This window comes from Blennius ocellaris (genome assembly GCF_963422515.1).
Source record: "Blennius ocellaris genome assembly, chromosome: 13".
In the NCBI taxonomy this organism is placed as follows: Eukaryota; Metazoa; Chordata; class Actinopteri; order Blenniiformes; family Blenniidae; genus Blennius; species Blennius ocellaris.
In genome coordinates this window covers 6,271,181-6,343,269 of record NC_137662.1, presented here as the reverse complement: position 1 = coordinate 6,343,269, position 72,089 = coordinate 6,271,181, and the positions used below count along the sequence as shown (strand labels likewise).

General features: G+C 42.8%; 3 protein-coding genes across 3 annotated transcripts; 1 reads left to right on the top strand and 2 right to left on the bottom strand.

Moving 5' to 3' along the window:
- Positions 1-3,292: 3,292 nt before the first annotated feature.
- On the bottom strand, positions 3,293-10,353 carry cdc42ep3 (CDC42 effector protein (Rho GTPase binding) 3). Its single transcript, XM_080507786.1, has 2 exons — positions 9,853-10,353; positions 3,293-5,452 (listed from the first exon to the last, which is right to left on the bottom strand). The coding sequence occupies exon 2, from the start codon at positions 5,223-5,225 to the stop codon at positions 4,140-4,142; it is 1,086 nt and encodes a 361-aa protein (XP_080363912.1). The 5' UTR covers positions 5,226-5,452; positions 9,853-10,353; the 3' UTR covers positions 3,293-4,139.
- A 19,041-nt stretch (positions 10,354-29,394) lies between these two features.
- On the top strand, positions 29,395-57,640 carry rmdn2 (regulator of microtubule dynamics 2). The gene is made up of 11 exons (XM_080508060.1): positions 29,395-29,449; positions 30,964-31,424; positions 40,914-41,094; positions 41,183-41,285; positions 42,841-42,901; positions 51,402-51,477; positions 52,809-52,886; positions 54,176-54,274; positions 55,881-55,934; positions 56,013-56,093; positions 56,320-57,640. Exons 2-11 carry the CDS (start codon positions 30,973-30,975, stop codon positions 56,371-56,373), a joined length of 1,239 nt encoding a protein of 412 aa, XP_080364186.1. The 5' UTR covers positions 29,395-29,449; positions 30,964-30,972; the 3' UTR covers positions 56,374-57,640.
- Positions 57,641-63,817: 6,177 nt separating this feature from the next.
- Positions 63,818-67,410, bottom strand: cyp1b1 (cytochrome P450, family 1, subfamily B, polypeptide 1). Its single transcript, XM_080507968.1, has 3 exons — positions 67,078-67,410; positions 65,965-66,969; positions 63,818-65,353 (listed from the first exon to the last, which is right to left on the bottom strand). Exons 2-3 carry the CDS (start codon positions 66,957-66,959, stop codon positions 64,780-64,782), a joined length of 1,569 nt encoding a protein of 522 aa, XP_080364094.1. The 5' UTR covers positions 66,960-66,969; positions 67,078-67,410; the 3' UTR covers positions 63,818-64,779.
- Between the last annotated feature and the right edge of the window lie 4,679 nt (positions 67,411-72,089).

The following is a 72,089-nucleotide window of genomic DNA, read 5'->3' as shown; positions in this document are numbered from 1 at the left end:
CGTCAGGCTACTGGGGGTGGGGGGGGGGCTCCTACACTAACACCAACACCTCTGTGTGAAAGACAGTGTGTGCTTTATGCAGCTCTGCTGTGGAGGTAGGGTGGAAAATTTATGCTGGGTTTTGGGCTGTGCTTTCTTTGGCACCGCTGGCCTCTGAGCCAAAGCTTTTCCGTCTGTGAACTGACAGGTTCACCTTTACCCAAGGAACTCTCGAGTCGGATCCCTGGGATCGTGTGCTCCTCCTGAACGATTTACCTTGTAGCGTAACGGCAGAGGAAGCAGCCTTTGTGTTACTGAATCTGATAGTTTTCCTTATAAGATTTGTTTGTATTTGTCAAAATGCAGCTTTTTAAAGCTTTTTTGAAGCTTTTCTGCGTCTTCAGAAAGATTGCAGACCGCAGGGTGACCAGCATTAACAATCTTGTCCCATTCTTGTGTTCAAACAAGTGAAATAAATTTGTATAACAACTCTCCTGATTCATAGTGAGCTTATTGTCGAGGGATCATGGTGCTGCAAATCAGTTGTTCCCAACCTTTGTCTTGAAGGACACTATTTACCATTGTTAAACTACCCCCCCCCCCCCCCCCCCCCCCCACACACACACACACACACACACACACACACACACACACACACAATACCACACAACACCTCCTGTCCAATTACGAAGTATAGAAATGAACCTCATTACACACTATATGTGAAGTACAGGTTAATTTCCTTTCACAATAAACTCTGGGTTTCCACACAGTCTTGGGGTGGTTTGGTGGACTGCTGCCTCTTCAGCCTGTTCTTGCCGCCCCCCCGCAGCAGTAAACATTATTCAGCAGATTGGTACAAGTTGGACCACAGTGGTTCAGCCCCCACCCACATCCCCATCAGCAAACAACCCTGACAATGTTCAAATCTGCTTGTTCAAAACAAAATACTGACTCAGAAATTAGATCAGGTTTAAAAATAATCCCAGACGAGCCACTGTCAGGGGGTGGTGGTCTGATTGAAGCTTTGCACCCTATGAGCCCTGAAATTGTGTGTTCTTTTCACCTTCCTACAAAACCGCAACTTTGAAGTCAAAGAGGCAGATTTTCAGCAATTAGCCTTGTTCTCTGTGTTTGCCCAGGCAGCAGCTGGTTGGGAAATTACAAGGCAGCAGGTAGTGGAAACTCCCATGTTGCCTCCCTCCCTCTGCTTACGTAACCGATTTGTTAGTTCAAAGTAACACAAGTCTAGGTTGACAAAGTACATCTATGCTAACCTTTATAATAGAAAAGCAATTTTTGCATTGTTCATATCTTGCAAGACATTTAACCAAAGTAATAAAAAGTGGGCCACAGCTGGGGAGCAAAACAAGTGGAATATTGTTTCTTGTGTGTGGGTGTTCCACAATGAGCTGCCTGATCGCATTGCTTGCTTGGCACCACTGCGGCAGTAACATCGAATATGGTAGGAGGTTGGAATCAAGGTTTCTTTAGGTCAAACTTCCACTTTAGCCCAGTGGCTAATGAGAAACAGTCTACTGGACCATTTTCCACCTTTTCTCTCTGTTTTCTTTTTCTCCTCTGCTCTCAGGATCTTCTTAGAACTAAAGCCAGAAACAAGACAAGAGACTCAAGAACAACTTTTGCAGTTTGGATACCAACGATGTGATTTTCCATCTCTGGAATAATAAAAGGTCAACTTCAGCATGACCCTTACAAATTGATGGGGAAAAAAACTGATTTCTCTTAAAAACCGAAGACATATTTCTCAGTTCTGTATGTCACGCTATGAACTCACATTAGTGAAGTATGTTCAATATGTCAAATATTTAGATTGGATTATGTAAAACACTGGTATTTCTTGGTGTCAGAGAGCATTGGAATCTGCAAAGAAATTGTGATTGTTGTGGTTAAAAGGGAGTTTACTCAGGGTCCATGAATGACAAGTGAAGGCCATCATCCAATCAGTGATAAAGTATGAGCGAAGTAATTATCTCAATTTAAAAAGTATTTTACTGTTCATGATTCAGCTCTGATTCTGTTAATAGTTGTTTTAATGGGGAATCGGTCACATCCCTTTTAACATCTGGTTTCACTGCAGCTTCAGCTGTCTGTCGGTCAGGTCATGGTTGTGGTTTTGGACAGTCTGTGTTGTTCTGAGGGCTTTAGAGAGGTCGGTCACATCAGCCTGCCCCATGACAGTAATGCAGTTGACCTGAGATAATTATTTGCATATGAAATTAGTTACCCAACATAAGCAGAGTTGGAGCGATTTTGTCTAAACAAGCGTGACTCCGTGACACGTAGGTTAAGCTTGCCCGAGGCCTCTGTTGGGTCTTGTTATGACTTATCCTTCATGCCTGCATTGGAAGGCCCGTGGGGACAGGGGCTCTAGCTTTGTGGTGGGGAGGGGGGACTGCTTTAGGGTGGCTGAGTTCAGGAGGGCTGCATGTGTGGATAATCACTGTTCTTACAAGCTGTTGCTTCAGCACTGCTGGGTCAACACATCTTTTTTTGGAACCGGACAGAAAGTGCAGAACAAAGTTTGCCTGTAGGCTGTAAGCTTGTGTCTTACAGCCCCATCCCTCCACACATTCTCGCTGATGGATAGTGCAGCTCCAGTCCAGAGCCCCTCTTCCTCGCTCGAAACAGCTGATTTATGTCTGGTCCTGGACACTTGCGCTCTATGGCTGGAATGTGAGGAATTTCAAAGACCCCTCCTCTACTTGTCCCGTCCACATGCAAACAAATGGAGCAGGCGCCTGGTTGGGCAGATGAAGGCCCACCGATGCTCCCACAGCAGGGCAGGGAGGCAGAATGTAAGGAATGTCAAAGGCAAAAAAATAAATCCACTTTGTCTCTTGCTTTCTGTCAATCTGTTCCTTTCTGGGGGGTTTTTTGCATCTGTATTTTAAGTTTCTTGGATACCGTGTTGAAGCAATTACACACTAGTAGAAAATTGTTTCTTCATTCAATAGGGTATTACTTGGATCATTCTCAAGATCTCATGTAATCCATGGATGCATCATTTCTATTGATAAAACTCTATATGGTGTCTTCATTCCACTCTCATAATAGCGAAGGACATACACAAGACCTTTCTTTTATGCACTTATGATCATTTTCATTGACTTGTGAAAATGTTATTTTTGACACCCATGTGATCCCTGGCGCCCCAACAAAGATGTCTTAGATCCGAGGAGGTGAACTGCTGATCTCAACCATTCAACAAAACAAGGAAATGTTGGAGCAACAGGAAGGGTCATCTACGTACGCAGTTGCACTTGACTGCCACATTCTTGTGAATTCCTCCAACAGTAGACAGTTTTTATTGGCGTTCTGTCTCCCATGTGAGAAGTTACAAAAAAAGTTACACCACAGCATGATACAAGCATGCTCAAAAGGCAAATCGAATTTGCCGATTGTACAAATGAATGAAGAGAGAATGTACAGTATAATTGTCTTCATGCTACTTGTTGACACGCTTCGCCACATTGCTCATGAGTTCTGTCACATAACTGCTCTGGGACTCAACTCAAAGTCCTGGTTTGTGTACGTGCTCACTGCAAAAATAATTAAATAAATAAAAGGCAGAGTAGGAAAAAGAAATGCATTTATTTGTGTTACATTCAAAAACTTAAATATGCATAGTGTTCTCTTGTTTGAAATGTTGCAAGTGAATTGTGACAACAGTGCTTCAATAAACACAGTTTAAGTCATAAAATGAAAGAGAATCTGATGAAGAATGTGTAAAAAAAGAAACCTAAAAAAACCCCAACAAAACCAGAGCCTCAGTTATCTTGTTTTTACTGGTGGAAGTTAACATAAGAACACCCATCTATTGTGTAGCATTTTTGCAGTAATTGAAACTCAAAGGCACGATGGCTGTGTTTTAGCTTTCACTCAAACGCACATGCATCCTAAACACGCTGCTGGCATGGCAAACAAAAGAAAGAAGTCACAGAAGAATAAACACTCCATAGAAGCTAATATAGTTAAATGTTTTGACAATAAAAACATAAGCAGCTCTTTCTATCGCAGCTGATTTTCATCTCAATGATATATCCAGACACCATCTTGATTGCTTTGAGAGTCTTTCTCTCCCCTTATGGCCATATTATAATAATTCCCTTTCTCCTCTTGGGGTCCCCCGATGCAGCTCAAGGCCTGCTCTTCGCTGCGGGTTTATCCATTATGTTGAGCACGTCATCCAAGATGGATGGGCCAAGATCGAGTTCGAGGGAGAGGAAGGACCCTGTGATCTGGGCGAGGGAATCATGTGACGGGCTCTTTTCTTTAGAAAACTCAAACTCAAAATCACAGATGCGGCCCTCCTCCACGCCGCTGTCTCTGTCCACCCACTCCCCATTGCACTTGGAAAGCTCCTGCTTAAAGCCCAGTGAGATATCATTGTTAAAATGTCCATATCCGTTGCAGTTAGAGTTGCCGTTGAGGCTCCCGCTGCCATTGCAGATCTTTCCCTGGAAGTCCCCTTTAAAGCTGTCGAAGCTGTCGCTGCTGGTGGTGCTGTTCAGGCTTCCATTTACTTTATAGATGCTATTGCTGTGACCATTGATGTAATAGGAAGATGGCTTGTCAAATCTGCTCTCGCTCTTGTTTAATTTGTTGGCTTTGGCCAAGGCCTTCGACGCCTTGGAATTCGGCTTGTCTGTGTTCTCCAGCAAGTCCAGGAGGACGTCTGGTTTTGACTGTATATCTGCAGGAGAGGGAGACGCGGACTCGCTGCTGAAGACGTCCATGGTGTGCAACAGAGCATCCATCTGCAAGATCTCTACCTCCTCTGTGCTGTCAGGCTTTATAACAGTTGTGGGGCCCATGATGTCCTCCAGTGGCTCTGGTGGCATGGGAAACACAGAGGTAGAGATTAACGGAAGGGTGAGGGCCTGGCAGCCGCCGATAGTCGGGAGGGAGATTGCGTTCTTGAGTACTGGAGAGGGAGTTTCAGAGAAGGAAGCATCACCTGTACTGTTTGCTCTTAGAAACTCGCCTTGCACGGCATACTGAGGATGAACGTTTACTTTTCCTGGAAGAAGCTTATACTTCCCCTGAAGGAAGGACATGTCACCAAAGGCATCTCTCTCTCCTCCCCTGCCAATGTGGATGGTATGGCGAAAGTCCCCCAGTGGCGGACTGATCATATCAGGGGACAAGATATCCCTCAGGCGGCATTTCTTCCCCTTCTTACTGTTGTTGGGTTTCAGATATATGGGTGCTTTGGCTGGCATGGCTACGTCTTGCAGATGAGATCTCAGTTAATTGGGGGTGAAACGGTTCAAAATGCTTTGTCGGATGTGGATGTTACAGTGCCCCAGGGATGGAGCTCAAATTACATTCTCAGAGACATGCAACTCATAAAGAATTCCAAAAATAATCGCAGCATTGATCCAGAAAAGGCTTTCCAAGTGGGGCCGTTGATGTCCGGTGATCGAGAAAGGTCAAATGAGCACTTTTCCTGCAATCAGAGACAAATACAGAAGAGATTAGCAATTCTTCAAAACACCAACTCAGCAGTGATAAACTTCCTGAAGGTTTCTCTGTCTGTCATTAAAAAAAAAAAAAAAAAAACTACTGCAGCTTTTCATTATTAAAAAGAAATCTGGCAATGCACACAAATCCCAGAAATAAACTAATGGAAAAAGAAAACCTCTTTCTCATCCTCCTTTTGTATCTGGCAAACTCAGAAGCCAGAACACGAGAGAATGAAGCCTGCTTCTGAGGGCTTTTCACTGCCCTATTCAGATTTCTACACATGAGCCTCCTTTGGCCTCTATAACTCTGGATGTGCTAATGTGGAACAGCTGGACTGCAGATTGGGAGAGGTGAAGTAAAGGGGGGACTTTAGGAGGATCAGAGCGATGCAGCCTGTTTTAGCAACAAGCTACTGGTCAGACACGTTCAGAGATAGAAAGACATGGACCAGATTGGGAGAAAAAGGGAAGGAGATGGGGGGGGGGGGGGCCTTAAGGGGTTTAGAGGGGGATTGTATGAGCGAGATAGAGCAAGGGATTTCGTGGAAAGTGGATCTTAAGAAAGAAAGTGGTGCAGATTGTGATTTGATTTAGCTTTGATGAGTTGAGGTTCAGCTAAAGCTTTGATCAGCTTCGAGATGCCGGCAGGGCTGCACAATATATAGGCAGAGGTAAATATTATGAAGGGATCTGATAAAAAGGTGCCTGATTCTATTCTGCTTTCTATACATTTTTCCATTACAAAGCCAACTAAGAATGTCACCATGCTGGCAGCCAGCTTCACATATAGGACGTTCCGTTAAAAAGGGGCCGAGCCATTTGAAACGACTTAGCAACAGAGTCAAAGGAGGGTGTGTGTGTGTGTGTGTGTGTGTGTGTGTGTGTGTGTGTGTGTGTGTGTGTGTGTGTGTGTGTGTGTGTGTGTGTGTGTGTGTGTGTGTGTGTGTGTGTGTGTGTGTGTGTGTGTGTGTGTGTGTGTGTCCGCACGCACGTGCCGAATGGAGGGGCGAGCAGCAGTAAGAAGAGAGCTTGCCCATTTATAGACATATTTACTTATGGGAGATCTGTCAGCAGTGACCGTCTGACAGAGCGCGCCGCTGTACCAAAGTGTCTGGGCGGTCAAGTCCACCCGAAAAAAGAGAAAGGGTTTCATTGGGAAAACATCCACATTCCTGCTGCAACCGTACAGACTCATAGAGGCACACTGCATTGGCCTTATCAGAGACACTTAAGCAGACTATGTTTATTCAGCAGGCACATTAGCGTGGAGCCAGAGAGACTCTCCACTTGAGGCATAGTTGAAGCCATAAACTAGTTTGAGGGCTAAAACCATAATACAAATCCTTGCATTAGGCTACACTTTCAGCTCATTAGAAAATAATCAACAAAAAGTGAGAATATGTTATGGTACATCTCAAAGCAACAACTGCTAAATGTAGTAAAGCTTAGTCAGTGTAGAATTGTAATACCACTGTGGGCCACAAGTTGATATGTCGTGAGTCAAATTAGTGTTCAGTCTATATTCAGTCAAATAACAAAAGAAGCAACATGTTTGAAACCAGGACAGATCAAACCACTAAAATCAGACTGGATGTTTTTGTGACTCCGAATTACAAAACACATTAATCTTACATGTTGTGCTTTCAAACCGTAGCAAGTCAGAATTGTCTCACTTGTGGGGATACCACTGCAACGCAAATAACCCTGTCAGCCAACAAGCACAATGAAGCTATATTTAGGGATGACAAATACTGGGGGGATGCAGAACATGTGTGAGTGTGTTGAACGACAATGCTGCTCTTCAAGGGTGCTTGTCTGTATGAAAGCGGGTGTGTGAGTGAGTGTTTGTGTGAGGTGACTGAGATAGCAGATTTGAATGCACACCCTGTGTGAGGTGAAGAAGGAGAGTGTTTGTTTGCTAATCATCTAATCATGAAGCAGTGAAGGGAGTGTGGGTGAGAACCACAGCAAAGTCTGTCCGACGGTTTGTTTTGCATGTGTCTTCGTCACAGTTGATTTTCTTTTTCTTTTTTGGAGCATTTCTTTCCCCTATTGCCGGCACTCCTCAGTCCTTTCTGACCTTGACAGCTGATGCTCACTGCAGTGGGGAAACAGGCTTGAATATGAAATGAATCAAGCCAAGAGCTGCTTCCTCTGTGGGCTCAGAGTGTCGAGCAGTCTTTCTTTTTTGTTTTGCTGTTCTTGAGAATAGAAGCCCAGAGTTGTAACGGATGGCTCAAAGACTTTTTCTGGAGCATTGATTATTGGTCCAATCTGATGAAATTGGCCCAATGATCCCACCCCCACCCTCTCCTGTGGCATGGAAAACACTCAGCTCATGCATTACAATGGATGGTAATGTTGGATGGAATCAATAACATGGGCCAATATTTTTCCCTGCAACAGAGCAATCTAATTCTTGCAGCCCTCTGAGGAGACATCTGCTGTGCATCCTACCCAAGGTCAACATTTGTGGCCCATGAGAAGTCAGCTGGTACGGTGAAAGCTTGAAGTTTTGACCTTCACGTAAGCCATCCAGCTGGAGCTTGGTTTGGTTTTTGTGGCAAACATGAATGGAATTCCAGAGGCCACCGGCCAAGTACGAAGGGTAACAATATCCTCATGTCAGGCATTCGAGTCTCTACTGATTCCATGTAGTGTATGGTAGTTAATTTAATGAGAGATTGGGTGAATGAGTATTGATTGGAAAGTATGAGAATCTTTTGAGGCGCAGCAATGTTTGTTCAGCTTATGTTGGCTCATAGGGACATTCATCAATTAGTGCAGCTCAGGATGTCCCAGGATGGACCCCCATAGCCTGTTGACCCAACGAATCCTCTTGTTTCTCTGCAGTCTGTTAATAGTCAAGCAGGTGTACTCGAGCATACCTTATAGCCAAGGCAAGCTCCAATAAGAAGCAGCCTAACAAGCATTGAGAGGTCCCAGCCCAATGCAGACTGCGATCTTTGGTTTCACTTACACCCCAGGGGAAGAGGGGATCTGATGGCACCATCCTCTCAAAATTGCCTGCACTGAGCAGCCAACCAGTCATAATGGGAGCTGCAGGGTAAAAAAACCACTGTGTCATCGGGTCAGCGACGGCTATCAGTCTGGGCATGAAGCAGTCTGGAGCCACTCCAGCCTCTTTTAAAGTGGAGCTTTGATTCATTGGTCCATTGCTGCCCAGAGGGTTAGATACTAACAAGAGGACAGCAGAGGGACTGAGGTGATGAAAGTTTGAGGGTGGGAGTAGATAAATATGGGGTTGGTATCTAGTAATTAAACTAATGGCTCATGATCCGTCTGGGTATTTCTGGACACCTCAAAGTCACGTGTGATAAAAGTGGGTCAGAATCTCCTGAGAGGGAGTGAAATCCTCCAGTAGCCTAAATAGATTCCACAGTTCGATGACGCTTTACAGTTCAACTCCTGCAAAGCTCGATGAGCAGCTGTTCACAATATGAACTGTATATGACTTCCTGCCTCTTTTAAAATAGAAACTGTGCATCCCCCAAAATATTCCTCTCGTGATGGGATTACTGAGGAGTCATTTCACACCAGTGCTGTTGAAAAATAGCAGGTTATTCTGAACTTGTGCTGTAGCTGTGGTCAGTGTAACCAGTGTAATCAGGATGTGGGCGACAAAAGCCAACCCCTCCTATTGTCTCTATGAAACTTCTACAGAGTTTAATACCAACAAATAAGCCTCTGACATCTCATCATGGCCTTGACTTTTTTGAATCACAAAAAGACCCTTTTTCAGAGATGTCATAAAAAGCAAACGCACATACCACAGAGGGTAATGGTAGCCTTACAGAATAGATTGAGCTGTTTGCTACATAAAAAGAACCTCAATTATAGGCAAAAGGCATTACTTTCGAGGGGCCTGGTGGTGGTTCTGGGACCGGGGTGAATAGCAGGGTGGAGTATTTTGTTCTGTCTTTCTCTCTTACTTCCCTTGTGCCACCCCGCAAGCATGGCCGGCACTTGCCAAAGTTATCCTTGGCAGAGTTGAGCAGGAGCCGAATCAAAGGGTAAGAAACATGAAGAAAATGTCAACACACGCCGGCAAAAAAAAAAAAGTTCTTCACAAAAATGTGCTTCGATTGAGAAAGAAAGACTCAATCACAGCTCTGTATTTCAAAAAGAATAAGCCCCAACCATGTAGCCTGGACCTAAAATGACTCCCGAGGAAAAGCTGGGAGAATATCATGTTGCTCGGCTCGTGTACGAGAGCCAGACTGCTTAACTTACCATGCATGTAGTCACAGTTTCTAACCATGCACGGTCTCATTCAAAGACTGATGAAAAGACCTGTGCTGTTAGACGACAGCTGCATATCTCAAGCATCGTTATCATCGAACATGTTCACGGTCTGACTCACCTCGGATGGGAGGATCTGGATTCTGGATTCTCCCCAGGTAGTCACTGGTGTCCTCCTGAATGCTGCAGCCTCCGGATTGATGTGTCTGTATAATTGTGTGTGCTCAGTGGTTGCTGTGTTGCTCCTGTGGCTTGTTGACACTGCCCTGCCTCCTGTCTCAGCCTCGGGGCACAGCACTTCTGTCGATTGGGACGTCTGCCGGACAGCTGTTTTGGAATTGCTCTCCGGCTCCTATTCCCCTCTGAAGCAAGTCACTCCCCTCCTACACCTCCCCTCGCTCCCCCTGCTTCCCTCTCTCTCGCTCTCTCTCCCTCTCTCTCTCTCTCTCTCCCTCTCTCTCTCGGTCTCTGTCTCTCAGCACCTGTGCGTGCCTGTCCTCTCTCTTACTGGGAGCTTGGATTTTTTTAAGCAGCACTGGGGTGTTTGAGGATCCTCCTCACTTCCTGCACATTTAAGGAGCTGCAGCGTAGAGCTTAAAAATGTTCACTGCGCAGAGAGATGCAGATACCTCCTGGGATGTGTGGTTGTCTCTCTTTTCTCTAAAATAATCCCTCAATAAATATGCTGCATGTGTCTTAGCCCTCTCCTTCTCTGCTGCACCCTGTCCACATCTGATAAAAAAAAACCTATTCTGGAAATGCAGCTGGCCGGCGCTAAACTGGACTCACCCCCGTCTGTCTGTCTTTGCAGCCTCTGTTCTCTTCGCCTCTTCCTCCTCATCTGTGTATCCCACATGCACACACGCTGAAAAAGTGAACCTCTGCAGAATCCTTTCTATGTGAATCATGTTGCAAGTGGTTATTTTTGAAAGCTGCAGCCAGGCTGAGGCGACACAGTGCAAATGGGCCAATCACTGCAGAATACTGCAGTACTGCAGCACGTGCAGGGGGGGGGACATTAGTCAGGCTAATAGACAGCACATGGCTAGTTGCAACCAAAACAGACTTCCTCACTGATTCCACATAATTATTTCCGACATGGACAAGAGACAGTGTGTCCAAATGTTTTGACCTGATGCCATAAAGTCAAGAACACGACACCTGCATTTGCATCATTATTTTTTTTTTAAGGTTGTTGTCTTGTATCAAAAAAAAAAACAATCCCCTTGATAACTGGTGCAGCCTTGCTCAAGGAGAGGTGTGTGCCTTAGCTTAAAAAAAACAAAAAAACAACTAAAGTACATGTAGGGGGATGGGTGAAGTAGCTTAATCAATGTATGTGTCTGCGAGGAAAAGAGCTGAATACATGTCTTCATGAGCTGTAATGGTATTCGCACTGTAATCCTCAGTCCAAAGCAGCACATCCGTCTGCAAACATCCACCCACCATCTATTCTCCCAATAATTTTGGCCTATAGAGCTCATTTTCCATCACCTGCTTTCTCTCCACTGTTGTATTTTACATGACTTTTGCACCTCTGTAATAACCAGACATATGTAACCCTTAAAAAGACTGAAACACTGAACGACGGAGTGAATGCAGGGTTGTGTCTGTTTGTGAGCAGCTCACAGTTGGAAAAGACACCCTCTATTTATCGTACTGCAGGCGTTATTTAGCGCCACTTAAACAGCAGTTGTGAATGAAGCCCTTTTAACGCGGTGCTGTCGTTTTGCCCTCAGGGTGAAGTCATTGCGGCATCCATGTGGCCGGCACATGATCTGTGAGGAGAACACAGGAACCCTGTCTTCTCATTTTGGAGGACTGTTAAATCCTGGAAACTCCAGCCTGTTAGAACAGCTCGAAGAGGAAACGATAAATAATTGGCCCTTAAAAGATAAACTGGTCAGTGGAAGAGAGAGGGATGGGAAATTCCAGAAAGTCCTAAGACACCGGTATGTCACTGTTTGATTTCCAGGTCCGATCAGGTGTGTTGGACCTTTGCTGTCATGGTAACAGCAGAAATGATATTTCAAGTTGCACAATGGTCATAGATCGGCTTGGTTTAGAAAAACAAATATACAAATGTGCAGGCATTGGCGCACATCCTGAACTGGTTGACTAACTGGTTGATGCTTTGGTAGCCTTGGATTTTATGTTGTGCATCTGTTTCACACAGTGCTAATGTTCAGATTATAGAGCATCTCCCTCGACTTAACTGGTGAAACTTCAGCTGAACTTAAAGAAAACTCATCAAAATATATATATTTTTTTAAATATCTTTTCAAAGTTGTTAAAAGACATTTCTAAATAGTCCTATTTTGAAGTGAGAATAAACAGTTTATTGGCCTTTTTTTCCCTCAAACAAAAAGTTTTGAATACTCTTGAATTGGACAAACTTCTCACAATATTCTCATAAAAGATTGGCTTGCGACAATTATGGCCTCCTACATAATGCATCATTTGCAAATAATAACTATAACGTCCAAGAAGCAGTGGACATATTTTTGACAAAGAACACAAGCGGTATAATTATGTAAGCCAGTACATCGCTTTTTGTTTTTTTTTCCTTTTATATTATCACGTTAAATCTCATATGTACTGACTGGGAGGAAGTCATGCTTCACCAAAGGCAACTTAATTCTGTTTTCGGTGAATGCCACACATTCTTCTGGAAGCAATGCATGACAAATGTGGGAGTTACCAAAAATAGTCACTTTCTCGATAAAAATGTTAAAGAGTGAATCAGGCATCAGGGACTCACACAGTGCTGACAGCTAATGTGTCACAGAAACACTACAACAATTCAGTTATGTGCACACTGGCATAACACTTTAAAGTTTGACAGACAGTTGAAGGTGCAAGAGCTACTCTCCTTACCTTTTAGTTCCAGTGATTATAAAAGTAACTTTCATAAGACTGTAAATAAGCACCAAATTACTCAGTGTTTACCACCGTCTTTACTCGTCTCAGAGTTGAAAGTGCTTGTTTGATCCTCCATCTGCCCCAGCCTGCCTGTCAATGTCGACTTCATCACTCAGTGTACATCTCTGAACTTTCACCATCTTTCATGGTTGCTCACACCACCAATTCCTTCAACATCAATCTGAGTCACATTAACCTGTGTGGCAAACAATAGGTTTCTCTGATTATGCTGGACAGTCCTCAATCTGATTCATTCTTCCTGCAACAACAAAAATATTTTCCACAACAGATATTTTAACGAATCGTAGTAGAATGGCTCCCATGTACAGAGGAGCCGCTTCCATTTTGACATGAAAGTAGGAGTACCCATAAGTAAGAGTTGACACCTGGTATCAGATTAGCATTCTTAAGACTCTGCATGATACACAGAGGTATTACATACAGCAACAAGCAGTAAAGCCTTTGAAATAATAATACATGTCTGATAATGATATGCCATTACAAAGCAGCATAACTGTAAATAGACCAATACTATTAATAATTACATGGAACTACTCCATTTAAAATAAACTTCAAATAAATTGTTTCAAAGCATGTCCATCCAACGATTTATTTACGTAATAGAAATATGAATCGTGTTCCGGGAGGCGTTGTATAAATACACATTGCCAGGCTGTGGGAAAGGGAAAACCTCTCTGAAAACTTTGATCCATAAAGTCTGCTCTTGTAAATGTCCAGTTAAACGACTATTTTTATAAATTTAGCTGGCTTGTACTTAAATACACTAAATAATTCCAGTGAATGAATTTTATGTATAGCATAAGTTACAGATGTCACACGTTTTATCCATTTTTCCATAATAGATTATGTTACGAAAACTTTACACCCACATGAAAGAAGGTTGAAGTTTCTTTCTCTTGCGTTCGCAAGCCTTCTTGCTTGTTGTTTTGGTATATATGTCCTCATCTTCTATCCTCACATAGTCTCTCACCTAACCAGAGACAGCAGCATGAGCTAACAGTGTCATACAATGTTTTCTCTTAAGAAAGCAATGTTTGCCAGGAATATTCTCGTCATCTAATTTGTACGTTTTTCATCACAAGTTATGTTTGTGTTATGGGAGGATTTCTTTTTTCAATATATTCCAGTGCAAGAGTAATTTGCCTTGGCCTGTTTGGCTCCTTCAACAACAAGAGGGCTCTCTGTGAGCAGGGTTTCTCTGCCGTGTTTAGCTGTCCTGTTTGGACCTTTCCACTGATGTCACTTTTTTTTTTGACAAACCACCTACTAATATCTGGTCAGGTAAACAAGCCTGCGCTTGTCTGCTGAAGAGAGTTCACTGGGAAAAGCAGGATCTAAAAGCTTCGTATGCTTCTCATTAACATGTATCCCACTTCGTCTATTTATACAAGCTGCATTGCAGTGAGTGGAGGTGAAGACTTTCTCCCGTCTCCCCAGATTGAGTTTTAATTTCACTTTAGCGCCTCACTCGGGTGACGCTTCAGCCCGACTCCTTCCTCCGGCTTCTGCCACACATGTGTTCACACCCATTATGTCGAAAGCGGCATCATTATCGCTTTGCCGTGTGAGTCGGAGTGTGAGTGGGGCGAGCGAAATGAAACACAAAGCACAGTTTTAAAATGCCCTTTGAAAAAGCCAGCGCTCATACTGCTTTTGTCAGAGAAAATATTAGAAATGTATGATAGTGAGATGGAGCTTTGCCCAGTTCGTATGTACTCATTCGTCATATGACCACAAAATGAGGGAAAAGCATACATTGTGGCAATAATAATAAGCAGCCATGAGAGATGTATACTGTGTCAGTCATTTTAAGACAACTTTTAAAGGGAATTATTTTGAATAATTAAAAAAAGCAGTAGCAGTTCTTCTTATTACCTTCTAAAGGGGGCTGCTGTTGACACTTGTCAACATTGTCATGAACAGAACATTCCGTACATTGGGTCCAGCACTGTAAACAGCCGGGGGCTTGACTCCACATGTTCAGGGCCTCGTCGTCAATAACTCCTCCATTTACGTTCTTATTGAAGCCTTCTGTCAGCTTTGCTCTGTTTTACCACAGCTCCTCGTGCACATTCATCCTGCTCCTCACAGAAAACATTTCGCAATGTACCTTCAGCTCCTGCCGGGAGAAGCGCTGGGAGCACTGAAGGCACTGGCCAGTGTTTTTGAGCGCAGGAGATGTGCAGCCAGGCGGAGGAGAGGAGAGAAGGGGATTGTGGGTCTTCTAAACACCAGCTTGCCCTGTGGCTGTATCCCAAAGTGTTTAACTCTGTGTGTGGGAGATACACCATCCGAACAACAGCAGACCACACACACCAGAGGTAGCACCTCGGCTTCTTGTGTCTATTTTAGCAACAGGACCAAGTCTCCAAGGTGAGGACAGGAACTGGGTGAGACTGTAAACATTGTGGAACAAATATGGACAAAAGACTTTTTTCCATTAACTGAAATAGCATATTTATGAATGTTTAAAAAGAAAACGTGAAGTGAAAATCCTTCAAACTGACTGGTTCAGTCTTTGACAAAAGCATTTGCGTTTAATGCCAATATGACAGTTTTGGACCAATAAATGTAACATTCATCATACATATGGTGCTTATTTATCAAACCTGAAGGTTCAACCTTTCTCTTTTTTTTTTAGATCAAGTGGGTTTTTTTGACTGGCCAAAAGAATACGTAAAACGTGTGGATTACATTTTTTTTTTAAACAGAAAGAAAGAAGGAAAAAGCAACAACTATATGTCTGTAAATTAGGTTTATTGGATTAACATGCACGCATTTCATTATTTCTATTTTGAAAGACTGACGGTAATCCAGTAATTACACGCATCTATGGATCAAATGGCATTGAAATGACCAGAGAAACCAAACATTTATTGATATTTATTGACACAACTTGTTTTCCTGACTAGTCAAACAAGATAATTTCCATCTCTGCTGCGGACTGCTGCCATGCACAGACGAGAATGCATTTAGAGTAAAGGGCATGGCTGTTAAATGTTCTTAATGGGACAACTTACGTTACAGTTATACACCTGATATGACATCCACATACAAACCACAGCTGATTGCGTCAGATTCTCTGGAAGCTGGAAACAGGAAAGACGAAGCCAAATGTACAGGACGTTGTAATTTCATGTAACACTTCATCACGAAGCAACTCCTGGAACGCATTAAACATCTCGAGCTGATGATGGTGTACGAATATCCAAGAGGGATTTTTCCGTAACCTCTCCTGTACAACTACACTATCTGACCACATCCGTGCTCGTGTGTCGACGTCTGGCTCACATCCTTGGAAAAAGAGCAAGTGATACATCGCTGAGAGAGCAGTGAGTCTTCCCACTGGAATCCTCGCCAGTGTGCCACAGGCCACCCGTCATGCAATCAGCTTGTGGTTTGTCCACTTCCAGCAGCCCTGACATCCTGCTCCTTCTACAACCTAAGCACCATTCTCTTCCTGAGAGTTGGCAGGCTGCCCTCGCCCATACCATCGAGGTCTGAGCGAGTAGGATAGCAGCTGGAGTCAAGCGGAGGCCAACTGGAGGTCTAGACTCAAGTTGTGTTTACCTTATTAGCTGTGAGCACCATCATGGACCTTTCATGTCGAGCTGCTAGAGATTTTCAGATAGGTTGAAGGGCACCGTGTGCTCCACAGTGTCTTCGGCAGATCTTTGATTTGTTCCTTTGCCCCTGGCAGAGTGTGTTTCTCATTAGAGATGTGTTTCAGGCTCTGGGAACATATTGGAATTTGGAGTATGTACACAGCAACAGTTATACAAGTTTCATTTGAGGAGATAATGTGAGTAAACTGATGTTGTATGCAATTATTGAATCAAGGAATGTTATACTGGTGTATCATACCACTTGTGAGGGGAAGAGGAAAAACATTCATTATTACTTTGAGATACTGACTTAATAGCTGCTCAGCACGATTTTTGAACCTGGTTGTTGCTTTTTTTGGAGGGAGGGAGGGAGGGAGGGGGCAACCTCATCTCAAACCCATCACTGTTCTGTTCCCTCTAATTTGATCGAATGATTAGTTTCCTGTTTTTCTTCATACCTTCATGGATGTCCACTGGGACTGGAGTGGCCTCTGCTGTTTGGCTCATGAGGATCTTATCTGCTCAGTCAGTAAATAACATTCCTCAGTGCAAGACACATCACATACTCTTTTGTCCATTTAAAAAAAAACACCAAAAAAAAACCGTACTGGAGACATTAACAGAAACGATGAATCACAGGCACAAAGTTATTCCTTTGATTTAATTTACAACTGATAATGTCAGCAATCATAATGAGTATTTATGATCTCTGTTAGTGTTCAGCAGCACTGTACATTATCACAGCGAGTGTGTGTTGGATATTTTTCGCCGGCTTTAGCTTGGAGTTGGCATGGTTTGGTTTCCAGCAACAGTGCTGCGCTTTGCAACATCTGGTGAGATTATCTCCAAACGCTCAGTTCATTAGACGTGTTGGAGGGTTCCAGCTGCCGACTTAGAGTACACTTGGATTGAGCTGATTGCGTTCATACTTCTCATAAAATTGCTTAATTATGTTATTTGAAATGGGAACGCATTCTTGAGGATTTCTCGGGCATTGCGTTTGTCCCCCAGTGTTTAGTTGCAGCCCCATGCGTGCCATGCATCCCACAGTAAGGCATGTGATTGGGTCCAAACCGGAGCGAAGCACGGAAAAGCAGAAAGGCATGGGATGATTGGACTCGGTATTGTTAAAGATACGCAGACGCCATCTGCTGCGGCCATTATCTTAACAATTTTAATTTGACAATTTGGGTCTTTTAAACAGGGACTATAACTCAGCATGCGAACCCTGCCTGCCCTGAATGGATTCAATTAATCTCAGTAAGGCATGGTTGCATGCAACATGTACGCCATATTTTCTGCATCTCATTGAACAACCGCCACCTTTTGAAAGTATGTTTTTCGCTCAAACTTTGGTTTTATGAAGAATGGGTTTCAGTTTTTATTCCATAAATTAGTAAATCATTTCAATCTCGCTATTGTTTATAGTGTATTGTTGTCTGCACTTGTGCGTGGGGTCAATACAAAACAAAGCCCAGCAGCATCCACTAGTAGCCCAATAATTCTTTAGCATTTTCACCGATGCCGTGTAAATGGCAAAGGTGAAAATTGACATTTTTACTTTCTAAAATTTGCTGTGAAAACACAAAACTTTTGTCAAATGAAAAAAACGATACATTTTTACTTGAAACATTTTCCGGCTGCAGATTCATTAATCAACCATTCCCCTGGACTGAATTATGCTGCAGTCTACAAGCACAAGCAGGGAGAACGTGGAAGCTCCACACAGAAAGGCCTCCAAGCCTGGGCTCAAAGCTGTGAGGCAAGATCTCCACTGCCTTTTGTTTTTGAATAACAAGCTATGATAACTGTATGGTTTTTCAAAATATTCTGGGAGAGAAAAAATGTTCCAAGCTGACAGTGATAATATAACCTGTCCCAACCTGTCTGGAAAAGGGAGGGACACTGTGGGCATTTTAACTTGACACCCAACATCTAAACGAAGTCTACTGACCCTGACATTCCTCCTCGCCTTTGTTCAACCTCACAAAGTGACCCTTCATTTTACACAACAATACATGCCACACACAGGAGCACGCTCTGCATTTTCTCAACTCAAACATAGAAATTAGCTTGTGGGAAGGCCTGTAATAATGGCTTGTTCCTCAGAGACTCCAGTATGTGTTGAAGGCAGAGGGAGCTGCGGCGGGGGCTGCACACATGCCAGGGATACCTCAGCCTTTATTGTATTCAGAGCCAGTGAGCGTGCATTAAAGACTTCGGACACCGAGCGTGTGCAGTGAAAACCAGCGTGTGCCAACAACCGTGACGGTGAGGCCACAAAGGACGTGTTCATATTAAAGGGAAAGACGTTTCATGGCGTGGACGTACACTGTGTGTGGCATGAGCACAGAGACCATCAAAGAGGACGCCGTTTGGAAGCCCCACTGATAATTAACTGACAACTCCAGCCTTCCAGCTAACAAACTAGTAGTTTCAGAATCATTCGCCTGGGGTGCTTATGTTGCCTGTAACCATCCAATATTGTGAATTAAAGGTTCAGTTAATGAAAGTCCTAAAAGATTCGGAGCCTTCAGAGCCACGGGAATAACGTCACATAAGGTCAGTTCTTTGAATAAAATTTGTATGTTGCTATAATTTAGCAAAACAATTCAGTTCATTACAGGATACTATTACAATGGCTTGTTTTGTTTTGCAACCAGGTTGGGTTTTAGGCACGAAATCATCTTGGAAAGATAATCTTTTTCACATTTTCGACAATGTTTTACAAACGAAATTATATTGAATATACATATTTATACACCTATGTATTTTATATATATATATACTTTACGTTCCTTTGATTTCTCTTTAGGATTCTATATTTACAGCACTTTCTTGTGTTTTCTTTTGTGTTTGGAAATGTGAATATGAATTATATTGTGAGTTTAATGATAGAGAATGTTCTCTTTGCTTTCTCTCTATAATCTGTCATATGTTCACAAATCACCAACTTGTTATCGCTGCCATTATCAATACGGTTTATTGCAAAATAATAGACGATCATGTCCTAACCTTTCATGCAGGCAGGTCAAAGAGATGTTTCTTTTCATACGACACGGTCAATCATCCCCGGTGCCTTCATCTCTGGTCATTTTTCAGCCGGCTTTGTTTTACTGCGGCACAATGTAATGCATACTTCTAACCTTACCCGTCAGCAGGGTCAGAGAAAGAGCAGACGTACTGTAAACGGAAGAGACTAGAGTTCAAGATCGACGCATCAGCTTTCTACCTCTGGCATAATGGCCGTCCATACTTTGCATCCACCGCACGGTGAACTATGCTGACCTCCCTGCTCGTGATAGTCGAGGTCACGCAGAGGCTGAGGACAGAGGAGCCCGTCAAAGCCCCATCTGGAAATCTTGTATTCCCTTAAAGGGCAGATCAAACGGGTGATCTACACCTCTCCCATGTGGTATGTATTTGACATGGGACGGTGGAGGGGGCACACACTCAGAACTAGTCCCCTCCACTGTCCCAGACTCGGGGGGGCTAAATCGCATGAGCAGACTCACCCGAGCTGCCCCATCTGGGCCCGTTTATCTCCTGCTCTCTGGAGCCAAGGCCAGCCGTCAATCAGAGCACGCCACCGCTGATACCAGTAAAGGTGTCTGAGCGCAGGAGTGCGCTGCAGTTTCGGGGATGGATGGAGTGGGAGTTTCTTTACATCTCGTGCCTGAAATGTGTTAGGTTTGACAGCATGGGTAATTTAGGTCACTAAACCAAAAAGAGCGGGCCTCTGCAGTCCGTCATGCTTGTAATGCACAGTAGTGAAATACAGTAGGCCTCGTCGGCATGTTTCCAAACCATTAAGGTACAGTGATCGTGCATGTGGGAGGGAAAGGAAGGTGACAGAAGGGGGCACGGGTATTTGAGTGGAGCTATAGCGGCGGCCGGCGTACAGTTTTTCAGCGGACACATTCTTCCGTGGTGAGTGTGTGCGTGTCTGTGCTTCACCAGGTGCCTGGAATGTTTCTGGACAAACAGGCCATATTTCACTCATATGGTCCTTTGTGTCGCTGAGTGCTGCACATTTAAGTCAGCAAAGAAAGCTGGAGAATAACAAATGTTAACTTAAGGCCCCGCTAAAACAATACCACTCTGTGTTGGGCTGAAGAATTCCCCAACAGCCTGCCATTACATTGTTTTGAATTTATAGTCTCCAGCGGTGCATTTTGCGAGTGCGTCCAGACACAAAAACAAAAGGAATGTTTCTCCTTTCTTTCTTTTTGCCTGGAGGCAGTTAAACATTAATCCGTCACTGTATTCAACTCAATCAGCCCCGTATAAATGTGTGATTAGCAACAGTAACGCCCAAAGAATGTCAGTGTTATCGTTAACTCTGATGACTGATGCTGTGATTAACTACACCGCAGGGTGTGTTTATCCTTTCCCCCCTCCGTGCTGCAGAAGTAGTGTCAGGCCTTTCATGCATTACATTTATCATTTGTTCCATTTACATTTTAACCACTTTCCCGTTGTTTACGACGAGGGGGGGGGGATCAATATTCTTGTGTTACCAGTGTTACATTACAGCGCGGTTGCCAAATATGAAATGTTTGAAAACAGGAATAAAGAAGTCAAATACTTTTGTCAAAAAAGATGTTGACTTCATAATAAATCCCCGTATAAAATTCGAAAGCAAATGTGCAGGTTTTTGTTCAGCCAGGAGAAAGTCTGAGTAACTTATAGATATCTTTCCCATCTCAAACTCACATCTCCTCCTGCCTTTCATCTTCCTCGATACGGCGCGTTTGCACAAATCACAGAAGTGTGAGAGACAGCTGTACGAGAGGAAGTCGGGACTGAAAAAGAGTGAGAGAGGGAGACAGAAATAGTTGAGGGTGTGTAGGCCCGGCTCTGACCACTGGCATGCATGAGGAAGCAGCCTCCATTCCACAGGCCGGTGGAAGGTTTCGAGACACTGCAGCTCAGCAGCCCACATGCAAGTCCGCTGGCCTTCCCCGCCCTGCGCTATTTCTGGGCCGCTCTGCCACTGTGGTGGACTTCACTCAGCAACTCCACAAGATAAATAAAACCCGAGTGAGGAAAGTCATGATAAAACTACACATCTGGACGAGGATAGGAAGAGGTGCATTCATTAATGTTTGGGATTTGCTTCCTCCTGTCGTATAGTTTGAGATTTACAGGATGGCAGACCTCCAGCGGCAGATGACAGTGTTGTGGCCGCAGCGTCAGAAACACCCGGGTTTGAAGCATTCATGTGATTTATGCCTCACAAGCCACAAATGTTGCTGTACTCTGCTGTCAGTTGTGACCACAGTAAAAGTGAAGAAGGAAGTGAGGCAGGTCAAAAGCAAAGTTAAAGGTCCGTCGTAAATGCAGGTTGGCAAAAGCGGCGGTCAAGTTTTCGACAACCTTCTATTTACAAATTTAAATTGTTTTTAAGGATCTAACACTTTTTAATTGTTTTCTTTTTTATTCCCGTATTCACTGGTATTCCCGGAAAACTGAATGAACTGGAAAAACAGGCAAATTTAGGCCAAAAAGCTGTTTAAAAGCAGCTCTGTTACTTTTCATTCATTTAATGTTTATTGCACATGTGAATATTTTCAAGTGAAAATGAAAAACTTTATTTTAGAAGTCAGTTCACATGACAACGGCGCTTGGAGCCTCTGAAAGTGGAACTGTTTCAAAATGGCTCCTAAGGTGAAACTTTTTAAAAATGCTCTAACTCCATCTCCATGAAAATAGGAGAAAACACAACTTGTCTGAAATGCTGCAACTGGGCACACAGACCACAGCCGTAGTTAATAGTTCTTCTGTATATGCTGGAGTAGATGGACAATAACAATGTTTGACTCCAGAGCGTCACGACTCCATGTTGTCCTGGGACTTGGTAGTTTTAGAGTTGACAGTCACTGTAATAACAATCCAACTGAATGTCTGTGTACACACCATTGTTAACGTTTATGCAAAAGAGGATACCGTATTACTTTTCATTTGCTTTAACATTTGAAAACTAAGTCTGATTTCAACTTTAATTCAATTCACAACTTCCCCAAAATTCCATATCTTTGTAAATGAAATTTTGTTCCCTGGGTAATCTGTGATTGACTAATACATAGTTTGGGACGTTTATTTTCCGTCTTTAGCCCACATTTGGTTTTCCAGGTGTCTGATCATATTTCATGTTTCTCATGTTTTTCCTGCACTGTTGGACTATTTTTTTTTTTTTTTTAAATCCCTCTCACCACATTCCCACATGTCAGTAATCACGTTGGTGTGTACTCTGTTATTAAAACTTAACAAAAAGGGGGGAAAGCCTTCTGAAAATAAGATGCAGAGTGGTCCTTTGAGGAAACGCCGCCCAGGTTAAAGCTGTGTTATGTAATACTGATGTTTAAAATCCCCCCACCGTTAACTTAGTGATAGCACAGCAGAAACTGAGGTATGCGGTGCTGTCACCAGTCCGCCCACAGGGGAGCAGGAAATCAGGTGTTATTATGAAGGAGTCATCCAGAGAACATAAAATGTGAGCGAGTGAATCACAAAAGCTGGATGGAGGCTGCTGCTGTTCTTACTAAAGTGTCTCTACCATGCGCCTTTAGAGTTGCATGTATGGGAGCACATAGTTTATCGATCAAACTTTAGTTAATGGAAGATTACGTGCTTTATGTCAGTTATGTACTGTCGCTCATTACATTAATTTAAAATAAAAGTGAAGTCATTAACATGTTTCTGAGGTTGTGAGTTATCTTGAATAGTTATTATCTCTCAGAGATGAAAAATGATCCTCTCTATGATGATTGTGGCACTTTTATATGAAGTACATGTTTAAAATGTTTTCAAGATGTAGTCTGTCCATTGATCTGGGAATATGTTTGCTGTGACTTGTTAAAACACTGAGGATTTCTTTTTTTTAAAGAGAGCAATGTGTTCGCTACTTCTAATCTGTCCAAATGTAGAAAACAAATGATGAGTCAAATGTGAAACAGCAGTCCAGCTGGATAAAACGTGACTAAAACAGACAGGAAACAGAGAATAAGATGATTATTCAGTGAAGTAAAGGGCAGAATAATGGAGAATTTACACAACTCGCATCTCAATAAACCAGCAACGCTATGCCAGGATATCTGGTGGGAGTCCAGCTAATAGTCCACAGTATTTGTTTTTGTCAAACAAAAAGTTCTAAATGAAACAAAGCTCTCTTACCATTTTTAGCACGTTTCAGTATGAAAATTAATGTTTTGTTTTACACAGTGTAACTACTTTCTTTGACATTTAACAAATATAAGGTGACAAAACAAGCCGCTGCTCCATATGAGAGCAATTCATTGTATCATAGACTGTAACTCATCTTCCTAGACACAGAGCCACTATCACTGTCTTCTCAGAGATATTTACTCTCCAATGAGATGATACAAGTCTGACAGCACCATTATCACTGAACTCTTCAACATGACGTATAAACAGTAAAATATGTTTCCTCCTAAAAGGAACGGTTTTCAACGTTTATTTGCTGTGCACTCAACACACACTCTTTGATTAAATACTGATGGAAACAACCAGAAGTTTGAAGCTATTGGATCTAATGAAGTATTTCTCACACACTATGTTCCTAGTTGTGTTGCATTTTTGCTGGAAGGTACAAAGATCTTTCCCAACACCCAGACAAAGACTTGACTGAGCCGAAAAGCTTTAAGGCTCAAGTTTATGGCTGGAGTCTTTGATTTCATTGGTCACAAATGTGGTTGGAAATAAATAAATCATCCATAATCATTCACCAGAGGTCAATTCCTCTGCTGCGTACGCAAATATAAATCATTCATCACACATTAATAGACTTAAAAAAATAAATAAAAAATCAAATGAACCGTGAGCTGCACCTTTCATTCCATCAGATAATTGACTAATTGTCACGTTGTAGCCGACCTGAGTACAACAAACCTTATTTAACTATCCTTAAAGTCATGACTCAGGCTCTCATCAAGTGCACATGCACAGATGCAGGCTGGGTAATGTGTCTGGAGCTGTCGACATAAAGCACAGGCTGTGTTTAGATCCAGATTATCTTCATCTCTGGCTTAAACCAGCCTGAACCACGAAGTGCTGCAGCGTCTCGGTCAGTGTCGACTGATGATGGAACTCATTCCGCTCTGTTAAGGTGAAGACTTTGCTGAGCACAAGACACATCTCCCATCACATCTAATGTATACACCTGTGCTCTTCACAATTCATCCCTGCAGTTGGAACTCAACACTAATTCTTGAGGCGCCACCTGCTGGACATGTTGTGCATGCAGCTAAAACAAAATAAACCTGGTCCATGCATTTACTGTACACATGAATGCAAGAGGATTTTTCAATGCAAACAGGTTATATTGGTAACAGTTCCTTGACAGAAGAATTAAAAAGTGTTGGTGCTTTGTTTGAATGTATTGTTTATTTTTTCAAGTTGTTACATGTTGTCATTGCAACAAAAACAAGATTCTTTTTTGTATTTGGGAGGACAGAGCTCGCCAGAAATCTGACCCAATGCTGAATGAGTGATGCCAATCTGTCGTTTGGAGGAATGCACTTTGTCTGATGGCACGACAGATTGTCACTGCAGAGGAGGACACAGGAAGGAAGAAATCATTAAGCCACAACGCCAAAAGTCACTGAGTGGTTTCTGATACAATCTGCTTGGCTTCGACTTTCCCACAACTCAGGAGTACTGACACAATCTCAGCCAAAACCATGTTGCATAAGCTTCTGCTGGCCGCTGATCCTATTTTAAAAGGGTTGCAGAGAAATAATGTCCCCAAAAGAGGACAATGAATATGCTTCGGTTCTTTTTCTTTTTTGTAAAGTCCTGCCACCTTCCAGTTTGGTTTTTCATTAACTTTCTTTGCTACCAAGTGCATTTTTACCAGTTGTATTTCAACCAAACCAACCAACCAAAAAGGTGGATGATTTGACAGAGGACATTGAATCTGATTTATTTCACTACAATAAGAAAACATATTAAAACAGCATTACATTCAGGTTTTACATTTAGGTTTTCCTTCATTCAAGTCTTCATAGGCTCCCTCTACTATTAAAACAGTTTGTGAAAAGCCACTCTTGTACACAGACAACTTTTTAAGCTCAGGATGACTTTAATCTCAAATTTTTCTTCTTGGTCATATGTCCATTACTGCAATTTCAAGATCTCGCTCTGACCGAGGGTTTCGGATTGAGTGAACTAGCTTTACAAGGCAATTCCAGGTTTGTAGGAGCCACAATGCTAATAGGTTGCAGGTTTGATCAACCATCTCTCGTGGGTATGTGTTGACGTGTCCTTGAGCAAGACACTGAACTCCAAATTTCTCCCAATGGACGGATTCAGCACCTTGTTGAAATGCCATTAAATTGTGAGTGTCTGGACAATATGATCAACAAAGGGCTTTGGTGGCTGCTGAAGCAGATCAAGAGTTCTATGTAGAAGAAATGATTTTACCGTTTTAAACTGTATTTCCTGATTTTATTGTAATGACTCCCAAGTTTGACTCCCAAGTTTGAAGTTGCCTGAGGGTTTAGCTCAATCCGAATAGTTTCATCAGTCAACACTGTACTGTCAAGAGTCTCTCAACTCATTGTTGATTTTTGGTGGCAGTTTCCTTGGAGACGTACCTTCATATCGCTGAGATTCTTGGTAGGCCTTAAGGATAAGTACACAGAGTACTTGGACTATGATAGGCATCAGCAGAACAAGTGTAGGCCTCTGAGCTGGACTTCCCCAATTCCTCACAAATGCTGTCGTGGAGCGATATTGTACTGTCAGTTGTACACCACTTGCCACATCTTTATGGCTGAATGAGTCTTTAAACTATGTGTAAACATGGCACACAACGGCTGCAGGGGTTGGCTTTCCTCCCCCTGAGGTGGGAAGAAAACACTGTGAGAAGACTGACAGTGAACAATTGGGCTTCACACTGCGGTTTGTCAGAGCAGCTCTGATAGTGATGCTTTATTTCAAAAGGATTCTTCTCCGAAGTATTGTTTGACAACTGTAATGGGCCTGTGTCTGTGCAAAAAAGCAAATCCGAAGCCGCTTTCATTTGGCCCTTTGTGGTGTGGCAGTTTGGGCAGATGTGTGGTGGGTGGATGAAACAAAATTGTTGACAATATCTATTCATCTGCTGGCTTTGACCCAATGGCAGCGAGGCCACGGCTGAGTGCGCCTCCTTTATCGTTTTATCTCCGTCTGCGGGGCAAACCCAGGACCGCTGGTCGAGGTTTCTTACTTCTTTTTTTTAGATTTCGCACTACCATGCCCTCTGAGTTTCAGGTGGGCTTTTTGTTCCTTGTGCAGGATGAATGCAGGCTGTGGGCTGGGGAACAATACTATGTTCAGAAAGCAAGGAAGAAACTGCACGTATGCAGTCCTCACTTCACATTATGCAAGGGAACTCCCTGTTACCTCTCTTTCCTGGGAAGTATGAACACGGCGGCCACATGCTTCTGTAAAATCAAGTAAACATCCACATCACAGATTGACAACATTCATGCAGAGTAAAACTGAACACTATACCGCAATATACATTTAAATATGTTATTGACTATATGAAATGATCCTCTGACTCTTTTTGTCCCTACATTGTCAAATAAGGCACATAAATATCACGGGAACATATCGTTTTTCACAACTACATTGTGCTATTGAACTGAGACTCTAGTTCTCATTACCTACACTGCAGCATGGAGCAGTAAGATTATGACTTCAACCAATGGATTCCTGATATTTGTTTAATGATCTGCAAGGTGACAGTTTTGGAAAAATGCAGCAAGTAAAATTATTTCAATTTTACGATATGTCTAAAGTGATAGCTAATATTTTGTTTATATATTTATATATATATACACATATATATATATTATCCTTAAAGTAATCCTTAAACATTATATATACATATATATATATTCGTGACAATGAGCATTCGTGACAATGAGCCAGCATTTGCAGTAAACTGAAAAGCCAATGTCATGAAATAGCCTTTAACACATTTGACATTTAGTATTAAGTTGCACTCAGCCAGAAAAGGTTTTTGTTCATATACATTATTAATTATTTTCAGGTCGAACTCCATCAGAAGATGTATCATGATAGTGAAGCATGGTACGTTTTCCGTAGTTCATATATGGTAAAAGATTATACATACCCTAGTGTACACCCCCCTCACCCACCACCCCAAGTTACAACACCTAAGACATTACCATGGTAGATAATATGGCACATCTGATTAATTCATGGTTAATAGCACAGTTGGATCTTGAAAACAGTCGAGGTCAAGCAGCAAATATATGCTATCAAATGCATAGATTGAGTTGAAAGGATCTAATTTGTCATATTTATAATGCATAGCTACAATAAATGATGCCATGCTTTTCATGCAGCATTATTTTGATCCACAAATAGTTTACCAATGTAATCCAGATCAGTAGTTAAACCCAGCACATTATCTCTTTTCTGGTGTGCAATGAAGTGGGGATTTAAAAAGAAATTCTCAAAGGAGATTCATTAATAAATAGATATCAAAGAACAACACTGAAAATGTTGGGGTTATTTTTATAGGATTTGTGATATATTGGTAACTTCAGCTTACTACACAAACAAACTTATAATTATCAATGTATTTTAAATTGATGTTTGACCCTTTTTGAGTTTATTTGTAAGAAAACCTAACATCTTAAAAATTATTTTAAAAAAAATAGGAAGAAGTGGAATTAATTTTGTTCTTGTATTGTGAAAAACAGGAAGTTAAACATTCCTACTCACTTGAGGCAAACCTGTTAAGGACAGCACTGTGTTCCTTGAGGTCCAAGGTTATCGTGATAACATGTGTTTTTATTAACTTTTTTAAATCCTGCTGCACATTCTTGTCACTGCAGGGTCACACTGTTGAGAGGAACGAGTCACAGAGGTAAGTCATTGCTTCTGCTTCTCTCTATGGAATAAATGGCAACAAGGTACACAGAATTTGGTGTTATGGAATGATTTTCACCAGAAACAGTAACTGTACATATAAGAGTCTGGAAAGCAAAAGTTTAAAAACTGCCCTTGTTTGCATGTAATTGATTTTCTGCTACACAGCTCTTAAAATAAATGTAGTGAACTTTACTTGTTGACAGTCAATAATAGATCTTTCCATTGACTATGACCTGCAAGAAAAACAAAAACAATAAAAAGGAGCTTTTTTATTGCAAATACAAACAGCATGTCTTCAAGAAAACAACTATGTAATTATGTGCAGAGTTTATACTAAAATTGAGATTTTGCATGTGTCAGGTCTAAAGTGTTTTCTGTTGCCATACATGTATATACTTCTCAAAATGAGAAAACCAGCAAAGATGAAAAACAGACTTCAGCAAGTTCTCTCTAACTTAGTCCATCAGTTAACTAGTAACAAAGGGAAATAAGTTTACTCATCAACTTACCAAGTTTTCTTGGATAGAACATTTTACAGTCGTGCTACCATTAACAATCTCAAGGTCACTGTAGAATTCTCAGGGTCAATACCAAAAGAATTTTCTAGAATTAGATCATGCGCAATAACAAAACAAAACAATTTGAATACAAACAGAATGAATTCAGTTCACGTAGACGTAAGACCAACCTACACATACTTGCCAATAGTATGTAGATCGATCTTGGTGACCTGTATAAATGTATCTATATAATCTATACAAAATAAGTCATTGCTATCCAAGTTACATACTTATGCAGATAACAAATAAACATGTCTGAAAGGGGTAGGAAGAAGTAAAACTTAATTTAATAGTGTCTCCTATATAATCACATGTTCTAATCATACTGCCTATAAAAACAATATACAGTTATAATAATGAACAAGTGCATGGTCATCACACGCACACACACACACACACACACACACACACACACACACACACACACACACACACACACACACACACACACACTGTTGGTCATGACTCCACAAGATTTTGTATATACAGATTTTATTTATTTATTTATTTATCTATCTATCTATTCATTCATTCATTCATTCATTCATTCATTCATTCTGGGAGCGCTCATGTTACGTTGACGCTATCCGGAACGTTTACGTCGAGTCCTTGATTCCGCACGGACTGCAATAACCGCGGGACCAGAGAGAGCAGTCGAGTCAACAGCAGTCCCCCTTTGCCCACCTGTCCATTAAAGGTCTGTAATGGTGTTTGCTTTATTTCTCCGCGGGAGACGTGTTTGCGTAAAGAATGGCCATGAGAGCGTGAGACTGTCACGGAGCCCGTTAACGTCCCCGAAGCGCCTCGCGCGAGCTGCAGTCACTTAGAATGCGACAGCTGGCTGTGATTATTGCTAGCACCAAGAGCTTGCCATTAGCAGCTAATTAACGGCGTTTTGTCGTTATTATATTTAATATGTGACAGGGTGAGGCGTGCTTAAGACGCTGACGGACTGGTCTTTTCTCGGGTCGTACGAGCCGCTGCTGACCGTTGGCTAACACGCCGTCTGGCTGATTATGTGTTGATCCAATTATCTGAGCTCGTTGGCCAGCTGAGCCATTCTTACAAAGTTACACAGTGTGCTGCAGACGGATGGTAAACTCTTCCAGGACCCACACTTTCACACGCATGACTCATTTCTTTGGCGGATTGTTTGCTTACCCAACAAGAGCTCAAAAGCTAAAGTAGGACAGTTGTGGAGTTAAAGGGAAAGTTGTTTGTCAGTGTCGTGCAAACACATGAGAAAACCTGGATGTTCGGTTTAGGTCCTGGCACGGTTTGTCCCTTTTGTTACCCACTTAATTACAGGAGAGAATTACTGTAAATCAACACACACTTGTTCAAAGAGGCTGCCTTTATTCTCAGAATAAGCATTTCTATCCTGGTGAGGGTGCTCTCGAGCAGAATCACAATAACCCCATTTATGTCTCCTGGAGGGAAAATGAATCGCTTGATGAGTGTGAAAATTATGTGAAACATGTGATGTGGCTGTCACAAGTCCTCAACCCAGCTGAGGGGAAACGTGAAGATTCTGGCTTCACTTCTCCATGATCAATTTAAAAAATAAAATATGAATAATGCTCAAACCTTCAGCAGAGTAACACAGTTTTTGACAGCATCAATATCACACCATCTTGATAAGATAGATATATACTGTGTCCAACCAAAGTGTGAAGCACTCACAGATCCAATAGCTGTTTATTCCACTGGCTGCTTTTTACGTTGGCTACTTAGTGAATTGCTTATCCAACATTAGAACAAAATGTATAACAGATGCATAGTCAGAGATGGAGTACTGTATGTCCTGTATGTCCCAAGTTCATCACAGTGGAAACATTCACTCATTCACATCTATGTTACAAACTGGCCCTCAAGCCCAAACTGTGGATATTGTTGAGGCAACACTCCACTTCTCTGATGGTTTTCTGAAATAATCATTGCAGTTCTAAAGTGAGTCACTTAATGCAGTTTGACAATTAGCAATTCAAAGATCAGAATCCTCTGATGGCATGTTATCTGACTAATTGGTGTTTATTCTAATGCACAACTATTGTAAATATTAGACCTGTACATCTTTCTTCTTGTGCCTGCCTCTGTGGCAAGGTGCAAAGATTGCTATCCCAGGAGCCCAATGTTTATATTATTATTTTTCTTCCCCGGTTTTAGATGCATCTGTGGCTATAACGTGATTCTCCATTGAATTGTGTGCAGGCCTGCAGGATGGCCCAAGCAGACAGCAAGCTGTTGGTCCTGGGAGCGTTAGCCGGGGTGGCCGGAGTCAGCGTCGGCTTGGCCGTAGTCTATTTCCGGGGTTTGAGGTCGGAAAGAAGAGCCTCGTGTCCGGGCTTCTACCGTAACCACGCTACCGATCAGGGGCCCAGCATCATGGTCGTGGATGGTCCCGGCTTGCCCACCGGTCAGGCTGAGGTGCTGGGTCGCCTTGAAGACCTGATTCGGTGTGTGTCCGAGCTCAAGGACGAGATGAAGGCACTGAAGAGCGCCCTGCCCGCGCTCCAGGAGCAGGTGAGGGAGGAACTGAGGGGACGCGATGAGGCGCGGCGAGTCGCCCTCCAACACAGGACCACACCCACCCGGAGGAAAAGGGCACCGGGGGCCATCGGTGGGGTCAGAGCTGAGACCCGGAGTTCAGAGGAAGCGGAGAGTGAGGGAGGGTGAGTTCCTGTCTACCTGGATTTCTTACTTAATTTTCTCATCATTCCTGCTTTTCTTCACTCAGTGACATAGGAGATACTTCATATAAACACCAGCTGAAGCACTCAGCTTCACACCCAACCACTCTGTCCTCGGATAACCTTTTAATTAATAATTTATTGTGCAGCACTGCAGACCTTTGATCTCAGCAGAATGTTGGCTGGTTGCAGTCATGATCATTATTAATTTGCCAGGCTGACGTATGCTAAAAGCATCTCTGTGAAACAATCACGTGTCCAAAAGTTCTTAAAATGTCTACATAGTGTTCCGCCTGTAACAGACAGAGGAGGAAAGTGACCCATTTAGCTATGCACAGTGAACAAGAGACGCATACAGACATTTTTAAATGCCTCATGACTTTCTCTCATGTGCCAGGAGAGGGAGCACAGAACTGGTTGTACACATACTATACATTGAGAATCAGCAATGAAGTAAGTTAGCACGGAACCAATTGGATTGGTTTTACATTTGTGTTGTAATACTGATCATCTGAACTGACTTGCCACATAATGCAGACCAAAGTGCACCCCTGGCGTTTGAATAAATGTATTGCAGTTAATCATAATCTCTCACCGCTGGCAAATTTTAGCAAGATGTTTGACACCCCTAACTTGGATAAATGCGTGATTGGTAATTCTTGCATCGAATATGTCCTCTAAAGTGGCAGTTTGTCGCTTTTACCAAAAATCCAACGGTCTCTGATTGACCAAGACGTCACAGTGAGGCAGGTTGCTGATGGACGGGCCCACTTCCACTGAAAGCAGGAGCCTTCAAATAGAAACATTAAGCCGTTTCTTAAGCTTGTTATAGACTCTACAAAGATGGTTTTCTTCAACATGTTCACATCTATTGCTGCTAAATCTCAAAGCACCAAAGGTGACCCACACCCAGGTTTGGAATCACTGTTCTAAATAAGTATGTGGACACATTTTGCAGGACATGTCTGTGATGAGACAGAGCTTGAATTAATAAAGAAGCAGTTCCATCATTACATGGTTTGACCAGCAGACTTCACTGTTTACAATATTTAGCTGCACTCCATGAGCTGGCAGTGAGTAATGACACAAAGCAGATGTTGGTTTAAACAGTTGTAAAATAGCTGTGTCTACTCTTGCGAACATAAAATGTGATGTTGGCTACTATTAATATTTGTGTCAGTGGTCTGATAGTTTGGTCAAACTCAGAATGATCCCTAATGTCAATTATTGTCATAGATACAACAGTAACAAACAACATAAAGCTCTTTGTGGATGTCAAGAGGTGTTTGTAAATAAATCTCAAGTTCATTTCTACTTAAACTGCCTAATCTGTCTATGTGTATTTGGAAAAGGTTTAGGCCCTCCTATTTTACCAGTCTAACTAGCTCACTGATTCCACACACTAAATTATAGCTGTGGCAGTGCCTCCATGCGCCTCAGGTGCTGCGTAGAACAGCAGACTAATCAAGCATCACTTGCCCAATCCTCCACCTCCATCCAAATGCCTTGAACTCGTGCCAAACTCAGGTAACGTAAACAGCAGATGTGTTTCTTTTGAACCATTTCAAACCCTCGTCCTACCAAAACAAACGCACAACAGGTAAATGATGTTGATTAATCTGGTGCCTTAATATTTCAGTATATAACATTACACATTGAGGATCTTTGATTCGACCAGATCCAATATCAGCACGGTCTCAAAACTGGATCAAATCTTTAGTAATGGGTTTTTCATCTCATGGAGATATTTTACTGTTGGAACACTGACATTTTGACTGCAGTTTTATATTCAACCTCGATTGACCTCTGCTATGTTTCTGCTGGAAGAAGAGCCTGCAACGTGCCAAGCCGGCATCATAACACCCGGCGCCGCCGCACTGCCATCCAAAACACACAGCTTTGTATATATGCAGAGACATAGGATATATCTCCTTGGAGCAGAGCCCTCCCATGCCAGTGATTAATCAATTGCCTCCAAGCAGGGTTTTTTTTTTTATTACAACAATATACAGTAGGTTGAGTGATCATCCAGCACACCCTGTGCAATTATTCAGTATTGTGTTAAATGTCTCCTGTCTTGTGACAATGGCATTCCATGCAAAGGTTGTGCTGAGTGGAGGAGGGGATGTTTTGAGGAAATCGGTTGTTTTATCATGTTAAACGTAATTGTGATCCATTCAGAGTTCAGACACATGTCAACACATCTGTTACTGTTTGAAAAAGATAAATTACACGCTTGCTTCCTGCAGCGCTTGCGTCATTTGTCCAGGAGCAAGTGTTTTCTGACGTGTTTCACGCTTATTACCCAAATCTCCGGGGTCACATATATTTCACGGAATTGGAAGGAAGGCAGTTCACGGAGAGGTAATAACACCGCAATCAGATGAGTCCTCTTTCATGATGGATAAACATTGCGCATCGCGCTGCCTTTAATCAGCCCTCCTCATTGGCTGTCGGTGCAGAAGGCGATGTGAGGCTGCCCTCTAGCAGATGTGGTTTGCATGTTTTGAGTGGCAGTTGTCGGCCGCATCAAATACTTCTAATTACAGCCGGGGCGATTATGCTTGAAAAGAAATCCCAACACGCACACACCTCCCATAATTAAAGATACTTTCCTGCCGCTCTGTTATTTGTATGAGCAGAGGGTGTGGGGGTATAGTGGGAATGGTGCCGCCAAGAAAAGGGACCCCCCCCCCCCGCAAGAGAAGCGGTTATCATCCCTAACCCTCGCATCCTTATAAAGGGGCTCGTCATGTCTGCTCAGCTGGATTGGAGTCTATTTTGTGTGCACGAACACTCAAAATATGTCAGCGAGATCAAAGATGAAAAGCGCTTGGCAAACAATATATTCAAGATTAGCAAGATTAGTGCATTTGTTGCATGGTTCAGGATGTAAGTTTGCAAACATCGGAGCTGAACGTCTTGCTGTTTGAGAAAGGTTGTGCCGGTTTAAAACATTTTCACAGCAGCAGGAATGTGTGGAAATTTTATATTTTATTCGATAAACATCTGCAAGAATTGGCATCAGTGTGTGGGCACATAGCAAATGTATAAACAAAGGCCTTCATCAGGTTCTCCAAACAGCTGTGCTGCAAACCATAATGGATGGTAAAGGCAGCTTTTTGTATTGTTTTTGCAAGCTTAATTGTTTCTCACATTTGTGTTGAAATTCCCATTGCACACTATATAGTCATTGTGTTCATGTATAAATGCAAAGTGTGTTTACAAAGCTCATTGGGTGTGATTGTTGTCGGAGAAGCGGTGTCGCGCCCACCTGATGATGTGACGTATATTCTCTCTGCACATCCGCCAGCAAGCAGAACTATTCGAGTGGCATAACGTCAGATCCGAGAAACATGGCCGTGTCGATCACAACGGAGCACAAGGTTGAAAGTTTCAGCTGTTCACATCGCCCCGCTCCTCCTGCGTCACAGTGACTTCCTCAGCGTTCCCTCTCTGCAGGGCAGGAGACGCATCAATCACACTGTCAATGTGCCAAGCTGTCAGAGGCCTCATTGCAAAGTGTCTTGTAGGAACTTGTAATTCCATCAACAGTTCCCACTGAGTTTATTCACATCACATCGCTGTAGCTAGAGGATATTACCGCTTCTTTTTTTCCTGTTCCAAAATCACATTTATGAAATTGGATAGTTGTTGATTTAAGCAGATTTAGGGAGAAGGTTTTTTTGTTTAGTGACGGGCAAGCCTGATCAACACACAGAGATGTTTAGAAAGACAGAAAGGCGCTTATTGTCTGCTTTGTGATTAAAAGCTTTGCTCTGTTTTCTCTGTTGACGGTGTTTTGCTTCACATCTGTACGTTCCCGGGACGTTCTCAAGTACATCCTCAGATTCAGTCTCCAATGAAAGTTTTTTTTTTTTAGCCAAACAAACATGTTTACTGACTCGGGTTTTAGGAGGACAATGTATATCGTGCTTACAGAGCTGCTCTCCGACCGACTGAGTTTGACTCTGACCATCCACATCAAGTCATTTTTCTCCTGATGAACCAGACGGTGACTGTAAAAGGCTTTCTTTCATCAATATTTGGATCTCCAGTCCCAATTTTAAAATCCTTGGTAGGCTGTGTAAGCTAGAAATTGGATGCACAGATGAACAATCCTTGTCAAGCAGTGACACTGTGTTGGATTTGGGAGTTCATAATTGTTCCATTTCATAATGTGTGTTTGAAATTTGTGGAAACTTCCTGTAGCATCAAGCACGTCCCCTCTGTGCTTTCAGTATTTTAAGCATAGAGTAGAGGACATGAAGTTTCCCCTTTCATACAAAGTTTTGCTCATTAATTTCGTCCGCCAAAGAACCCCCGACCAGTGTGACCAGCTAGTCCCTGTATTTACTAAACACGTCGTATTGTATGAGAGAAGCCTCTCGGTGAGAGATAACTGGATGAGTAAGTTTGCTGGCTCGCTACAGAATTGTTGAGAAAAAAAATAGACATTTTGTGACCAACAATTCACATTGAAAGTGTTCAATTTAAAAACATTGAAAGTTAAAGTTTTCTTCCAATCATACGTTTTTTTGGGGGGATGGTTTGTATTTCCCTGCAAAATAAACCATCCGTTGCACAATTAGACTCTAAAACCTCATTTGTATACAACTTGTACACACCAGACCAAAGTTTAAATACTTGTGACTTTGTCTTGCTATTTCTGGAGAAAGTTTCACAGACATTTTAAACATTGTGGCTGCAGAGTGAAACGTGACAACACGTGCAAATTGGATGAAATCCTGCTTTCATGCTTGACATCTAACATCTGGAATCTGTGAAAAATGCCTGATCCCTTATCTTTCTGACACATTTATTCCTCCTGTGTCACTTACCCAGCACTGGTGGCCCAGTGAGGGACCCAGTGATGCTGTTGCACACTGGTGCAGCCTGTGGTGTGGGTGTGAAAGGGAGAATTTAAAAAGAAAAACTGGACTCTCTCCACTGAGTTGGGCATTGTTGCTGAGCAGGCTTTCACTGGCCCCACCAGCAGACGCTGAATGAGCCGGCCGGCGTGCTCCAGCGCTCTGAAATGTTGGGATGGTAACTGGGGTTTGTTTTGGATGGGGTAACCACAGAGACCGCTAATGCTGAGCTCTATTGAGATCTCTGCTTTGCCCCTTGGGATGTGTACACTGAATGGTTGCTCTCCTTCGGTAGGTATACAGCCTGTTGGAACTTTCGGCCTGTAACCTCACCGCCTGCTCAAAGTTTCAGCTTTAATTTAATGTGACTGGTCAAGGGGTCCATGCTTCTGCACAGCTGTGTGTGGCGTGAAACACAAACAGCACAGCTTATTGACCTTATCAATTACTTTTCCTCCAGGTTTAAGGTATAAATGCCACTGCTTCTCTGCACAGGAAGAATGTTCCGATTTGAACCGATGGCTCAGGCACTGGGGTTTCAGGTTCGATCCCACATCTGACTAAGTTATATGTTGAAACGGTCCCGATAATCTAAAGCTCTTTTGGGACTGCTGGAGTAGTGGTAAAATGCTTTATAAGTGAAATCCTTGGACTATTCAAATGATGCGTTTGTGGCTGCTGGTGCCTCCATGTTTAAATTGATGACTCTTCATTTTGGTGTCACTGTGATTGGTGTCCGTTTATGATTATGTGGAGGCAGCTTGATTTGTGTTAGTATAGTTTGAAAAGCATTATATTTTGTTTGTGCATCAGTAGCCCGTCATGCCTGTCATGCTGGTGCACTCGTAGCCTGATTGAGACTTGACATTACGTGGGAATGACCTGCCCATGCTTTAGTGTCTGCTATAAGTTAAAAAAAATGTATGTGTGTGTGTATATATATATATATATAAACCTGCCAATGATTGGAGCAACTGGGTACAACCACTTTGAGCAATGCACCCTACTGTATGCATGCATTAAACCACCTCGAGTGCTTGGATTGTTAAAATACAGTCCAATGTTTGAGCTGGCCAGACGTGTCAAAGGTCATAACAAGGTCAACACATTGTTTTATCGGCTTTCAATCTTCATTTTTCTTTCACCTTTCATTGTGCACCACAAACAAACTGCAAGAAATTACTTCTTGCATTTTTTTCCCCCTGCCCTGTTCTTGTATGCCAACAGAAAATAATTTCAGTCTTGGCTGTTGTGTGACTCATTGCACGGCCCGCTGCCGCATTATGCCCCCGGTCAGTGTTGAAATACTCCTGACAATATTTAAACGTGTTCTTTCAAATCCAGGCGCTGCTCGTAACATCCCAAGGATAATAATGGTTCCTACACAAACATATACGCATTACATAAACACACAAAGTAATACAAATAGATCCTTAGCTTCTTTTTTCTTTCAACTCAAGTGATTCATGAGCCGTGGAATGGCGTGACAGGAATGCGCTGATCACTCAGTACTCCACTGCCTGTCTCTCCAGCTCCACTGAGTAAATAACTGCGGGGAGCAAGAGAAAACGGACTGCTGAATGAATACAGGGACAAAAGAAAGAATGAATGAATTGGGGAATGAATGAATGAACAAATGACACCAGTCCAGTCCAGCAATGTTCCTAGCTTGCCACACACTTATTTCTTGCCAGGTACTGCCACTGTAAACTGGTACAACCAGACAACAAAACACACCCATTCAGATGTTGTTGTTTTTTTTTTGTGTTGGCCAATAAACGATTTGAGGCCTGGCTGCAGGTTTTGGGGTTTGTTGGGGAATTAGTGAGGGGAGGAGGACTGTAGCAGAGCTCTGGCACACTGTCCCAAAATGATTTTGAGATTAAAATCAGGATGCTGTCAAGTCTTGTTTTGTCCTACTTGATGATTCTCACGTCCCTACAGAGCTGCTGTATGTGAAGGATGTGCAAAACAAAGCACTTATAGAGTTATTTCTGATAGTGCTAAAATTTTGATATTAACAAGTGTGTTTTTATGATTATTTTTAATATCTTTTCAAACTCGGGACAGGATACAATTTTACCGACTTTGATTTCTAAACAAAGAATCACATCCCAAAGCAGCGAGATGCTATATTTTAAGTATTTGTTATGAATCTATTGTAACTAAGGGTGTTGGTTCTGAGTGACAGTGAAATGAAGTGAACTTGTAGATTAAGTCATTCTTTGTCAAATATCCATTCAAGACATATTCAATTATCATTATTAAAAATATTTTGTTTTCATTGTGGATGCAAGGCTTCCTGAACAAGTTATCAGTGTGTGAAAGAGCCAAGACACGATCACTCACCACACACTCATCCCGACAGACAATTTAAAGTCTGTAATTCACATAAGAAATATGGTTTTGGACTCTTCGAAAAAAGACCTGGGGATAATCTGGAAACAAAATCAAGCCGGGGTTTTCTTGATGTGAGGAAAGAGTTCTGACAACTGCCCCAATTTCTGATAGATAAATTCTAATTTTATTTTCTGATTATTTCATCAAAGTTTGTTACAAATAAAACTTGTTGCAAGACCGGAAAAGCTTCATCATTTCATCTGTAAAAAAAAAATTGTTTGCAAACTTACATAATAACTGAGTTTGAATATGTGATTGCAAAAGTGGTGTTTAATGTAACTGATGTGTTACAGTGTCACATATTTCAACAGCACAGTCCTCATGTATTACCATTATTTGAGGTGATACAGTGAAGGCTTAAAATCTCAATTCTTTTGTTGGGAAGCGAGATGGCTGATGTCACAATCATACAATCTCCGGTTGCGCCGCTGCAAACAAATGCTGGTCCATGTCCACATCCTCTTCCTGTAGTGTCCCCTGTGCAATGAACGCTACAAGAACTGATTTTCTGTTAGCTTCAAAATGTTATTAATATGAATTAAAGTACCTTGTTTGCCGCGGTCACCTCTAATTCAGTGGAAAGCAACATCATGCAGTCACACTTATTCTAGTTCTGGTGTAGCAATTATTGTTGTATATTATTAGGACTACTAAGAATCGCAGCTTTTAAAAGGGAGCCCTACATTGGGTGGGAAGTAACACATTTTCTGTATTTTTAAGTATTTGTGCTTTTTTCAAAACATGCCATTTATGCCACATTTTACACAGTTAAATCAACTTTGTTTCTTTTGAAGTCATAAGTCACTACTGACTGTCTCCATTTTATATTCATCTTTTGATAAAACATTTTTTATCAAATACATTTAATTGCCAATCTTATTGTTTCACTGTATTTTGCTGTTTTGACTCTTCTATTTTATTTTTGTCTTTTATGTAAAGCACTTTGGCTTCAGCCACATCTGTTTCAAAGTGCTATATAAATAAAAATTACTTGACTAGAGTTACTTTTTTTATACTTTCTGTCATTATGATGCCCTTTATGTTTGGTAAGACTTGTTGGCATTTTTTCCACCTCAGGTCTAAATTTGATATATCAGATGTGCCAAAACCGTCTGCAGACTTCTGCCCTGGCTCACCTTTTGCATACACGCTAGATTCATTCTTTCGTCAAACTGTATCAGCTTTGAAAAAAAGTCATCCTTTTATTTGAATCAGAATGCAGCGGACCAGAACAGGCAGCATTTACACTGTGCTCTGAAAAGTAAGGGTGAATTTCTTCATCTCCGCACACCATGTTTCAGCTGTCTTGTTGATTTTTGTCAGTGTTGGTACTTTTTTTGGGTGTTTTTTTTCTTGACAGTTCCTTTCTGGAGTGAAACAGAAATGCCCTCACGTTGCTCCTGTAATCAGGTTGAAGGTGTGTGTTATGGGGTGGAGTTAGCAAGCAGCCCCCGGCACAAGGCACCTGCTGGGCCCACAGTGTTTCTGTCTGTGGCCCGCTCCGACACATCCCCTCAGAACCGTGGCTGGCGGCCCAGCATACTCTCTTAACCACCAATGACGCACATGCAGCTGCTGCCAACACTTAATAGCGGCTTTTCATATTCCTACCTTTTGTCTGCACCTTTCATTTTTTCCCCCCGTACCGTTAATATTGCTGTTTTTCTCTCTCTTGCTCCCTAAGTGTTGGCTCAAGGTGTCGGTGCATGCTCAGTCATTGAAAAGGCACCATAAAACATCAGTGCGTGCCTCACCGCGCTAAACAAGTCCCCCTGTGTTTGAAGGAAAGCCTTCAGGTGTCCACATTTGGACGTCACGCCGCTCTTAACAGCTAACATTTATAAACAATTACGTGACCTACTTATGTAAACAGGCGAAGCGGCATCGCCATGTAAACAGGGAGTGAAGATGGATCCTATATAATCGGCGCCTTTGCAGAAGGCAGCTTGTCAAAAATTGCTCGTTATGACAGGATCTGAATTGATCTGAGAAACTCCTCACCTGAGGTGTGTTCCTTCCACCTCACAAGTCGAAGGTGCAGCTAGAAGTTCTTTATTGATGCTTCTTGAGGCCAAAGCGCTGACGGCAGGATGCAGACAGTCCGACCTGTCGACTGGAGCCACGGAGACATTGGCAATCCACATCGGTAGCATTTAATTGCAAAATGCTGAAGTGGGATGTTTTTCTTTTGTGCTTTCAGGTACATAACTGCTCTGACAGACTCTGAGGAAGACGAAGAGCCGAGCGATGAAGAACACGGAGTCGGAGAAGAGCCCGAGGAGAAGTTGTCCGTCCTCCTCAGCAGGATCGATTGTTTACATCAGGGTAGCGAGTCAGACAAAAGAGAAAGTCTCCGTCTCCTTCAGAAGCAGAGGGAGGAGGTGTGTGTACACTCACTTTAGACATGTTTGTGTCTACATGGCTGAGTATGAATCCCTGTGGCTTAACTCTTGCGGCTTGTTTCACTAGTTTGGACACAACTCACCTTTTTTGTGGCGGCTGGTCCGAGCTCACTGTGACGTCCATGACATCGGCTCAACCTTGGAGGAGAGGAAGTTCTATGCAGAAGCTGGTAATTTAATTCAATAACTCTTTTTTTTTTTTGAGGGGGCCAAACTTCCCACTGTGGATCTCAAATGTTGTAATGTCCTACACCCAACAGTTTCACTCGCCAAGCCACAAACGTCAGTGTCTCATGTGGAAAACCCAAATCCGCGCAAGCTTAGATTTCTGCAATGACCTCAATCAGTTGGCTGCAGTCGTTGTACCACAAAGAATTGACTAGACTTTCAGTGGTTTCTGTTTACGTTAAAATGAACAGAATGAACCGCCAGTGTCACAAGTATATATTTTACAAGAAAAACAGGCCTGAATCAATGCAGTTTATGTCAGAAAGAATCCTTCCATATGAAAAACTTCATAAATACATTTGGGAATTTATAAATAACAGTATTTCTAGTGCTCACACAAATAATATATTTAAAAATTTTTTATATATATATACACACACACACTTCAATGTAGAAGATGTAAAATCAACAATGCTGTTGTAAATCGCAAATAAACACTAGAAAAGCTTTACTCAACCATCACATTCTCCCTCTACTGTTAAGGCCAAATCAATTCAAGCCACATGGTGCAAGTACATTTGAGTGGCTTGTTCATCATAGCATCATGAACATCATATTGAATCAAAGTTTAGTTAGCCTGTTTTGGGCACAACATGAAATAAACTATCCAGAGTGTCATCTCACTTTCCCTTTAAGGGCCAGGTGTCGTTACACCACGGAGCTTTGCAAATTAATTTTGAATTGCCAAGTTACAGATCCAGTCTTTTTTGCAGATTAGATGTACAGAACCATTACAGTGTCAGCTGAAATAGAGTTAAGGAGTCAAAATAATCCATTATGTCACAAGTAAACAAAAATCTGTAGCCATGTCTATGCTAACCTACACGAATCAAGTCAATGTTAATGTTGCATCTGGAATATGTCGGGCAGTATTTATGGTAAATTCAGTTGCAGTAGTTGTGTACCACTTCTACTTCACCTTTTTTTTCTCCGCAACAACACATCATCACGATCAACACTGTCAGGCGTTCACCATATACCACTGAGTCTTCCTCAAACAGAACTGGTTTTGTGATCCTGCAGGAGTTTGGACTGGAATGACCTAATGTCTATAATCCCTCCTCGTCGATGTGCCTGGAATCAGAGCCGACCTGGTGCTTCCTGGAGAGACACCTGTATTGCAGCATTTGATAGTTTTAGACATGTGGCTATTTAAAGCAACTGGGCATCATATTTAACATTTGTGTGGATATTTATAGAGCATATGGAACGAAACTATTGCCACTGAGTGATGAAGGATTTAAACCTGAGCTCTTTTCCAGTGTAGAATTTCACCCAACTTCTGTTTTCATTGCTTTAATCCATCACCTAGTGATGAGTCTTGATATCTATGTATCCTGCTGTGTTTTCTCAGCTAACTCACCCTTTGATTCTGCTAATCCACACTTTCTTCATTCATCATGTGAACAAGAATCTCCAGGGCTCAAGAGTGTGCGCTGGTTTTATGTTTCAGTACATGATCATTAGCTCTTTTTTTTTTTTTTGCTCCCCTTCTAGGAAAGAAAATTGGGGAAGAGGCAGTGAGTGTGAACCCGATGTGTGCTGATAGTCATCAGTGGTAGGTTTCACATGTTTCCTTTATTTCCAGTTTTTAAACAATTGCTGTTAAATTCAAAATTGTCTAACCGCGAGTGTGAGTCATGCACGCACCTGAAGAATAACAGGACCCTTGAACTTGGAAAAAAAAGTGAAATCCTCTTGAGCTCGGATGAAAGCGTAGGAACAGGTACTTTCCCCAGATGAGAGGCGCTGCGGGGCCTGAGCTTTTGAGTGACGTGTTGCCCTGGAGCAGCTGCTGCTCTGCGTTTAAATGGATGGGAGTTTGACTCGTTTCTTTTTGGTTAGTTCAGCAAGCGTACCGCGACCAAATCAATAGGAAACTCACTCAAAGCACGCGAAGAGCAGACGAAGGAGCAACCCAATTGTGCGTTTCCCTACTCTTGTCAAACCAACAGAGAAGCAGAGGAGTATCTAGATAAATGTGCATATTTAGTGAAATAAAAAAGTGAAATAGTGTCTTTCAGCAGAGCATTCCTGCATGCAGTGCAGACATGCGTGTTTACGAGATAACAGTAGCTTACCTCCCAAACATCTTCCTTCAGATCACCCCCTCATCCACCTGATAGCATCACATTCAGTTTCAGGAATGTAAACAAGGCCTGGGTTAACTTGACTTGGAGGGACACTGATGCATGTACTGGGATAGCTCGCGTGATTAATGGTCCTCTCTTATTACAGTAGCCTTCATGTTGGCGGTTGCTTCACAGCAGGAGCATTACGCTGTTATTTACACCTGTATTTTAGCAGCGCTCCAGGATATGCTGATGATAAATGCAGCAACAAGGCGAGTGCTCACATTGTGTGTCCTTGTCACTGTTTTGTCACTCACAAATCGCAAAAGCTGATATCTGCAGAGATAGGTTCGGGTGTGCCTTTGTGTATTTCTGTGCCTAACATTTTTTAATCATTCCATTTCTAACAACTGTGTCTGACATTCCCTCAGCGTACCACCAAGGTAAGGGGATTTTTGGAGCCAGAGGTCATTAGCAGGCGAGTGGAGGAAAGGAAGTCAGGAGCGCCTCTTCTCATCTGTACCACCCCAGTCGCTGGTGACTCAGGCAAAAATCCCCTGGCTTTTAATTAGCCGCACGCAGTGGGCCTGATGGCATGAGTCCCATTTGTATTTGTGCAGGCCCCAAAGCATTCCTCCTCTGAAACACAACTCATGTCAAAACTTGACTGCCTATCATACATGGAATCCACGGCTGGAATCGAGCGATGAAGACTGCTCCAAACGCAGCTCTGAGATCATCCTGCTGTTCGAAGACCCTCATATGCAGCTCCATTAAAATGATACAGCGTCTTATTAAACCCGGTTTATTTATTCCTCGGCATTGAAAGCCTGGCAAATATCAATTCCATACTGTAATTGCCGTGTCGTGTGGGGTTGTTTTCAGAACCGTTCCCCATTGGAGGTATTTGTTACAGTTAATCACATGCATGAATTGGTGCCCTCTATAATTGAGCTCATGTGGATAATTTCTGCGTGTGTAGTACTGTATGCTCATGGAAACACGAAAAACTGCCCGCTTTATCCCCGCTTGCTCCGCTTGTTGGGGAATAATTAGCATTAGCTCATGCACATACCGCAGCACTCCAGACGTCAAGTGAAATAGAAGGCAGTGTTTGTTTAGTTAATTAAGAGCAACAGCTTTGAAAAAGCTTAATGCTTAATCCTGTATCCACTAATGGAATTTGTAAGATTCTTAAACCGAGCAGAAATGCTGTCTAAGTTGAATGGACAGGGCAAAGTAGGTAAAGCCGCACTTTGAGAAGGGAGGAGGCAGGGAACTGGGGACGGTGCCAGGCAGTGTTGCAAGGAAGTTTATGTCTGAGGTAACTGTTTACTTAGAGTACCGATGCCGTGAGAAAACTTGTCACCTGTTTTCCTGAATGCCACTCAGCCCGTCACTGTTTGGCAGCAGTTGTAAAGACATGCTGTCACTCAGTTCCTGCTCAGCCACTCAAACTACCTGTTCAGGCTTCTACTTACACATGGCCTTTGTGAATGAAGTCCGTTTTTAACCTTGACATCACTAAATACTCCAATTTAAATTGGGTTTGGGTGTGAAAGTTCTGCAACTTTGTTGTGTAACAGCCTATTGGAGTATCTGCAAAAACAAATTAAAAGTGCATTGTAGATACTGATATTTGTTTCTTGCAGAACCTGCACAGCTTTAAGGTAACCACAATGATGAATTTATTAAACAGTCAGCGTTTTTTTTTTTTGTCTTAAGATCATATCACATCCGGGAAATCAAAGCTAAGAAACTCTCATGACATGATAATGTGTGTTTACAATGGCACATGAGTGACGGCTTACAGGTTGGATGAGGAGGACTGTCTGAACAAACCGGCTCTGGTGTATCTGCAGTTCACCTAATAAGTTATCGAATACACTCTGTGAACGGTACGGCGCTGAACCTCTTCAGGGGCTGAACGAATTAACGCTGACTGTTACTGAACACACTTAAACCTGAGCCATGGTTGTGTTTTTGCAAGTTTGTGATTCGGCAAACTTCACATTGGTCACAGGTGTTTAAAAAGTAGATTCAACTCGAGGGTGAGGATCGTACACGTTTCCTCTATATGTCTTTATGCATTAATTGGTGGACAACATCAGAGACCCACCCACGGTGCGTATTCGGTGTAGAAACATTCTCTTTGCATTAGTTGGTCTGGTTTCTAAAGTGTCAGAAACTCATTAAACACGGCTATAACGTGAACATGAACAGACCGTTATTGCTCAACTCTCTCTCGCCTCCTCTGCTGTGTGTTGATCAAATCCAGGTTAATGCTGGATATCCTCAAACGTGTCGCATTGAGAACTGTTGTTGTAGTTTTCCTTTGTGGACTTCACACATCAAGAAAAGACCACCCAGCAACCTTTGTGAGTCTACACACCAGCTGATGAATGAACACGGCGTCCCTGCAGCAGTCATCACTTCTCAGCAGATTACACATACTTCCCCACTCCATCATGCAACAAATCTCTGCACACAGCTCAGGAGAAGTGGATGAGGTCTCTTTCGAAACCTGATGTGTGCGTAAGCATTTCTCTTACTCGCAGAACTGCATTGAAATGGGTATTACCAGTGTGCTTTGCAATGCCAGTTTGTGGGTTTATAAAGATTTGCCAGTCGGAAAGGAGGACACCCCCAGCTTTCATCTGTCATTCTTGTAAATGTCTTTACGACAAAAATCTGCTTTTGATACGATGTCACTGGACTGACGGTCTATGCCTGGTTTCATTGGCCGTGATGGACGAGTCAATCACAAACATAGAGCAGGAAGCTCCTATATGAAATTCCAATAATCAGTCTGTGTGATCAACAAACAGAATGAACAGTTTGAGATCTCTTCTCCTTCAACACAGAAGTCAAAATGATGGCACTGTCAAAAGCAGTAAAGGTATTTGACAAATTTCTAATAGAATATTTCACGTGAGGTGATTATTGTGCAGTTAGCTGTGAGGTGAAGCATGTGACGTAAACGGCAAAGAAGTTTAGGGGAGAGGTGGTGGATATTTTCCACATTAACTGTTTATCGCCTTTCATCGCTGCCCGTGGTTAACGCTAGCTACAGTAAATGTTAGTCCATATAGATGCTGTTTTCTGCTCATGAATTATCAAGAAGGCAATAGGTTGTGGAACATGTTTAGTGAGCATGCCATATACGGCAAAAACAATCTGTTTTAACGAAGCAAGCAAGCAGCTAAATACAAAAAAAAATGCCACGCTTCATTCAAAGCTTGAAATAAACTCAACATAATATAATTTATTAACCCCCTTGGGGAAAGTCATTTTTTTTCTGCATTGACCGATCCTTTTTATAAGATGCGGCGGTGCAACCACATTACGGCACTCCAGGGAGCTGATGAGGAAATCTAGTCTGGTTCTTGGTTTGTATTACAGCATCGCTGTTGTGTTTGTTGTAACTATTTGTGGCTAAACCATGTGCATGCTGCAAATGGAGAAATAAGCATATTGGTGTCTTTGTAAACCCCAGATGTTTTTGTTTTTGCTGAGGTATTGAAATAGCAATTGGGTATGTCTGTTTTTCATATATATATATATGTGTGTGTATGATGTGTGTGTCTGCTGTTGCATCTGCATGCATTGGGTTACATGAGGGCCTTTCGTGACAGTGAGCATGAGGCCTATTTGTCTAATCTCAGCAGGCTGACACCCGGGAGATGCGATTGTATAGTTGTATCCCTTGCTTTGTTTATAGGTGTGGTTTCAAAGATCCCACTGTGTGAAGTCAGCCTATGGTAATCCCTGACTCTCCATGGTACAAAGGCTTGTGGATTAGGCTGGGAGACTGTGGCAGTGCCAGTCAGAGGAGGGCTTGGTGGAGGGGCGGGTCGCTCCATTTGACCTCTGCAAAGACTTCAATTTCAACCACGTGCCCCGTTGTTAGTGACAGATTTGTGCTCTGTTTTCGGTAGCCCTAGTAACCTGTGTGTGTGTGTGTGTGTGTGTGTGTGTGTGTGTGTGTGTGTGTGTGTGTGTGTGTGTGTGTGTGTGTGTGTGTGAGGTGACATGAATAACAAGGGTTATCTCATATGTCCCTCTATTAATAATAATAATGCATTGGTTTTATGTGGCGCTTTTCATGGCACTCAAAGACGCTTTACATTGCGTTATTCACTCACGCCATACTTGATGGTGATAAGCTACGTAGGTAGCCTCAGCTGCCCTGGGGCAGACTGACCATTGTCCCCCCGGCAGGCAGAGATGGGAATTGAACCTGCAACCTTCTGATTGGGAGACAGCCGCTCTACCAACCGAGACATGCCGCCCCATAACGGTGGGAAGAATATATGTGGGTTCAGGTGAACAGTTTGTCCTTAATGTTGATATGTTACAGTTGAGAAAATTGGATCCAATGGTGCCGGCCAGAGGGCGATTGATTTTACTTTCAAATTTCTCAAATTTCAATCAAATGGAGCAGCTGTGGGGTTCGCGGGACAAATAAGTCCCATTTATAGATGCTCCACTTCACAACTTGCGCTACTCAAAGGATCTGGTGGTAGTATTCTGATTACCAAAGCACATGTTAGGAGGCCTTTTGAAGTTCATGCCTCCATGGACGAGGACGAGGAAAATGGGGGATCTACCCAATAGAAAATAGCTCGCCATGATGTTAAGGCTGATCCATGTATCCTCTCGTTCTTTTACAGGTGAAGTGTATTGGTAAATTTCTCGTGTTCCTTCAGATGGATTGTCACAGGTTGGCTCCTCCTCGCCCCTCTCCGTCCTTGAAAGAGCCGTCTATGTTTGGCTTTGTTGGCTGAACTCAATCTGCTGTTTCCGCAAAGCAGCCGCCACTTAAGGCCTTTTTGTTTTTTCCCATTAGAGTCTGGGATTTCGTTGAGCCGAGGTAAAACCACCGACTAACCTTGCGCAATTAAGTACTCCGTCCTCCACTCTTCCGCCCCTGTCATCTTTCGTCGCCGCCCACCTTCCCTGCCCCCTGTTAATATTTCCCTTTTCTTCCCTAAGACAGTCGAGGAGAGATAGTATTTCAACTTGCAGCAGAAAGAAAAGGATAAACAGCAGCAGCTCGGCCCCCGAGGCTTGACACACCTCTGTACACCTTCGCATCCCATCTCCTCATTCGCTCCCTCCCCCCGTGTCTCTCCGCCCCCACGTCTCCACCGAGGGCCTTGTGCAGTTTCACACAGTGACAATAGACCTGTTGCATAAGACCAAACACAACACTTCATCTCCCGCTGGAGGTCATTGTGAAACTTTAGATGTTTATGTTTGAAAATGACATACCGTGGAGGATACAAGCACTCAAGAAGGACCAACTTGGACATAATTTCATCTGCTTTTAGCCTGTGGTGCTACATCCTGATTTTTTTTCTTTTTTTTTTGCCAGCCAATCTCTTGGAAGCACAACTAGTTGTAGCACTTGCCTGGATGTTGAGCAATTTCTCCCACAGCCCTCACCTGGGCACAGCCTGATCTCAGTAATGATTACCATTCCGTTCTGGTATGCTGCTCTAGTTGGTCTCATCATCTGCTCAGATTTATTGCATTTAATCACATCGGCAAATTACAACATGCTCATAAAGGAGAGGGATGACTAAATAGTTAGTGTAACTCCCACGAAAATTGTAGTGCCAAAGTCATTAGTATGGTTTAGTTGTTTGGATTTGCGGAGGATTTAAGGTCATTTTAAAGGTTGAGAATAAAGGCTTGGAATAGATATGCCGGAATTTCATATGTCCATGATGCAGTTAAACATTTTCAGTTGTTTGGTCACATTTAAAATAAGTTCCAAATGTTGACATGCAAAACTGTAAGGGGAATCATAAGATTCTTCTTTTAAACAACTGCTCCATCATTATTTTGTTCTTATCTCACACTTTTTTCCATCTGAATGAAGTTATTGCACCAGTGACTATAATGATGGATTCCTATAATTACAGTGACTTTTCAGTGCCTGTACACAGTGTTGAACCTGACAAATATCCAGAAGTACGAAATGTCACTTGTGGTTGTTCTGGATTGAAATTGTGTCTCACTCGTACTGAAGTGGCATCAGAGTGTGAATATTTCCTGCCAGCTCAATCCTCCATATAAAAATAGTTGTCTTCAGTTTCATCCAGTGATGATGACGTTTTTATCCTCCCCACTCATTAAAGAGGTTTTTTTGGGTTGTTTTTTTTAAGATTTCCATTTTACAACTTGGAGAAAGAAGAGGGGAGTTCTGCTACTTGCATTGGAAGCCAATCACCAAGTCCAAAGTCACTTCTCATCACATGACGGGTTGATGCGTTGATTTTGTGCCTACCGAGAGGCGGGGGGGGCAATGACTACTATTCAAGGGCCCAGTTTAATTTACTGATGACAGATTTTTGTCGTGTAACCGGTCCTGTGCCATTGTGTGAATGCGCACAAAAAGCACACTGAAAAATTGAGAATAGTGTGCTATGACTTTTATTAATGATTTGGCAAGCTGTTTCTGCCAAAATCAGAGAAAAATGTTTTTTTAATTGTCTTTCAATGGGAATTTTTTGTGGAAAAACCCTCAAAATTGTTCCGTCTTTAACACCATGAGGCTACACCATACTTTAAGTTAGACTTTTTAGACTTAAGTTTTCCAACGTTTTCCCCCATTTTGGAGATTAGAATACCTCTGGAATGTTGTAGTTCTCATGTAATCCAAAGATGCATCTAAAGAAATTATCAATATAAACAGGTAACCAGTGCAGTGTAGGAACTACTTGACCCACTACAAGCGACCGTATGAAGTGCGGCCACACCCAAGTGTCCCGGCTCCGTTTTCCTCTCAGCGGCCTTTGAGTCGCTGCTGATGGATCTGCTCAAAGCTTTTACATCCAGTAGTGTGTTATCATTGGAAGCCAGGCAGTGCAACTGCAGACTGATAGCGTCTCTGCGCCTCTGATGTTTTGGAGCTCTCCACTCATCGAGCGCCAACCAGTGGCAGTGTGGGCGCACCCAACGCTACCTTAAGAAAATAAACCTCGCTCTTTTCGGTTACAGTTGCACACAATTCTGCCTTTGCACGCGACTGCTGAGTGAACTTAAAAGGGACGGCGATTATTTCTCTCGCAAGAATGTAGCCGGCAGGATTCATGCTTATGTTCGGGTTTTACCAATAAGAACCTTGTGAAATTACGCGTTTCTTTATCTTTGTTGTGTTTCTCTTATAATTGGCCGTCCGCCACAGCTCCCTTTTTCTTATCCGTGATTTCATCTGGGCGTTGTCGTCTGCATCAGCATGCTGTGCTTGATCGATCTGAAGACAGAGCATGAGCAAAAGTGACTGCAGTAGACCATCAACATGTCTTACCCTTTTTAAAAAACCCACGCTCGTGTACGAGGCACCTCCGTTACCAAAAACACACGCAGTCGTAGATTCCATCTTCCATCAGCACCACCGTGTCGGGCGATGTTGTCAGATGACCTTTGCACACACTGATCCTTTATATAAAAAGGTGTTTATGTCACTCCACAGTGCCTAACAAGAGTACCAGCAGGATCAAAGCAGCCCGGCGGTGAAAAGACTTTGATCAGCTCTCTCCTCTCCAAACCCTCAGCGTCATGCTGACTTGCAGATCTCCAGGCTGAACTTGCCCCTTTGTTTCCCCTCCACCTGCCCACTGGTCCAAAACTGCGGTTTAATTATGTAGGCGAGGGAAGGAGGCGAAGCAGCTTATCTCTGCTGAAGTGGTCTAATGAGGAGTCTCGCCGGAGGCCGCCGAGTGTTGTGGTTTTTCAGCACCACATTGTGAGCTCGGTGTTACTGACCCAGAGGAAAGGTGGTGTGATGGAGAGGCATTGCTGAAGGTCTCCTGAGCTTCACCTTTCCATTCCGCCCAAAAAACTGTCCCTCCGAATGTTATAGTATTGAGGTTTTACGTGGAAATAATACTCATCATAACTCTGTGTTGTCAGTTCTGTTTGTTATTCCAAAATGTGCCTCACACACTGGTTTTGGCGTGTGTTGCCGTTGTACAGGTATGCCATCATGTGTGGAATCATGGCAGAGTACGACACAATCCAAAACAAGATAAAAAATGGATACATCTTTAAGGTAAGAGGCCATGACTCTCTGTCCTTTATGACGAGATAGTACGTTTGCATGTTTACAACATGGCCTGCATGTAGAACAGCTTCCTCTCGCTGCTTTTTTTTTTCTGCTTAAATTGCCTTAACATGTGATATTGTTTCACACGTTAAGGTATCGCCTCCGAATTTAATGACTCCTCAGTTTCTCACTAATGGAGTAGGTTGTAATCCAAGTACTTTATGGGTTTTTACTTTATCGTACGGTGGCTACTTCATTGACCCCCAAAGGCACTATTCAGAAAGCTCAATCCACCGGAGACTGAAAATAAATGCATTTCACTTGTATGTGACTTTTTGTTTTTAACACTTCCGAAGCCTTAATGCACTTTTTTATGATCAGCTATATTTACTTGTTGACGCAGATAATTATGCAGACATTAATGACGATGGCAGACATGCAAGGCACACAAACACACACACAGTGTTGGGGAGAAGAGCTTTAATAGTTGGGCCACAGACTGATCTACTGGATTAAAGAAAATAAATCCAGTCAAACCGAGATGCTGTGGAATGAACTCAGCCCTCAAACCTTTCCTGAACATTGTGCAGGCCTGATCTGCAGCTCCTTGGAAGAGCTTGCTTTTGGTTTATTTCTGCCAACGCAGGTTCAAGCGGCTATTAAATCCTGGCTTTACGTTCATTTAACGCCGACAATGAATGCCTGCTGGATGTTGTCATTAAAGACTTGAAAGCTTAGGTTTGTTAGTGTGGTATGAGATTAATCAAATTGTGTTTGTCTCTTCTCTTGACTTAGAGATCAGATCACATTTTTTGACCCGTTCATACAGAAAACCAGGACGTTTCAAAGCGCTGTCTTGCCACCGTATGCACTGGCTGTAGCGTCTCCTGTTTACTCAGACGGAAGGGGCATGGCCACTCGTATCACTTAAGCCAGCAGGCCACTCCTCTAACTGTACAGTTGCATAAGATGGAGTATGGAACAACAGCACGTAGCTTTTTATCTTCTGTCAGCAGCCCCCCCCCACACCCCCAAACACCATGCCCCTTCAAAACTCTTGACAGGTGAAAGAGGGAAAAAAGAGAGCAGCGGAGGGAAGATATGAAAAAAAAAATAGAACCTGAATCGGAGAGGAGGAGAATGGAAAAGAGCGAGGGAGGGTGCGTGACAGCCAGGAGTGTGTGGTGGCTCGGGCGAGATCGCGTGTGTGAGAGGTGTTTGTGAAATACTTGTGGCTTGGTGAAGCAGGAAAGATCAGGTCAGAACAGAAGGCAGTGGAAATAGCAGCCGCGTCATGAATCAACAGTGAAAATCTTCTGTCTGCCTCGTCGTCCCAGGATCATCTGGATAAAGCCATCGAGCTGAAGCCCCACGACCCCATGTCCTACTACCTGCTGGGCCGCTGGTGCTACGCCGTACGTAACGTCCAACACACACACACACACACACACACACACACACACACACACACACACACACACACACCCACTCCTCGCTTCTGGCCTCACGTCTGCACACTATGAATTGATGGAGGGCCGACTTGTCCGTGCAGCTTCCGCCTTCACTCCGCTCACCCACCTACGGGTTCCCCTCCTTCGTTCCCTCTTGTTTAGTTTTTCCCCCGAGGTTTGTTTTTTTTTTCCCCTCCCCGACATTCGCAGAGGTTAGCACCAGCCGTTGTTAGCCTCACATCAGATTGTACCGGGGAGATAATTTCATCCTGTTTCTATTTGGGCTCATGTTCTTTCTGTGCACTCGGTTGTTTTTGATGCCGCTGCTGATTGCTTTTGAGACCATCATTCTTCATTTGTCGGTCTTCTAGCCACCGACCATTTATCTAAAATCATGTCCCCTGATGGATTATTGTCTCGGAGCTTGAGAGGTTCAGTTCATCATTGAGTTTGGTACCAAGTACCTGAAAGGACGGAAGGAAGCCATTACAAGGGATTTGCCCTGATTAAATTCTATCCCAGTCATTTACACTGCAGCTCCTGCTGAATGCAACGGAGCAGTAACACCTGATATTTTCGGGGATCGAGTTTAATGGGCCGCCTCTGCTGCGTTCACACTCAACAATGATCCACTGTTTGAATTCAGCAGCGGTTCTGTCTGAAAGGTTCTGCGATGACGCCAGAGCAACGCTACACCTGCAATTAGACGCTGCTCTGTTCAGAATGGAGCACGGCAGGAACATTACATGTTTGACCCAGGCTTCTGCTGATCATTATCATCTCCCGCTAAAAAAAAACAAAGTGTGGAAAGACTTCTGCGTACAACGTAACGGCAGTCATGGAAATCCTGGAAAAGTCGCAGGAAATTGGCTGCAGTAGTGAAGAAAAATGATACGTAACCAATCCTGCAAGGAAATTTTGTGGGGATTGCTTTCCATAAACGTGTACCCACAAAATTCATTAAGTTGGGAATCCAGCATATCTGTTAAAGCACTTGATTTCACTGTCGGTTTGCTCTGAGACGTCATTGCTTTGAAGGAGAAAGTCGAGAGAGAAAAACATCATCATTATGTTAGAATAATGTCTCACCGAGAGCTGGAAAATCAAAAATCTTTAGATGCTAAACACAAGTCATTTAAATCTCTATGTTGTAGTCTTAAGTCTAACTGCTCAGCTGTGGTATTTGCTTGTCGGTGGTTTTGTAGAATTTGAGGCATGAAGCCAAATGATGTTTCAAACTGTTTGTGGTGCAGGTGGCTCAGCTGTCGTGGCTCGAGAGGAAAGTCGCCGCAACTTTATTTGGAGAGCCTCCCAGCGCCACCGTCCAAGATGCACTCAACAATTTTCTGAAGGTAACGTGAGGTCTTCACGCCGTCTGAGCGAAGTGAGGTTCAGTGTTCTGCCCAATCACACCTCAACATAAATGCAGATCTTTAAATCTTTTATTCCTGATGAGTCACGAGGCTTTATCTCGAGATGAATAGATTATTGTGGAAGCTCTGTTGTATTGCTTTAGTGAGAAGAATTATACAATTTTCTTTTTTAATAACTCTAAAATGCTGCTTCACGGTTCCAAGATTTTAAGAAAGGTGTTTTCAGGCTGAGTCTAAGCATGCCTGCGTTCAGTACTTGTAAATTAACAGTTAATTTAAAATGTTAGCATGTGTTTTTGCCAGTAATATTTTTTCCTCACAGATTAATTGGTTCCCCCTGATTAATGTCACGGTCATTCCAGAAAGAAAAAAAGTTGCTTTATTGTCTCGCTCTGTGTCCTGCGACACAGTTATGGAAATTATTAAGACAATTATAATTACGTAAGTGTGTTCTCTTGGTCAACAGTAGCAGCTACCGAAACGTCTATTTTCTATCTTTGAAAAAAAGTCAGCATTTGCATGAATTTGTTATCCAGTTACTGTGATTTCACCAAATATAATGAATAACAAATATAACATGTAAGAACAATGGTGCCTGACTTGACAAAATCAAGCTTTTCATAGTTTATTATCGATTATTGAGGAATAAATGACAGAAAAATCTAAATTTTGACGCACAAATGTCCCTGTAATTTACTGTTTACTGAATGCTCCGGTGATGTTTTAAGTTCTCAATAATGAAACCCTCTTTATTTGGAATTTCTTAGCCTGCGTTCCCACGTTTCCGATGTTCACGTAGCAGAGAAAATACTTTTGCTCCTGGCTAAGTTTTCTGCGTCACGTCAAGTGTTTCCTCGCCATCTGGTCCAATCTGTTACGACACGTCACTTGTGACTTGGAGGAGGAGGAGGAGGAGGAGGAGGAGATCCTCGCTGGAACCACGTTAACAAACACACCCTGCAGCACTGTAGAGGCCCTGAGCCTCCCACCCAGCGGTGGGCCATTAACACCTCAGGTTGAAAACAACCACTGGTGCGGCCGAAACAAGCACTAGATTTATTCAATAAAAACAACAGCGTGACGTGGTTTTGATAAGCTACTGCTCCCCCTTCATCTGTCACTTATAGCTCAGTATATCTGTCTAGTAATGTTCACCACAAACCGAGCAGAGAGGAAATACTTCCATGTTTAAATCTCGTCAGAATCTGATTTCTGGTTGACTTGTTGACGTCTGGTCCGGGATGAACAATGTCTTTTCTAAACAGAAGTCATCTGTACCTGACGAGAAGAATTTGTATAAAATCAGACATATTTTAAGATAATGTTCAATGACACAACATTAAAAAAAGAAGAAGAAGAAGAAGAATCCCGGTAATAAAACTGCATCTTAAAGGAATGAAATGGTAAAAGTCAAACATGCGTCACTGTTCAGTGCAACTGTGTGCGAATAGTCAGTGAGGAGAAGTCCTGAAGGTTTAAAATCCAGCGGGAACCTGTCGGTTTAGCGCTCCACTTCACGGCGCCGTCGCAGGCGTCACATCACAGTTTCTCCAAAAAAAAACAAACACTTGTTTTCTCACTCCAGGTGGAGGAGATCCAGCCCTCGTATTCCAAACTCAACTACGTGTTTCTCGCTAAAGTAAGCTCGCGTGAACGTGAAGAGTCGCCACAGGATCCTGAACGACGCTGTGACAGTTTGTGGTCTTTTCCTTGGCAGTGCTACAAAGACCTGGGGCAGAGGGAGAAGGCCAGGAGCATGTGTGAAGCTGCTTGTTCCATGAACGGCGGCTCCAAAGAGGTAAATGGTTCTCTCTCTCTCTCTCTCTGTGTGTGTGTGTGTGTGTGTGTGTGTGTGTGTGTGTGTGTGTGTGTGTGTGTGTGTGTGTGTGTGTGTGTGTGTGTGTGTGTGTGTGTGTGTGTGTGTGTGTGTGTGTGTGTGTGTGTGTGTGTGTGTGTGTGTGTGTGTGTGTCAGGAAACCTCAAATAAATAACTAAATAAATCTGAAATTCTGTTTCTGTTGCAGGATACAGAAGCTCAGACGGAGCTGGACGTCCTCTGCCCAGCGCTGGGACTGTGACCGCATAGACGTCTGTGGAAATGCAATATGGCTGCTGTGTGTGTGTGTGTGTGTACATATACTGTGTTTTGATAAGCCATCACTTTTGATTCACTCTGTGAGTGTCGGAACATGCGTGGTGGCCATGATATCGTTAACGGGAGCAATAACACCGCCACCTTCTGATCCGTCCTTTGTACCTTTTAATCAGGCCGGGGTTTTAATATTCCGCATATCGAGCTTTTAATCATAGAAGCAAATCTCACCGGTTGTACAAAATCGGTGCTTTTGGTTTCCCTTTTTTAAGAAATTCAGCTCAGACCTGCGTGTAGCTTGAAGCGTATTCGGTGAGCTTGTTGGTATTGGTGAGTATTGTGTGTGTGCAGCAGTGCGTGACAGACACAGGTAGGCAGTGCAGCTCCGGCGCGTCTCGTGGTTACCAAGTTCCCCCCACAACAAAGGCCTGTCGGGTTTTTTTGGCAAAGTGACCCACTGAACTCTTTGTCCTCCTGCTTTCTGTTGCGTCTCCTGCCACACATCCAGCCAGCAACAAGGAAAGCATGCGAGACGGCGCTGCGCCGGGACCACAGGTTGGACCTCGCCGCCCGGCAGACCCGCCTTATCACCGTCCTGACGCGGCCGTGACATCATATCACGTGCAAGAGATCTTTTGTTTGTCCAACTCGAGCCTCATTTACATGCGATGCAGAGTTCATACGTGACTGATGGTTTTCAAAAGTAACCCTGGCACACGCATTCACGGTACTCTAGCTACACCTTAAACCAGGTTACAAGTCTAAAAATCTCCCTTCTGATCCTTTAGGACTGAAAGGGAAAAAGACTTTTCTCACACAGTCGTCTGTTAAACTGCAAAAGTGGAGCTGGACAAATTAAAATGTGCAACATGAATTAGACTTGTTCTGCTCGTTTGCCAGATTATCTGTAAAATGTGATTGTTTTCCTTTTTTGGGGGGTTTTTATGAAGCATCTCAACAAAAGCTTCCTTTAGATTTTAAAGTCCCTGCTGGACTATTCCTGGAAGTTTGTTTTTTTTAGGACGACGCGATTTAAAGCAAAATTTGTTTACGCACAGTTTCCTTCCAGTGAAGCAGAGAACCGTCCAAAGGCGCCCACTCAACCTGGCAGTTTGATGTTTGGACAAAGGCTCTTGTTACTTTACATAAATACAACACCTCGTTGTACGACTGAAGGCTCATCCAGCTCAGATTTCAGTTAATGTAAAAGACATGCAAAGGTAACAGCCTGTGGTCACATTTTCTGTTGCTGTTAATGGCTGAAAAAGAAACGGGGTGGGGAGGGGGGGGGGTGATTTCCAACATCATGAAATCAAACGTATTTAACAGGTTTTGGACATTGGAGTTGGAAAAGACTGAGGTGGTGGTTGTTCAGGCAGCTTTACGAGGTGGAGGCTGCTGCTTCCCTTCACACCTCTTGATGCTGCTGCTGTGAATCAGGAGTTTGTTCTGGACACACAACAGTCCCCCTCAGTTCATCTTCAGCTCCTCTGCTCTCAGAGTTTCCGTCGTTCCACCTGCTCGCCCTCCAAGTCGGGTTGTTGATCCCTGCTGCGCGGCGCTCCGGTCGCCAGTACGTCTCAAAACTCGTACAAAGACAAAACACACGGACAATTCATAGCTAATATCTCCTTCACTGCAAACTGCACAATCTTAAATTTTTGTATTTCATTTTTGTATCTATTGTTTGTATCCATTCCCACTGCTGAGCCAGTTTGATTGTGTTTGTAGATGGAAGCATTATTTTATTTATTCAAAAACACAAATCGGGTCTTTTTGAAAGTGTCACGTCTCTAAAGTTCCCAGAAATGATGGTCCAGAATGTTTAATCTTTGAAGAGGTCGATTTGACCTGCACATGGTGAAAAGAGCATTTTGCTCTCAGCTGCTTTGAGCTGTTGATATATGGGGTTGTGGGTTTGATTCTCTGATCATGTAATCATGCAGCCAACTAGTCCAGCTCCTGATCATAATAATAGTTTGATCATAGTCTGATCATAATTAGTTTTGCAGAGAGATTAAGTTGCAAGAAAACACTAAGATCGCTTTTACTGTTGTGGTTTAAAAGTTTGTCTGTTTTTTGTTTTTTTCCCCTGCAAGCAAATGATGCATGCTGCTGCTGCTTTGTGACGAAATGTGATTCATCAATGCATTGAAGAACAATTAACACGTGTGGGTTTAATAGCTTGAGTCACTGAGGTGGGCACATGGTGGAGGCTGAGGATGAGGATGAGAGAGCAGAGGCAGTTCTTCATGCAGCTGCTTTCTCATCAGACCAAAGTGGTATGCGACGGTCTCATTTTATCTGTCTGATCCATTCCGAGATGTTCTCTTAATACTGAATGTTTAATTTAATCACATGTATCATGCGGGGTTATTACAGGAGATTTTTTTTTTTTTTTTAATGTGTGGATGATAAGTTTGTTTAATATGTGAAATCTACCTGAACTGTCCAAAATACATGGGAAATATGGGGTTTTTTTTTTTTTTTTTTTTTATTTACTACAAGTGTCTTTTTGGCTTTAGTTTTTTTTTTTTTTTTATGCCAAATTCAGTTGTTGACATTATGCAGGATGAAAAGAACTGAGTGATTACTGGTACTGGAGTGTGTGATTAAATCTGTGCAATCCCCCGCGAAGAGCGTGTCTTTTAGTCTCCTTACTTTTATGGCTGTTTATAAGGAATGCTGCAAGTTATGTAATCCCTAACTTATAATTAAGGATTTCTTTTCTAAACAGAATTGATCGGGGCCCGGTGAGACATGTGGGCTCCTGCAGGAGGTTTTTAATGCCTCTCTTCACTTTTTACTCCCCAAAGCACACGTCCTGTGCCAGCAGCGTTGGGAATTTTGTTACTGGATGAGATTCAGGTCAGATTCCCACCGGTCTGGTCATGTTTCAGCCTCTTTTTTTTCTTTTTCTTTTTCTTTTTTTTGTTTTTTGTCTCGTCTCTTCTCCACAGTAGAACCACTTTAAAATAGGCGACTCCCCAAAGAGCACAGGTGTTTGTTTATACAGTCATGAAAACTTCACCTTTCTCCACTGTGTTTTTATGAGCACTTTATAATCAAAAGCCTCGGCTGAGACATCTGCGTTTGTTCCCGATGTCTGTACACGCCGGCCGACGAGCCGGGGTTTTATGGCGCAGCGGTTTTGGAGGCTGCATCATCATAACACATTTATTACCCTCTTGATTCCTTCACAGATTTAGTGTTAAATTAGAACTGTTATTCTGTTTTTAAGGACAGCATCATAATTGATTTAAAAAAACAACAAAACTGAAAGATTGACTCCTGTATTGAGGGACTGGCGACCGTCGCAGTGGAGTTTGGATCCATGTGTGCACATTAGATGAAAACTTTATATCCAGTGGCAGTCAGACGCTCTTGTTATGATCATTTTCACATCTGGAGAATACAAACGCGGTCCCAACGGTCGTGAAAAGGATGGCGATCGTGTGCCGTGGCTTTTACGCATCATTAAATGAGATTTTTGTCTTACAAAAACCATCTGTGTTGCAACTATAATGTCACGATTATTATCGATGGTGTAACACAATAGGAGAAGCGCTTAGATGAGCAAAACTATCATATGAACATCGTTGATACTGAAAATGCGACAAGTGTAGATAATGAATGAGTGACACTTTATTTCAATCGTACAAATGTAAAGGAGGAAAGGAAAAGAGAAACATTTCAATCTAAATTGTGGAGAGAAAAAAACTAACAATGAGAACACATCCCACTTGATCCATGTTTGAAAATCAAAAAGGAAGAAATCAAAAAACTTAACTCCTACCCCTTAAGCGCTGTGACAAAAGTTTCTGGTCATTTAATTTAAAACCCCAATTGTGCAGAAGAAGATGATAAACTGGTACCTATGATGTAGTTTTCTCTGTTAAACAAGCAAACCATCACTAAGGTGAACTGCTGTACTTGTCAAGTATCAACTCCTTATACGTTTTCTTAAATGGAATTATATTTGATGATTGTTTTATCTGAGTCTTTAATCTGTTCCACCTCTTTACTCCACAGATTGTGACACTTTTCATCATGTGCTTTTTAGAGTCGTTCGCACTTTAGGCATCTTGAGATGTAGTTTTCTTCTAAACTCACTATCACTACATTTTCTAGATGTCACCTGGTAATAAGTAATTCTTTGCTTTATATAATACTTGAATAGTTTTGAACTCTGCCAGATCCATGGATTTCATCGTTTTTTTATTGTAGAAATAGTGGGTTAGTGTGTTCCCGGACGTTAACCTTATAAACAATTCTTATTGCTCTTTTCTGTAAAATAATGATTTTTTTTTGTAAAGAGCTTGCATATGTGTTTGTTCTGATCCACCCTCTCTATATCCACACCCTCTATTATTACGTTTACCGGATCGATTATTTTATATTTACCAAAGATCATGATTTTTGTTTTACACAAATGTAATAATTTGTTTTTGTCAAACCATAAAGTGATTAACTTCAAATGTTGCTGCAAATCCTCACCAGTACGTAAGATATTTGTATCATCTGCAAATAATGCAAATTCCATGACTGTGCTTACTTTACATATATCATTGATGTACATTATAAATAGTTTGGGTCCCAACACTGAGCCCTGTGGGACGCCACTCACCATATCTAGACATTCAGAGTGACGGTCTCCATCTTCACAAACTGTTTCCTGTTCTCCGAATAGCTTCTAAATCTAAATCCGTACTGACTCTCTGATAACAGGCTGTATTCTTCTATGAATTTGTCTAATCTGTCATTGAAGAGTTTTTTGAGAATTGAGGGAGAAGAGAAACCGGCCTGTAGTTTGTGAAGTGGTGTCTGTCACTGTTCTCGTAAAGAGGAACGACATTAGCGGTTTTCATTTTACTGGGAAATTGTCCTGTTTGAAATGATAAATTAAAGATGTAAGTTAATGGCTTGGAAATACCAAATACTTTTTCACGAAACAATAACTTCCCATTTTTCTCCATAACAATCTGTTGATAGTCAAATGGCGTCTTAACTAAAACAAATGGTTAAGCAGAATAAGATGAGACATTAAACGTGTTTCGCCATGAGGTGAAAGACAAACACACTGATGACATCACTGGACACTCTTAAGTGATCAGCAAACTCGGAAACGTGGAATATTTTTACATATCAGAGTTGATGAAGTCTAATCGAGTTTAATGAATTCACATTGTCAGTTTTACTGAGTCCAGACATCAGGTAGTTTTTATTGGACGTCTCGTCGTTATTTCCAGTAGCGCTGTAGCTAAACGCCGAGTGGCTGTGTTTATTAGAGCGACGGAATATTCAGATTGTTTGTGTGGTTCCAGGTTGAACGCATGGAGTTTGTCTGTGACTGAGATGCAGATGAGATCACATTTTCTGACATCAGGGGAAATTCAACAGGTTTACGTTTTTTGGGGTTTTTTTTGCCACTTTGAAGCATTAAAAGTCCTCTGTTTGCCACAAAGTAGACATTTGATAACGCGAGTTCGCCAAGTGTCACCTTTCGCCGTCGTTCATTTTCCGTCAGCTTACCTTCTGTCGTGATCTTCACCTGGGAGGTTTCAACCCCGGCTGACCTGACATCATCTCAGATAATCTCAACCTGAACTCTGCTGGGACATTTCACTGCTATCGTCTCATTCCTGAGCTCGCGTCGTTCAAAGTCGGTCCGTCCGTCTTTGTCACGGTGTCGCTCATCCAGGCCTCCGTATCTCACTCCGTTCGCGGCCCGGGCCCAGCTGTGACCACGTCACACAACTCGAACATGCGCGGCACCTGCTCTGTAGCTTTAAAGGTATACAGGAGGATTTTCAGGAATTTTAGGAAAGAACCGCCCTCTCCACCGTTTGAAAAAAATGCGCATGCGCAACGCTGTACCTGCTCCCGAGACGGAACGCCTACTAAAACGCGTGCGAGAGACATGCACGAGCCCAGTTCTCCTCGTGCACGCTCTGTTTACAAGTCACAAGTCGGCATCGCTCACATAAGCTCACTTTACAAGAAGATTTGCACCAGAGGGGGTGAAACTGTGTAAAAATGTCCGAGAATAATGCGTCGGGTCGGCCACCGGCATAATGAGAGCCATGTGGAGTGAGCTGCGCGCAGGGACGAGCACGTACGACGGGCTTACGTCATATATCACCAGAATGATTGACAATTGGGAGAACCAGTTATTTTGATGATCCACCCGGAAGAAGAAAATCCTCTACTATACCTTTAAGTGACATTTTAATGTATGTGTGTGTCCTGTTTGTTCCGTCAGCAGCTATAACTCAAGTCGTTTCCCGGCTGAATTTGTTGTAGTAAACCACGACACTGCGGGGACCTCTGCCACTCTAAGCTGGTTTATGTTTGACGCTCCGTCGTCTCTGATTCTGTGAAGGAAAACAGAGTGTTTTTCTTCTCATTCATAGAGATTATTGTTGGAGCGCAGCCACGCGTGACTTCCCTGCCACTATTTAGTCTCCAGATTTAATTCTGTATTGGTGAACGTGGAGATATGCCGTGATCACGAGCTGTCTGGGTTTGTCACGCTCCGGCCCGTTGGCTCTGATTGGAGAACAGGATGTTCTGGAGAGGCCAGATAAGATGCTGCATGTCGAGAGGGATCCCCCCCCCCCCCAACACTTCCTGTCTGGTCCCACCTAACATGGCCTCCTGCCACGAGTTCTTTGCGGGCAGGGTAAAGATGCTTAGGGTGAGTTTTTTTGTGGAGTCCAATGCAAAGTTTTATCTGTGTCATTCAACCTTGTGAAGATGTCCAGAAAAAAACACACCAGTGGGAAACAAAAGAATAGCATCCGTTTTTATTATGGAACTGTACAATATCGTTCAAAACAACTGTCAGGGCGGCAGACTGAAGAGATACTCCAGAAAAGCAACAACATCACAGCCGTGGTAAAGTGGAGTCCGAAGCTTAATGTACTGTCCTGCTGCAGTCAGCAGCTCTCCAGGTCTCTCCTGGTTTGGTTTTTCTTTCACTTATCTAATTTGCATGTTTCTGCTCGAATTTTGCTCTAAAAGACACGTCAAGGTTAGAGCAAACCGTTGGATTTGATTTGTTTCTTGAGCTTCATGTGTGAATTTATTGGCAAACGTCACAAATCAAAGCATACATGGAAGCAGGTAATCTTCAAGTTAATATGCTATTATGGATTTTTTTTTTTTTTATTATATCAATTATTGGTTTCTATTGTTTTCTGAATTTCAATAGGAATTAGATTGCTTTAAGTGATTTATTTACTACGTTTAACTGCTTTGTAGCCGTTTACTTTTATCATATGATTAATCATCTTTTAATAAAGAACACATCAATGCTTTTGCCAATAAATTTGATTCACTGAGACACTTGAATGACCTCAAGGTGCTGCTAGTTCTGTTAACACCTTTATACTAAAACATGAGCCTGATTTATTAGTATAATTAGTGCTAACAAACACAAAAAAAAAAAACGACCTTAGAGTCAGAGCTTTAGTGTCTCAGTAGAATATAATAATAAGCAATTAGATGAGTTTAGAAAACGGTAAAATGAAAACTAGCCCCAGTGGCCCAACCCTCATGTTGAAAACACAAATCTCTATTATGTGATTTGGTTACTGGCATTCATAAAGAGGTGTGTTGCGATTTTTCTTAAGGCAGAAACCTACAACAGTTAAGCTCATACAAAATGAGAAATAGACGTCTAAATAACACTGATTTCATATTTTCACATCGGCGTTACACAGCAGTTGACAGATGCTCTGCTTTATCGACCCTTCGTGCTCTTTTTGCCTTTTTTTTATTTCAGCCTCTGCCAACAGGGTTCAGAATATATTAAATTCCTCCAAAAAAATAAAAAAATCACATGGGTTGAAATAGTTTGGGCTTCTTGTTTAAGCCTCTCTTCCTGAGTAACGACACTTTATTAAATTGCACGTTAGTATTATATGTATAGGCACCGGGCATAAGCGTTTAATGCACTCCATGAGCTTATTCACCTGTTGTTGGGCCAGCAGGCTGACCATGGCACACTGGATTAAAAAATATAGCAGCCCGGCTTTCTGCGTTTACCTTCGAACGTCACACATGAACATGTGTCTCAGGGAGCAATCGACACAGCATGAGCGAAAATGAATAGAAGTGAAACAGATCGGTGGTGATTTTGTTTTTAAATAGTGGCATTTCCTGTAGCCTGACGGCAACAACTATTTCTAGGATAATAGCGAAGGATCTCGCATGTACTAGTGTTCGTGATCGAGAGTCTCTATGTGGTGAGTTTCACAGAACTGCCTCAGAGATGGAGCAGAGTGAGTCTGGTCTCTGGTGTGAAGGTCTCCTGAGATTTCAGGGGATCAATATGACTGTGCCAGCCTTCATTTGATTGGATATCGGCTTTGCTCTCAGCCCACGGGGACTAACTGGACGCCTGGCCGACGGCCGCGTCCAGCTGCGTCATGTTGTCCCGCAGGGCCACAGCCACAGAGAACGAGTGCGGCTTCAGCGTCAGGCCGTAGTTGTAGTCCAGCTTGGGCGGCCGGTCCGGGTCCGCGGCGATGTGGCACTGGTGCACCAGGAGGGAGGTGAAGAGGAACAGGTGCAGCTTGGACAGCTCCTCCCCGATGCAGCGCCGCTTCCCCAGGGAGAAGATGAGCACGCCGTTCGCCAAGTCCTTGTCCAGGACGCCGTCCTCGTCCAGGAAGCGCTCGGGGTCGAAGGTCTCCGGGTGCGACCAGACGGCCGGGTCGTGGTTGACGGACCACTGGTTGATGAAGACCACGGTGTGCTTGGGGATGGAGTAGCCCATGATGGTGGTGTCCGCGGTGGTGGAGTGGGGGATGGTGAGGGGGACGAAGCTGGTGAAGCGCATCACCTCGTAGATGAAGGCCATGACGTACGGCAGCCGCGGCTGGTCCTCGACGGACGGGATGCGGCTCCGGTCCACCACCTTGTCCACTTCCTGCTGGAGACGCACCTGCAGCTCCGGGTACCTGCAGTCACGGGGGAAGGGCGGCATTAACACACGCAGCTCCGAGAGAGAGAGAGAGAGAATGACAGGCTCAATGTCATTTACACCCTCTGAGAAATGTCTGCAGGTGTTGTTTTTTAACAAAACAAAACAAAAACCCATCAAAACCTGAACTCCTGTCTGGGCGCGTTCTTTCTTCCACTTGTGTTTTTGTGGGGGGGGGGGGGGGGGTTTAAGCTTGTTTGTTTTTTTTCCATATTATTCTGCCAGTGCCTACCTGTGCCTCACCTCTCCCACGAACACTGTTATGTAACAATGTGCTACTGAACTTCTTCAGGCTTGTACAGGCCATTCGCAAGCACAGTCTGATTTACTGATATTCGCATCATACCCAGCCAGGGTGGAGCTGCCTCACATTTTAATGATTTATTAAATAAAATACATTGATATTAAAGTAATTTGGCGTTAATTTCTGTATGTTAGTATTGTTATCAAATTAAGATGTGATGATTGACAACGCTTTCCTTGTTGTGCACCACTTCAAGTGTCTCTTAAATATCTCGACAGTTAAAATGTAATAAATCATTGCAATTAAGGAAATAGAAAGATCTCTTGAAATAGCGTTTCTCTTACTTGACCAGGATGAGGAAGATCCAGTGCAGGGCGGTGGACAGTGTGTCCTGACTGGCCCCGAAAATATCCCCCACTGCGGAGACCACGTAGTCTTTCCCCTGTGCTTCTTCTCTCTTCTCCGTGATGCGCTCGAGCGCCACGATCAGCGCGTCCGTCACGTCCTTGATGATGCTGGACTGGATGGACTTTCTGTGCTGGGTGACCTTGTCGCGGATGAACTGGTCAAACTCCCGATTGAGCGTCTTGAAGTTCTCGTATATGGTTTTGATGGGGTTGGGGAAGTACTGGAGCCAGGGCATCACGTCCACGATGCTCCCTGCCCCGACTGTCTGGGTGAACTGGTCGTTCCGACCCACCACCTGCCGGAACTCCTCATCCTCGTACGAGTACCTCTTCCCAAAGCACACGGCGCTCATGATGTTGGCCGTGGACACCACCAGGTACGCCATTGGCTGGAAGAACCCGTGCGCCTGCGTCTTGCCCACGAACAGTCGCAGCACCTCCCTGACCTCGCTGATGATGTGGTGCTCGAAGATCTTTCGGGTGTGCGGGTTCCCGGTGGAGAACATGCGCACGGCGGAGTGCGCCGCCCTGCGCTGCGCCTTCCACCAGGTCGTGACGGTGCCAAACGCGAAGCTGCTCCCGCCGGAGATGTACTGGAAGGAGGTGAAGTCCGGTCTGCCGGCGAACTCGGGCCCCTGCTTGATGAGCGCCTGCCTGATGTAGTCCCCGTTCAGCACCACCACGGCCCGGGAGCCCAGCTTGATCTGAAACACTGGCCCGTATTTCTTCGCCATGCGCGCAAAATACATGTGCGGCGCGCTGCCAAGCTGCGCGGCGTTCCCGATGAGCGGCCAGGCGAAGGGTCCGGGCGGGCCCGAGCCGGGCCGCTGCCAGAGCCACCGGCACAGGTGGAGGGAGAAGAGCAGGGTCACACATGCCAGTAACAGAGCTCTCGTTGTCGCTGGGTTAATTCCATCCAGTGTCACCTCCATGATGGATCACCTGCAGGGCAAGAGCGCATCACATGTCAGAGTTTGCACACTTAATGATTCACATATTAAATACCACCCGGTGGTGCTAAACCATGAAATATGGGATGATGAAAAATACCTGTTTGTAAACTTTTTCCATAAAAAAGAAAAAGAAAACAGCTTTATGACTTGTGCAAAAAAAAAAAAAAAAACGAACTAATACTGCTTCAAAAACTCAAATTCCATATGAGACGTGATACTCCGACAGACACATCCTTTTAAACATTTAAGTCTCAGGCGTGAGTCTACATCTTTTATGGAAGAGCGCGATGCAAACTTCTTGCCAGTGCGGGCCGCTTGCTGCGCACCTGCAGACAGCGCGTGAAAGTGTTGCGTTGCGTGCGCAGGGTGTTCAGCCTGTCCATGGTGTGAGGCGCCAGCGCTCAGATTCAAGTCATTTATCCCCGCACCGCGCAGCATCACTGCACGTCTGCGTCCCTGCAAGCGCGCTCCGGCTTTGTTACAGTGGGCAGGTTTGTTGCAAAGGGTGTCACCGCACCCTCCTCCACCCACCAGCACCATCACCTCCTCCCCCTCCACCCCGCCGCTCTGCCCTCCCTCCCTTGGTATTACTGTTCTCAGGCAGCGGCTGTTATTGGCAATGGGTGAATAAAACAGAGCGACAGAGAGCAGCGTTCTTCAAATTATTATTATTATTATTATTATTATTATTATTATTATTATTATTATTATTATTATTATTATTATTATTATTATTATCATGATAGATAGATAGATAGATAGATAGATAGATAGATAGATAGATAGATAGATAGATAGATAGATAGATAGATAGATGTGTTGTTAGCCTATACAGTTCCCAATTATATATATATAATCTATATTTTTCTATGTTTCTTGATACCTGTTATATATGCCAGCGCTTCTTGTCAAAACGTGACGCGCCCATACTTCATTTAATTTAACATTCTTGATAGATGTATGTACTTTCTAAATCGAATTCCGTGAGTTTGTTCAGTAGAACGACATAAATACAACAAATGAAATATTCAGAGCGCCACACTTTAATCAAATTCATTTTTGCGGATTTGTGAGAAAGAAAAGAGCCCCATTGGAATAATAGTTTTTTTTTTTAATTATTATTATTTCCAGTGACGCTTGTAGATTTATTTGAAAACGGTTGGTGCGTTTTCCGGCCGGACCACCAGGAGGAGGCGAACCCCAACTTTTAGCTCATTAATTCCCCCATTTAACACACAGACACGAGAGATGAGTCCCATTGGACGCTTCATCCTCTGTTATCTTTATGTATTACACACTTCTAAAAGAGCGTGGGAGCTGCAGTTACATTGTAAATTTCTATATGTATTTCCGACTCTACTAAAAATAATGCAATTATCGGTTTTTAGCTGTAAAATCACTTGTACTGTGTGTTGGAGCGAAATGCGTAAAGATCGCAGGTTCAGGTCTGAGAGGACACAATGCATGTGTGATTTTCAGGTGTTCGTGTTTGTGTTTTGTTGGTCGTGCCGCTGATTGGAAGGTCTTTGCTGGGGCTTTCCAGCTCGGATCAGTGGTGTTGCGGTGTGGATGTAATAATCCTGGAAAAGCCCGTTCAGCACCGCGGACAGCGGCTCAATGTCTTCTGACCCTGAAGGCCTCGGAGCTGCAGCTCCGGCCTGCCTCACTGAACCTCACCTCACCGGGGGGGGGGGGGGGGGGGGTTTAGTCTGCTGCAATTAAATCCAAAGTTTACCATCTCATCAAATAAATCACTATCAAATATTACGTGTTTAAATAAATCCACCCGCTTGGAAAAATATTCCTATCATCTTCCATATAGGTTCCTGATGGAGGCCGTTCTGAATTGTGGTATATTCTGGTGAATTTCAATTTTATTCACACACTATTTTAATTCCATGGTTTAAAAAAAAAAAAAAGTATAGTTTTGTTCATTGTTGTTCATGTTTGGTTCATTTAAATGTAGGTTCCACACATTCAAAACGAAATAAAAATTCTTAAAATATTCACACAACTGTTCCCCTTTATCCTGTTTGTGCTTTAATACATATATGAATTAGCCATTTATAGTATAGATTTTATATGGTAATTGATTTTTTTTAAAGTTCTGCTTATTGTTTCAGCAGTGATAAATTCCGTCCTTAAGATAATTATATTACTCTGTGATTTTTAAATGTATAGACTGATGTTTAATATATATGAAGGGAATAAAGCCGACTTACCGAGTCTTGTGCCTGCTCCTGTCCGTATGACGCTCTCATCGTGTGTGTGTTTGTGTGTGATAATGTGTGTGTGTGATCCGAAGAGGTCTGTGAGGGTGGAGACAAGCTGGAGCTGCAGAGCTGCTGACCTGCCTCAAGCCTCCTTCAGACGCTACTACATATTGAATTGAATTTAATATTTATATCAGATTAAATAGATTAAATAGAATATATACACAGAAAGCATATATATATATATATATATATATATATATATATATATATATATATATATATATATATATATATATATATATATATATATATATATATATATATATATATATGGTTAGGGTTATACATTATTTCCAAGAGGACTTTCAGATGAGTTCTTTGGAGCCTGTTGGTGTCTCCATTCCCAGCTACACCCTCACTACAGCAGGGCTTCCTGCCTCTTATTTCACTAAGATACTCTAAAATATAGAGCGTTTGGTTATAGTTTTTAGTTTTCTTTCAGGAGAAAAAATATATCAAGCATTAATTTATTCATTATCTAAAATGAAAACTAATTTCAAACTCTGCTCTTTGTTTTCCGAGAATCTCCACGTTGATGTTGATGCTCAACTCCTATCAACAGCTTGACTCGGTTTATCTTTAGCTAGAAATAGATCTATACCTATTGATGTAGAAGGTGCTGGAACAATTGGATTCAGCTGGAAAAGATGAGCTTGCATGAAATCTAAAGTTTATGGTCAGAGGAAATAGATTAATTGTCCTTGAACACAATAACTAACATGAAATCAAACTGTGATTTCAAGATGTAAATATAAACAATACAATATATGAGCAAACCCATCATCTTAGCCAGCTTAACCATTTCGAGCAGAAGCGCTGTATAGACAAGAAAAGATGTTTTGTTGATTATTTCAACGCTTCTCTGCAATAAAGTTTGGCTGCTCCTATATTCTATATGCAGGGGTCGTGACGGTAAGTCATTGCAACTGGCACTGTACAAAGTGCCACCATCGTTAGTCCTGTTTCTGCTGCTCTTAGAATGAAAGGGAACATGCATTTGTTTAATGAAGAAATAGATGTGTTTCACGCATTAAACTATTGCCCAATCCAGAATTATGTTGTGATGAACCAGCCTGCACTCATCTTTGGCTGAATCCCTTTCTGTTAAAAAGAAGCACAGGAATTGAGATACTGTTGATAAAAAATAAATATTCTTCCAGTGGTTTGCATAAGGTACAACCACTGGTCTCATTCATGGATTTGAAATATGAGTAGCCAACCTGCTGAATGAAACATAAATCGTCTGGTGGCTTGGTGAACTCTGCATGTGCCAGGCCTTCAGCTCCCACGGCGTGCAGAGCCATTGATGTAATCCTCTCACCGTTGCCCTGAGGTGACTCGAGTTGCAGCTGGAGCTGCAGGGCAGGCGGGCCCGCGCCGGGGCCTCTGCCCCCGGGCCCCTGGAGCGCCTCACTGCCAGCGCTTTCAACAGCGTTTTTTGCTTCCCGCTTGACTGACAGCTCAATTGCTCATCGCGTGTGAGCGAGCATGGAGGTCAGGGAGGAGTTCTGGAAGGTGTGTGCAGGCAGGGTGAAGGTACAGTTGCATTGTAAAATTCTCAGCCACGCCGCGCCGCGAGCCCGACTGATTCCGACAACATTCCGGGCATAGTTTTGCGCAGCGGGAAATCAAAGCGAGCCACATCAGGAAGCTGACGTCATCCGAGCATAGGGGGTGATAAAAATGCAACACGCCATTACGCTGATTTATGCCTGTTATTAGTGGGAGACCTTGGACAGGGGAGCACGCCTTCTGCAGGGCTCATGGGGGGTGGGGGGGGCTTATCGTACTCTGTGAATCAACGCTGTGAACTTCAGAGGAAGACAGAGGAACAGAGGGGGGAACCGCCCGAGGCCATTTGAACGGTGCCGAGCAGTCACGCACATGTGCTTCATCATACAGGTGCCAACTGAAAGGAAAGCCACTTGACAGCCTGTCAGGCTTACACGCAGAATAGACCCGCTAACTCTCCCGGCTTTGCTCCACACTTTTTGTGGGGATGTTGACGTGCAAGTGAGGCTTTGTAAATCATGCAACAGTTTCACCTTGATGGCCTGGAATGGTGTTCACTTCAGCATTCAAACCGTTAGCATTCACAGCCGAGACAAAGTAGAAACTTCTAACACGACACTGACAGTCACTTCTACTTTTCTTTGACTATTAACGTCTCCTGAAACAATATCCTAAATGTTGCCCAGATAAAATCTTGTTTTGGAAAATACCTGCAGAAGCACAGTAGCACTCACTGCGCATCTGGATCGTCACTGTATATAATAGCAACTTTATTTGTATAAGCACTTTTCTAAACATGGCTACAAAGTGCTTTTACATTAAAAACCAGTTGTGTTGTTGTGTTTACAGATTGTTTTTATTCCCATACGTGACCAGAACCTTATTCACTTCCACACCAAAATGGGAGTTTGTTTTGTTGTAACCGTGTAATAATAATGACCAAATGATGAACACTGAGAAACAAGAGTTGTACATAGTTTTATTCCTTAAAAGTAGAATTTAAGGTTTTCATCACAGATCATGATTTTGTTTGTGATAAGTCACTTTCACATTCCCAGTGTTATTTTATGACCTTGTTGCTTTTGTCATACATGAAGACTGTTGGAAGGCTGCAGAGCTGCTGTTACAATGTTAAGTTGTAACTTGTAAAACCATTGCACTACTTTTTGAAAAAGTAAAAATATTGTCTCTATATTGTCTGTTTCACTACAGAAAACAAAAAGTAGTCAACTGGGCAGAAATGAAATCCCTCTGTTGACTTTTCAGTCTGCTTCGGCACAATTTTCATGTGGTTATATATATATATTTGTTTCCATATTTG

What these genes read in the sequence shown, in the direction of transcription:
- cdc42ep3 (XM_080507786.1), bottom strand. Translation starts at nt 5,225, where the DNA reads ATGCCAGCCAAAGCACCCATATATCTGAAACCCAACAACAGTAAGAAG.
- rmdn2 (XM_080508060.1), top strand. Translation starts at nt 30,973, where the DNA reads ATGGCCCAAGCAGACAGCAAGCTGTTGGTCCTGGGAGCGTTAGCCGGG. An exon ending in TTCAGAAGCAGAGGGAGGAG is followed by an intron (nt 41,095 to 41,182) that starts GTGTGTGTACAC and finishes TTGTTTCACTAG; the next exon opens with TTTGGACACAACTCACCTTT. An exon ending in TGAACGGCGGCTCCAAAGAG is followed by an intron (nt 56,094 to 56,319) that starts GTAAATGGTTCT and finishes TTTCTGTTGCAG; the next exon opens with GATACAGAAGCTCAGACGGA.
- cyp1b1 (XM_080507968.1), bottom strand. Translation starts at nt 66,959, where the DNA reads ATGGAGGTGACACTGGATGGAATTAACCCAGCGACAACGAGAGCTCTG. An exon ending in ATCTTCCTCATCCTGGTCAA is followed by an intron (nt 65,354 to 65,964) that starts GTAAGAGAAACG and finishes CCGTGACTGCAG; the next exon opens with GTACCCGGAGCTGCAGGTGC.